The sequence below is a fragment of the Cannabis sativa genome, chromosome 7 (assembly GCF_029168945.1).
Source record: "Cannabis sativa cultivar Pink pepper isolate KNU-18-1 chromosome 7, ASM2916894v1, whole genome shotgun sequence".
In the NCBI taxonomy this organism is placed as follows: domain Eukaryota; kingdom Viridiplantae; phylum Streptophyta; class Magnoliopsida; order Rosales; family Cannabaceae; genus Cannabis; species Cannabis sativa.
In genome coordinates, this window is record NC_083607.1 from 3540054 (window position 1) to 3601754 (window position 61701).

Sequence of the window (61701 nt, forward strand, 5' to 3'; positions counted from 1 at the left end):
ATTATTATCTATATATCAATAGATAATATTAGAGATTATAATATATTAGTATACATATGTGAGAGAGATGTATAATATGTGACATATGTGAGTCATATATTGTAACGTCTCGAAATTTACTTGAATAATTTTAGATATTTCTGCTGTATATTTGTCTTGAATTTTCAGGTTGCCTCTTCTACTTTATTGGTCTTCCATAACACTTTGATCACTGCAATTATCTTGTTTCTCAAGACTTTTTCTCTTCTGTCTAGCAGTTGTACTGGTTGTTCCTCATATGAAAGATCTGACTATAGCTCCAATGCTTCATAACTCAGAATATGAGATGGAGCTGAGACGTATTTTCGAAACATGGAACACATCATGTACAGCTGCCAGCGTTGGAGGCATAGCCAACCTGTACGCTACTTGCCCTATCCTCTCAAGGATTTCAAAGGGTCTAATGAACCTCGGGCTAAGTTTTCCTTTCTTACCAAAGCGTTTAATGCCTTTCATAGGCGATGTTCGAAGAAGTACTATATCTTTGACTTGGAAATCAATATCTCGTCGCTTTGGATCTGCATAGTTTTTCTGTCTGCTTTGAGCTGCAAGCATTCACGCTCTGATTTTATCAACTGCCTCACTAGTTCTCTGAACAGCTTCGGGACCCAAGAACTTTCTCTCACCTACTTCGTGTGACAGTTAAATTGTAAATTTTTGCTCAAAATTCATTATTTTTGTAAAAAACTCCAAAATTAAAACTCAAACCCAACCCAATTTATAAATGGGTAGACTTGACCTAACCTATTTAACCCGTTTATATAAAGAGATATGTTTAATTTTCGTTAATGTATCAACTCATTAACATATTTACAATCTTGTTATAACACATAATTTAACATGTTTATGTTCTATTTAACTAAAAAATATAATTTATATGTAATAAATATAATAAATTTAAGAGGTATACTTTTACATAAGTCATTATTATGTTATTTTTAGATTAACGTGTCAACTCGAAAATGACCCGTTTAATAAACAAGTTAACCGTGTCAACCTAAAAATGATACAAACTCATTTAAAGTAAACTTAAATTCATTTATTTCATACGAATTTTGAATTATGTTATTTTGTCGGATTGAGATTGTTATCCCTACTTGTGGGTGAATGCTAAATTCTAAAATTAAAACTCAAACCCAACCCAATTTATAAATGGGTAGACTTGACCTAACATGTTTAACCCGTTTATATAAAGAATCATATTTAATTTTCGTTAATGTATCAACTCATTAACATATTTACAATCTTGTTATAACACATTATAAGAGTTGAGATTGTACTCGAGAGAGAGAGAGAACAGAGAGAGAAAGTAATCTTGCTTTATTCAGTGAATAACAGTAATTACAAGATAGTGTATTTATAGAGTAGAACAGAGAGAACTACCAGTACACAACTAATGAGTAACTGTTATAACAGAATAAACTGACTTAACTACCAAACCAACTAACTGCCTATTCTATCTTATCCTCAACATCCCCCCTCAAGGTGGAAGGAGGGTACTCCAATGACAGCTTGTGACATAGAAAATTAAATTTGGGTAGAGTAAGAGGTTTGGTGAGTAAATCTGCTGGTTGTTCGTCTGTGGGGATGTATGCAATCTGAATTTTATTTTTGGCAAGTAGTTCTCGAACATAGTGAACATCCACTTCTATATGTTTGGTGCGAGAGTGAAAAACCGGATTAGATGCCAACTGTTGTGCTCCCTGATTGTCACACCAGATGGTGGGGACTTGAGACAATTTTATTCCCATTTCAGTAAGAACTGAAGTAATCCATACTACTTCGGTTGCTGTTGTGGACAGAGCTCTGTATTCAGACTCTGTACTAGAACGAGCTACAGCTCGTTGCTTTTTAGAACCCCAGGTGATTAGATTATCTCCAAGCATGACAGTGAAGCCCGTAGTCGATTTTCGATCATCAAGATTGCAGGCCCAGTCAGCGTCAGAGTAGGCTTCGACTGTCATTGTTGTTGCAGGCTGAAAAACAAGACCAAGGTTGGTGGTGCCCTTGATGTATCTCAGAACCCGTTTGCATGCATTCCAATGTATGTTGGTTGGGTTCTGCATATACTGACTGAGTCGATTAATTGCAAAAGAGAGATCTGGTCTGGTAAGTGTTAGATATTGTAGAGAGCCAATGATGCTTCTGTAGAGCTTAGGGTCATGAAACAAGTCCTCTGTATTGGTAAACAACTTATTGCCAGGACACATAGGAGTGCTACATGGTTTGGAATCTTCCATATTGGCTTTCTTTAGGATATCTTGAGCATATCGTGACTGATTTAAGTATAGGCAAGAATCAGTTCTGTGAGCTTGAAACCCCAAAAAATAGCTAACAGAACCAAGAGTTTTGAGTGCAAACTTGTTGTTGAGAGCTGTGATAACTTGTTGTATGGCATCCGAGTCATGACCAGTGATCAATATGTCATCGACATATACTAAGACAAGTAACAGATGGCCTTTGTTGTTAGAGATGAAGAGAGAGTTGTCCGAGACAGAGTTGACAAATCCCCATGATAGCAGTGCTGTTTTGAGGTGTTCATACCAAGCCCTTGGGGCTTGTTTGAGGCCATATATGGCTTTTTGAAGTTTGCATACATGAGTTGGATGTTCCTTGTCTTCAAAACCCTTAGGTTGTTGCATATAAACTGTTTCTTTGAGTTCCCCATTTAAGAATGCATTGTTGACATCCACTTGTTGTATGTCCCAATTATTAGTGACAGCAAGAGTGAACATAATGCGAAGAGTAGATGGCTTGACTACTGGACTGAATGTATCAAAATAATCAACTCCTTCAGTTTGTTGAAACCCCTTGGCTACTAGCCTTGCTTTAAGTCTTTCCACCGATCCATCACTGTTTAACTTGGTTCGAAATAGCCATTTGTTTTGAACAACCTGCATGCCATCAATATATGGTACTAGGATCCAAGTTTTGTTTCGGATTAGAGCATAAAATTCATTGGTCATTGTTGAGTTCCATTTTGGATCAGCTAAGGCCTTTTTGACAGACCTAGGCTCAAGAAAGTGATGATTGGAACTCGAGAGTATTGCAGCAAGTATTTTTGGCTTGTGAATTCCAGACTTAGATCTGGTTTGCATTGGATGTTGGGAAGCAGTGGTAGTGGAGAGATTTGAGGGAGTAGTGGTGGTGGGATATGTGGAGGTGGGAAGGTTGTGTGTAGTGTGTTGGGTGGACTGAGTTGGGGAGGGAGCAATGTTGCAGCTGTTGGTAGGTTCAGGGATTTCTGTGGACCTGTTAGTGGGTAGACAGGGAGCAATTGAGGGTGTGGGAGTACAAATGAGATCACGATGTGTGGTTGTGGTTGGCACTGGGATATTAGGCATGTGAACACCAGTAGAGGGACTGGTTTGAGGAATAGTTGTTGGTTTAGTTGGAAATAATTGCTGATATGGGAAATTGGTTTCATCAAAGTTGACACTTCTTGCGATATAGATCCTACCCGAGGGATGTAAACATCTATATCCCTTGTGGTGTGGACTATATCCAAGAAACACACACATAGAGGTTTTAAATTCAAATTTGTGCCGATTGTAGGGTCTTAGAAAAGGGAAGCATGCACATCCAAAACTTTTAAGAAAATTGTAATCAGGCTTTTGGTGAAACAGAGTTTCATAAGGTGAAATAAATTTGTTCCTTTGGATAGGTAATCGATTGATTAAGTAAGTTGCAGAAACAAAAGAATCCCACCAGTGGGAGAGGGGCATTTGAGCTTGTGCAAGCATGGTAAGTCCCATTTCTGTGACATGCCGATGCTTACGTTCAGCTCGGCCTTGTTGTTGATGTGTGTGAGGGCAGGGGTGTCTAAACACAGCTCCTAGATGTTCAAGAATGGGTTTTAGGGGTCTATATTCCCCACCCCAGTCTGCTTGTAGACTTTTGACAGGGACACCAAATTGTCTTTCAACATACTTGTTGAAATATTGGAAGATAGAATTGGTATCAGACTTAGTTTTTAGAGGAAAGATCCAAGTATATTTGGAAAAATCATCTATGAAAATAATGTAATACTTGAACCCTTCATTGGTGGGATATGGAGATGGCCCCCATAGATCGGTATGGACAATTTCAAAGGGGTGTTTAGTGCTGTGTTGAGATGAATGAAAAGAGAATTGATGTAATTTCCCATATTGACAAGCATTGCAAAAACTAGTTTGAGTAGTAGGCACATTTATGGAATTAAGAACTTTATTCAAAACAAGTTGGGAGGGGTGGCCCAATCTTTGGTGCCACTGATTTACATTGGATACATTCGTTGTATCTTGAGTGTTCTTATTACAAGAAAAAGATTGAAAAATCTGTCTGGAGGGCTTTTGACAGTGAGACTTCTTTTGGGTAGGCAAATGGTATAGACCTTCTTTAATTGCTCCCTGAAGTAGATGGTTCTTGGTGTGATTGTCCTTGACATAACAACAATCAGAGTTAAATTCAACTGTAACATCATTATCTTTGGTAAATTTAGAGATGCTAATGAGGTTTTTAGTGATAGAAGGGACATGAAGAATATTTTTAAGATGTAAAGGTTTGCTTGCTGCAATAGAACAAGAGCCAATATTTTTAATTGCAAGAGATGAGCCATTACCTACAACCAATTTTTCTTTGCCTTTGTAGGATGTTTGTTGTTGTAGGTTCGAGTTGTCTGCTGTAACATGGTTTGATGCTCCACTGTCAAGATACCAATTGGAGTCATCAGTCATAGAGGGTGAAGTAATGTAGGCTTGTGGTTGGTTTGCTGCAGGGTTAAGATTTTCATCTGGTCCATTGTAACTTAGATCGAATCGTCTGTAGCATCTTTGGACTGTATGTCCAACTCTGTTGCAGAGTTGGCACACAGGACGATTGCCTTGATTGGGGTTTCGACCTCCTGAGTTGCCTCGACCTCGACTGTTGGGGTTTGAACCACGGCCTCTGTTTCCTTGCCCCATGTTACGATTTGGCTGATTGGAATTTGGTGGTGGTGGCTTTCTGAACTGAGCCATGTTGGCTGAAGCATTTGTGAGATCAAGAGAGAGAGTAGCAGCATGTGCTTCAATTCGGGTTTCTTGATTTTGCAGCAAGAATTGCACTTCTTGCAGAGTAAGGTTGTCACGAGAAGTAAGGTTGACAACAACTGCTTCGTATTCAGGGCCCAACCCTGCAAGAACATAGAGAATGAGTTGATCATCAGAGATGGCATTTCCAGCAGCACGTAATCCGTCAGCAAGATTTTTCATCTTCAGGAGATATTCATCGATTGGCAAGGATCCTTTCTTGGTATTCTGAAGTTGGCTCATCAGTTGAATCATGCGAGCTTTGGATGTGGTGCCAAACAATTGTTCAAGTGTTCTCCATAGCTCATGAGCCGTATTACAATTCACAACATGTCCCAACATAGTTTCAGAGATGGAAGACATTAGCCATGATAGCAGAAATTGATCTAAACGCATCCAACGTATGTATTCAGGATTGGTTACCTGTGTGGTGCTCTCAGGTGGTTGTCGAATGCGTTGTTGAGGAGGATTCTGATTATTCAGTATGGATTCAAGATCATGTGCCCGAATAGCTGGTAGAACTTGTGAGCGCCAGAAAAAGAAATTGTTGCGATCAAGACGTAGTGGGGGAAGAAACATGGAGGTTGGGACAGCAAAGTTGTTGTTGGAAGACGCCATGGATGAACCTTGGGCGACTGATACCAAGTTGAGATTGTACTCGAGAGAGAGAGAGAGAGAGAATAGAGAGAGAAAGTAATCTTGCTTTATTCAGTGAATAACAGTAATTACAAGATAGTGTATTTATAGAGTAGAACAGAGAGAACTACCAGTACACAACTAATGAGTAACTGTTATAACAGAATAAACTGACTTAACTACCAAACCAACTAACTGCCTATTCTATCTTATCCTCAACAATAAGCAATTTAATATGTTTATGTTCTATTTAACTAAAAAATATAATTTATATGTAATAAATATAATATATTTAAGAGGTATACTCTTACATAAGTCATTATTATGTTATTTTTAGATTAACGTGTCAATTCGAAAATGACCCGTTTAATAAACAAGTTCACCGTGTCAACCTAAAAATGACACAAACTCATTTAAAGTAAATTTAAACTCATTTATTTCATACAAATTTCGAATTGTGTTATTGTATCAAACTGAGATTGCTATCCCTACTTGTGGGTTAAAGCTAGATTCCATATTATAATTCAATCAACAAATATAAAAATAAAAATTGCTATTAATCGAGAGAATGGAAATTATTAGAAAATAAAAATGTATTAATTTCTTTCCATTGGTTGATAAAGTCAAATGAGAAAATATTTTCCAGAAACTCATAAACTATTTCGACGAAAATGTTATTAAAGAAAAATTAGAATAAAAAAAGGTCCTACCGGGAGTCGAACCCAGGTCGCTGGATTCAAAGTCCAGAGTGCTAACCACTACACCATAGAACCTTACATGTAGTATGATTACAAATAAAGTATATTATATCTTTAAGATTTATTTGTTTATGTACTTAATGAATTATCATTATAAATATTAATTATCTGGCTATTTTAAAATTCAATAATCAATCCAAATAACTATTTAAAAGCATCAACATCACTCTCAACTTATATACACAGACCAAGTCAAAATTAAAGCAAATTCACTCCAAAACTAATCTTGAGACACTAAAATATATTAATTTTGATAAAATTTCATGAAGAGCACCATATAATATTATGGGTAAATACCATTTTTTTTTAATGGAAAAAGTTGCTTCTATTAATTAAAGGTCGTTCAAAAGTTATTAATTGGACTCTCTATTTTGTTAAATGACAAAATAGACTCTGTATTTTTTAAAATGGTACAAATAGGACCCTGAACTAATTTTTTGTCAAAATAAAATTTAATAATAATCCGATCTAAAAGTGTTATGACAAAATTGTTTACATTTTCTATATCTGTTCGTGATATGAAAAGTTTTCAAGTTGGTTATATCAAAAATAAAATAAAAATTAAGTTCAAGATCTTATTTTTACTATTTTGGAAAATACAGTGTCCATTTTGTCATTTAACAAAATAAATGATCTAATCAGTAACTTTTGCAAAACACAAAATTCAAAATAATATTTACCCTAATATTATTGGTTCTCCAATATTCACTCATTCATTAAGAATATATTATATGTCTTTTCTATGAATAAAGTAATATTGGATTATATCTTGAACCATCTATTTAATGCTCCTTTCAAGACTACAACTTGAGAAAAAATTCTTGATGAGCTGCTGTATTAATAAAAGAAAATTCTACATAAGCCAAAAATTAAAAAAAAAAATTAAGTTATTTTTTTGTTATTTTATAATTTATTTATAGATTTCATGAGATTGATTTTTTATTTTTTATTGAACAAAATATATTTTTATAAATTTAAAACTTTACAAATGTAAAAAATTAAGACATAAAATTATAAATAAAACATTAAAAAATAGTATTTTTAAAACTTCCTCTTACTAAAACCTATGGACACTTGCAAATTCTTCATTATACATAAGAGTATTTTTATAGCCTTTCACTTTGAATCTGATGATTTTGATTTGTTTGCTTATGATAGGACTTTTTTTTTTTTTTGAAACTAGCGTGATGTCATTAGATAAATCATAAATTAGACCTCTCGGTCATTACATAACAGGTTCTCCGGTAACATGGAAACCGGGATAGATCCAAATATATGATGAGCAAAGGCCCATCTAGCCACATTGTGAGCGGCAAAGTTACATGTTCGCTTAATAAAAGAAAAATTACAGCTAATAAAAGATTGAGAAGACTTAGTACAAAATGAGACGTAATTTTCAATCGCCCAACGAGGTTCCAAACCATTGAGAGCATTGATCACCACCCTCGAGTCATTCTCAATTATGATAAACTTGTAACCCATCTCTAAGGCCGTCGAGATCGCTAGGCAGCAAGCCTCAGCTTCACCACAAAGAGCGTCAGAGAAGTCCACCCGCGCCGTACGAACTTCAATCACTGCTCCGAGATGGTTTCTGGCGACAACTGCAACACACATATTGTCAAACCCCACTTTTACATCACAATTCAGCTTAATCCAATCCCGTGGGGGAGGGGACCAAGTTTCCTCTAGATGAGAAGTAGGACTAGAAAACAAAGTATCTTTTAAATCAGCATAGACAAAAAAAATATCATCAATACATTTTTTCACATCAACAAGGCGATTACTGTGAACTTTGTCATTCCGTACCCTCCAAATTGTGTCCACGATTATGGAGGCATACAAGAATGCATCCTTCACAAGCACGCCTCTACTGTTTAGGTCCCAGATGAACTTTACCCAATCCCAAACCCGGATACCCGTATCACAAATGGGATAAAAACCCCATGGAGAAGAACGCCAGAGATGCATGGCCACATCACAAGTGAGGAAAAGGTGTTCCATGGTTTCTTCCCTGTTTCCACAAAGAGGGCAACAAGTATCTTCAATGTGGAATCTTTTATTGATCACAGCCCTTGTAGGGAGCGCATTAGATAGAATACACCACCACAGGATCTTATGTCTTTCCAGAATTTTGCTATTCCAGAGCTTGTTCCAGAGATTCGGGGCCACGTCGCACTGGGGAGCTCTATCCATCGCTTGTACAAGATAAGCCGACTTGCAAGAAAACCTTCCATTACTGTTTTGAGTCCATATCCATCTGTCTGCTCCACGGCCCGAGGGGTGGCCCCCTTTTAAGATGGCTACCACAGTTTCATGATCAAAACTTTCTTTCAGCATGTTAACGTTCTAGTGACCATTGGGAAGTAACAGATCCGATACACTGTTGAGATTTGTAGTACCTCCCCTGATTGGTTTTGGACAAAAACCTTTAGAATGAGGAATCCAGGGGTCCTCCCAGATAGAAGTATTCTCTCCATTAGCCACCAGCTTACAAGCTCCTCTCTTCAACACTGAGTTGGCTTTCACTACACTCTTCCAGAACCAAGAGTCAGAGCTTTTATATTTATATTTTAGAAAATCCCTCCCTTTTAAATACTTCGCCGATAGAACTCTACAGCACAAAGATTGGCTACCAGTAAGGATATTCCACCCCCACTTAGCTAGGAAAGCCTGGTTCATTTCTCTGGTTTTCCGGAAACCAAGACCACCACGAGACTTAGGAAGGCACAGCTTATCCCAAGCTTTTAAATGGAGCACATGATTTCCTTTCTGAAAACCCCACCAGAAATCCCTAACCAGACCATCAATACGATTGACCATGCGGTTAGAGAGTTTGGTGGTCTGCATAGCATACATTGGCAACGATAGCCCCACCGATTTAATCAAAGTAGCCCTGCCTGCCTTAGACAAAATCTTGGCCTTCCAGCCCTGAAGCTTTGAAGTGAGATTATCAAGTATAAAGTTAAAATCGGCATCCTTTTGTCTTGAACGAAACAGGGGCAGGCCTAGATACTTAATACTAGGCCTGCACATGGGTTGGGTTGGGCGGTTTTTGGGCGGTTTGGCGGTTTTTTTATTTGGCGGTTTTTTAAAATCACAACCCATACCTGCCCAATAAAAGTTTGGGTTGGGCGGTTTTTTAGAGGGCGGTTTTATGCGGTTTTTTGGGCGGTTTGGGTTGCTTAAAAATCAAAACTTCCAAAGTATATTGCCACAAGTATAGACTCCACTTTTTGCTTAAACAACATATGTAAATTTTACTCAGCAAAAAAATATCTCCCTCCCTTCCCCCATACAAATACAACCTGTGGTATACTATATTATCACCAAAATTGAAGCTTTGGTTTGGTTTACTATCACAAGTTAAAGCCACCATCTAAATAACTATAAGGCAATTATTTATTTTCACACATAGTGCGACAATTAGTTTTAGGTTTTTTTTTTTTTTTTTTTTTTTTGTTTTAGCCAAATTTTTTAGAATAAATTTTTTTAAAATATATATATAATAATAAATAACGGGTACGGGTTGGACCCGCTCCTTTTAGGCTAACCCGTACCCGCCCGCCAATCAACGGGTTAAAACTCAACCCAACCCAATTTTTGCGGTTTTTTAATGGGCGGTTTCCATGCGGGCGGATTCTAATGGGTTAGGCGGTTCCCACGGTTTAGCGGTTTTTATGTTCCGGCCTACTTAATACACCCTTCAGGCGAGTCAATCCCCAACCGGTCCTTGATGTCTTTCCTCATGTTGGGCGGGGTATTGTTGCTAAAAAAATAGACGTTTTTAACTTGTTAACTTGCTGACCAGACCACAGACAGAACTTTTCAAGACACCTCCAGAAACCATCAACCTCATTGAAGTTGGCTCTACCCATCAATATTAAATCATCGGCAAAGAAAATGTGGGATAAAGATGGACCACCCCTACTAAGCTTTATTCCCTGAATGCTACCCTGAGCCAGGGCGTCATGAAGGAGTCTCGAAAGCACTTCCGCTGCCCAGATGAACAGATAGGGCGAAAGAGGGTCACCCTGACGAAGACCACAAGACGGGGTTATTTTCCCAACCTGACGCCCATTTAGGCAGATGTTTAAAGTGGTGGTAGATATGCATTGCGATATCCAGTTGCGGAATCTGACAGAGGTCCCACAGCACTCCAACACATGATCAATGAAACGCCAACTCAGCCTATCATACGCCTTGACAAGATCAATCTTGATCGCAAACCAACCTTCCTTGCCTTTCTTTCGGCCAAAGGAATGAATAACCTCTTGAGCAATAACGTTGTTATCATGAATGTTTCTTCCAGGAACAAACGCAGCTTGAGTAGGACAAATGAAAGAGTGTAGCAAAGGTTTTATTCTATTTGCCAGGACCTTGGAAATAACCTTATACACTACATTGCAGAGAGAGATGGGTCTAAAATGACTAGTTCTCTTAGGGTTAGGAACCTTCGGGATGAGAACAATATTTTTCGCATTAAAACCTCTATGCATCTTTCCAGTTATAAAGAAGTCTGACACCGCCTCACAAAAATCAGCGCCGACAGAGTCCCAATAATGTTTATAGAACAGAACTGACATTCCATCAGGCCCAGGAGCCTTATGCATATCCATAGAAAAAAGGGTTCTTCTGATCTCATCTGCTCCAGGGCAAGAAATAAGATTGTCTGCCTCTTCCATAGAAATTCTCTCTTGAAATAACCTACTACAATCGTAGGTCAGCCCGTTGTCCGACCCGGAGAAGGTACCCTTAAAGAAATCCACAAATTCTCCACCAATAAGATCCCTACCTGTGATCCAAATGTTGTCTTTGTTTAATAAACTCTCAATGGCATTTCTCCTTCCTTTTATAGCAGCTGACAGGAAGAAAAATTTAGAGCACTTGTCCCTTTCTTTGATCCAAGAGATCCTTGCCCTTTGCTTCCAATAGATCGCTTTCCTTTGCCGGGATTCATTTAAAGCTCTGCGGAGGTCATTCTCCCGGTTCCAGTCTCTGGATCCAGCCGGAAGACTCTGCATAGAGTCTAGCTGCTTTTCTAGGTGCTTTATCTCCAAATCAAGCTTGCCAAATTGAGTGCGGTTCCAGTGCAGGAGGGCCACCCGAGTGGCACCTACCTTTCTAAAAACACGCGCAGGAGCCCACGGGTGATTAACAGACTTCCACGCACTCGCTACCACCAATTTACTCCTCTCATCCCGAGTCCACCCTTCCTCAAACTTGAAGCATCTCTTGAATTTGGGCTCAAGACCACCCGACTGAAGAAATAACGGCATGTGGTCCGAGTTACTAGTATGAACCGAGCAGAGGATAGCTCTCGGAAAGAGGTCGACCCAAGCACCATTGGCTAATCCTTTGTCAAGGGCAGATTTTACATGACCTCGACCAGAACGATGATTATCCCAGGTCATTTTTTCTCCTTGGATGGCCAAGTTGATAAGGCCACGGGAGTCTAAAAGATTCGAGATAATCGGGATAAAGGGGTCCCTTCCCGAGGACCCTTCTCTTTCAGAATCACTAAGAACAAAATTCAAATCCCCCAAAATAAACCAAGGACCCCCAAATCTATCCCCCAATTTTACAAAATCATTCCAAAAAATTTTCTTAGCATGCAAATATGGGGGGCCATAAACACAAGAGAGTAACCACGGGTGGGTAGGAGGGTCCGAATACACTAAACCAGAGATATGATTGCTCGAGCAGGATATACATTCAAAATTAAAACCTGACTTCCAAGCCAAAATAATACCGCCAGCAGAACCAGTAGGCACCATACAAATATTAAAGTAAAAATGGAGGGACTTTAGAGTACGTACCAGAGGCTTGGGGTCCACTTTTAACTCAGACAGGAAAACAAACTCTGGAGACCGCGTATCGTGGACTTCGGTTCCGGGCGTAGAGGTTCGCTGACCTACCCTCTGCGGCTCAAGCAATGCCTCTCATTGCTCCTGTGGAGGAGATTCGACATTCTCCTCCACAGGGTTTCGAGAGTACGCGGTCTGCCGGAACCGAGATCTTCAATAACAAAAGAACCTATCAGCGGATTCTTCATAATTCCGGACCGGCTCGGAGAGGTAGAAGAATTCTCAGAAGGCTCCTCCGACACCATATTGGGTTCATTATCATTATGATTAGTGTCCCAAGGGAAGTCACGGATGACGCCAGGATATCTTCGGTGAATTTTATGCGGCCTAGAACAGAGAGAGGCAGAAGCTTCAAATTTTCTTTTTTTGAACGGCGTGGTCCTCTCATTCACATCCGAGGAAGTCGGGACACCAATGTCTCCTCCAATCTTACGGATTTCATACAAGTCCAACTTCCCAAAGTGTTTCAAATCATGAAGTAAATTTTCTTGGGCTTGAAAAAATTGAGATAGAGCCAAGTCTTCGTCAGAATGAATTTTTGCTACACAAGCATCCTCGGGGGGAGTAGAAGGAAGCAAGTTGGTGGGCTGCCCAAGTAACTCGACCCCTTGCCTACCATGATAGGACTTTTGCTTTCAAATTTTTCTATTTCAACTATAAATACATGTATAGTCATTTTTGTATAATGTGTATAGCAGTTTTTTTTATCTCCAATTTTTAGTAAGCTCACATTCAAGTTTTCATTTTCATTTTTTTTTTCTTATGACAGAAATATTTAAAATTACTATCATCTTCTACGATGAAAACAAAGCCAAATTACCATATATAAATATAAATAATATATTATCATTTTTCATCTATTTCACCTATTTATGATTTCAATGTTACAAGTGGATTTGTTTTTGTTTTTTCTTTTTTATTGTCTTTCTCTAATGTTAACATAAATAATACATTAAAAACTTTCCAATTTTTGCTATTATATTTTCTTTACTATTTTTTATTTCAAACAACAAAATGAGCACAATAAATTTTATACCAAAAAGATTAATTTAAATATATATTTATGTATAACAAACAAACTCAAAACCGTTGAGAATTTGCTTTTTTTTTTTTTTTTCTAAGATTGGTTTAAATTTAGTTTGATATCATTTTTAGTTATTTTATTTTGCCTGTGGCTGTATAATTCGGGTGCATAAATTTAGTGCTCTTCTTTTTATTTAATCACTTGTATGCTTTGTTGCTTTTTTTTTTATGTCTCTTTTAATTCAATAAAAATATTCATTTATTATTTTTTTTTTTAAAAAAAAAAGCCGAGACTTTGTTTTTTTAGTTTGTGAAAAAAACTTTAAACGCAAAAAAAATATACATGATTTTCTTATATAAAGAAAAGATTGACTAAAGAAACACATACAAAAACGTATACTCTCTTTTATTACACATAATAAATAAAAGTTTAATTATAATTTTTACTCTCTTAACTTTAACATGTACTAAATTATGCCTTCTAAACTTTTAAGATCGTTAAAATTGTTTCATGAACTATTGAGATTGTTGGATTGTAGGACCTTTATCTAATTTCATTTAATTTTATTATTTCAGTGATTGTTTATGTACTAAATCATGCTCTCTAAACTTTGATAACTACCAAATTATGTCCCTCGAACTTTTACATGTACTAAATTATGTCCCCTGAACTTTCATCCATGTTAGACTTTATTACTAAAATTGGACAAAAGTATAAATCCAACAATCTCAATAGTTCAGGGGGCATTTTTAACGACCTTAAAAATTTAGAGAGCATGATTTGATACATATCAAAGTTTAGGGCACAAAAATCCTAATTAGCGTAAATAAAATATATCTCACTCCATAACTAATGAAATGTTGCAAAAATGCTCTTACCGATGATAACAAAAGTGATACTCTTACCTAGTAATTTTCGAGCATTGCTATTGGATACCAGTAGTGTCCAACACTTTTTATAAGTGGCTCCTCACGATTGGTTAGCAATATTTTGTAAAAGTTATTTTCGACCTGATACTTAACTACACTAATAACAGTATCATACAAAGTAAAGTGCTTAGTCACTTTTTAGCAATTCTCATAATTTATCATATATAACTACATAATTGATAGATACACAAATAGCATAAAATAGCCAAGGTAGTTTTCATGATAAGCAAAATAAATTAATTTCTTACATAAATAAATGTATACTTATATATTTGATATAAGGTTAAGGACTATTGTTAAACAATCAAATAAAACTTATTATTAGATCTGACCCAAAAAATTAATAAATAAAAGAAAAGGTCCTACCGGGAGTCGAACCCAGGTCGCTGGATTCAAAGTCCAGAGTGCTAACCACTACACCATAGAACCTTAGATGTTTGGTTAATAATGTACTTTTGTACTTGTATAAATTTATATATTATGTTTTTTTTTTTTCTTTTGAATATTTTTGTTTGAATATTTCAACACAAGTTTTAGCCTGACTGATTACGTTTCATATAATTTCTTATTAAGACTTTTGAGGCTTAATTAAATAAAGACCATGAGAGATGATACAAAATGAAACTTCCAAAGTTACATGTTATCTTATTGGCAAAGAAAAGTGTATATATGATTTTATTATTTAAATTACTTGGAATTTTTTCTTATGACAAGAAAAAAAAAAAAACTATTTCTATTATTACTTAATCTACTAGAACGAAAACATGTGTCATTATTTTTATATACTTTTATAATAAAGACAAACTCTGTCAACACAAATATAGTTTGTTTGTTAAATCAATTTTTCATTTCTCACAAATAGTAAGGACTTTAGTTCTCTACACTAATTAATTTTGTTTAAGATAAAATTGTAGATAAGCTTTGTCCTAATAAAATAAATAAAGTACACATTTTCTGATAATGTTAAAAAAAATATACATGTAAACATTGTAAAGAAACAATTAATTTATTTTTAAATACATTACAATGTTTCTATTTTAGTTAGTGTAATAACATTTTTCTGATAATTTCTTACAAAATTATTTTAGACTAATATCAAGTATATATGTCTAGAAAATTTGTATGTAAAAATTCAAAAATAAAAAATATAAAAATACCATATAAAATATTTGATTAGCAATAATTGGACAAAATTAATTAATACTAAGTATAAAATTAAATCATCAATCACTAAATAATCACTCTATTTGAGTAATTGGCATCTCTTAAGAAAATAAAGAAGTTTGTCAAAAATGATTCAATTTCAAACCCTTATATATATTTGGTTGACTAGACTAATGCCTTTACAACCATTGGATCACATGATCACACAATACGCTTAATGAAGGGTCCCACTCAATCCAACGGCTGTAAAGCATTACAGCTGCTGATCTCTAGTTCCATAAGCCATATTTCATTCCACCTAAGCTCGAGCCGCCACTCGGTACTAGTACTGTAATAAGGACCAGTCAAAGTCAAACCCACAACCTTTGACTAAGTCATTTTTTTCCACGGTCAAACAAAAAAAAAAAAAAAAAAAAAACCTTTTTAAGGCTTTACTCTTCTCTTCTCCATTTCTACATCAAATACCAATTTTTAAGCTCATCTCATTTCACTTAATTTTTTCTCATTGAGGGGTTTTTAAATTATTATACTTTCTTCTTCTATATATACTCTAAGTCCTTAAATTTAATCTTACTCAAAAACCCAAACAAAATCTCTCATGACTTTTTCTTTCACTGACATTCTTGCCAATAACAACAACAACAACTTTAACATGAATAATAACAATAATATTAATATTAGGCAAGAAGAAAACTCTAGCTTGACCAGTTGGGGTCTTTCAGACCAAAATGGTAATAATGATTTTTCAAGTTTCAAAACCCTTCAACCAAATCCTCTTCCTAATCCTAATCCTTTGTCCCCTTCTTCTTTTTTGGCTATAACTTCATCTGGGTTTAGCCCAACTGGTTTTCTTAACTCTCCTATGTTTCTCTCTTCTTCTAATGTAAGTTTTTTTTTCCTAATCTTAAGAAAGCAAGCTTTTGTCTTGTCTTTTTAGCTTTATGTGTGATTTGTTTTATTGGGTTTTGCTTATTTTTCTTTAATTTTAATGGGTTTGTCTTGTTTTTTGATTTTCAGGCTCTTCCATCTCCAACAACTGGAGCTTTTACTGGTCAAACCTTTGACTGGAGGAGTAATTCTATTTCTAAGGATAAACAACAACAAATTGAAGAAGAAGATAAATTTTTCTCTGATTTCTCATTCCAAACCAGAACTGGCCCTGTTTCAATGGTATGTTTATTTAAACCTTTTTTTTCTTGGATTTTTCTGAACAAAAAAAAATCACTTTTTTATGAGATTGCATAAACATTTTTGGACCCTTATGCTTAATTTTTCTTTTTTATTAGGAAAAGTCAATGGAAAGACCACAACAAGAACAACAACAAGAATGGCAATTTGATTTCAACAAAACCACAAACCAAATAAGTTTGCCAATTGAGAAAAAAGAAGTGAAAAGTGAGTACCCATCATCATCATCAACTTCAGAATTGAAAATTCCACAAACCCATCATTATGCTCAACCATCTCAATATGTTAGAGAGCAAAAATCAGAAGATGGTTATAATTGGAGAAAGTATGGACAAAAACAAGTGAAAGGGAGTGAAAATCCAAGGAGTTATTACAAGTGTACTAGTGTTAATTGTCCTATGAAGAAGAAAGTTGAGAGATCTTTAGATGGACAGATTACTGAGATTGTTTATAGAGGAAATCACAACCATCCAAAACCTCAATCCACTAGAAGATCATCATCTTCTCATAATATTATTATTAATCCCACAAATTCAGACCATTCTGTCCAGAACTTAGGATTACATGAGGATTGTTCCTCAGATTCAATTGGAGAAGAGGGTTTTGATCGAAATTCGCCTTCCTTTAACTTGGTTGAAGATAATGAGGACAATGAGCCTGAAGCTAAGAGATGGTAAGAACTTTAATTAGAATTGTGATGACCCTTTTGATTTAACTCTGTGTTGAGCTAGAAAAGTTGGTTTAATTGTTGTTTTTTTGTATTTGGTTTTGTAGGAAAGGAGAGAATGAAAATGAGGTTTTTTCAGCTTCTGGGAATAGAACTGTGAAAGAGCCTAGAGTTGTTGTTCAAACAACTAGTGAGATTGATATATTGGATGATGGTTATAGATGGAGAAAATATGGTCAAAAAGTAGTCAAAGGAAATCCAAACCCGAGGTAGGTTTTTTAGGTTTTCATAAATATCGAGTCTTACATATTTTAATTTAGAAATGTTGAGCAATATATGAATTGTTTTTGTTTGATTTTGTAGGAGCTACTACAAGTGCACCTCACCCGGTTGTCCGGTGAGAAAACACGTGGAGCGAGCATCGCACGACATGAGGGCGGTAATCACTACTTACGAAGGGAAACACAACCATGATGTCCCTGCAGCTCGGGGGAGCAGCAGCTACGCGATGAACAGGCCCGCCATCTCAAACGACGTCGTTACTACAATGCCACACAGGCCAATGCCTTTGGTCAATAACAACAGCAACAACAACAACAACAACGCTACTACTAACCCCTCGAATTACGCGACCTCTGTTCCCAACGCAAGGTTACCAAACTCGGTAACAAACCAAACTCCATACACCCTGCAAATGCTGCAGCATGGCTCGGGGAGTTTTGGACTTTCAGGCGGGTTTGGAAAATCAAACCCGCCTGCTGGTGTGTACGCTTCAAGGCCCGAGCCTCAAAGCGTTTTCTTTAAGAGCAAGGAAGATAGGAACATAATTATCAAAGAGCAAAAGGATGATTCAACATTCTTTGATACATTTTTAGGTTAGAATGATTTGTAGTCATAGGTGACACGCTTGATCAAATTTAGGAAAAAAAAAAAAGAACAAAATTACATGGAAAATTTCGATGTATAGCTCTAATAGGCCAGTGTTGTTGTATTCATATAGGATTATAGTGATTACTTACATAGAGTTTGTTATAGATATATTTGTTTATTCATTGTAGAGCTTTTGTTTTGTTTTTTTTCAACTTAGAAAAAAATAATAATAACATTGCTGTCTGAAAGTCAAGTTCCATTTGTTTTGTAGTAGTTTTCACAAAATAAATTAAAGATTGCCATTTTCGAAAGAAGTTCTTGTATCTATTTTTTTATTATTATTATTTTCTTTCTTTAATCCAATTTTGACACATCAACCAATATGAGCAATTAAAATAAAAGTAATAAATTTTAAATAACTTTGTTATTTAAAATATATTAACTTGAAGAGTGTCTATAAAGTAATAATATCTATACATTGATTATTTTGCTTATTTTGCTCAATTGTTGAATAAAATTACACAAGAGAACACATATTTATGCACAACCAAAACTTATGATTTAAAAATAATAAAAAAATTAAGAGAATGACATGAATGAATGGTCATGAAAACCACACACCCTACACCTCAAATACATAATACACATATATAAGAAGAATATACTCTGTAATATATATATATATATAAATATATAGTAGAAAAAGATTAAATATAAGATTGGTTTGATAATTTGAAACCAGAGAGGAGAGCAGATAAAGCCAAAGTGAAGAAAGCAAGGAAGGCCATGCTAATGGAGGAAGCAGAAGTGTCTGTGAATATGTTGTCTTGTGATTCTCTCATTCTGTTTGTTAATGGCACTGCTGATGAAGCTGCTGATAACAACAGGTATGCATCAATCTGTTCAAACACACACATATATATATATATAAATATATATATATATATATATATTTATGCAAATTAATTCTCAATTTTAATTCAAATATATAAGTATACATATATTATTAAGAGTAATTTGCAGTATAAATACTTAAGTTTAATCACAGTTGCAAATAAATAGCTAAGTTTAATTTTTAGCGGTAATAATACTTAAATTATATTTTTGGAGCTTTGTAGGTACCTGACTATTAGATATTAAGTTATTATTCGTGTGTTATTTTTTTATTGGTATATTTAAATTAATTTTTTGAAAATTTAATGACTTTGACCAATCAAGAATTGACACGTGGTAATTTACTTAACACTTAATAGTCAGGTATCTACAAAAGTTTCAAAATTATAACTTAAGTTTTTATTTGCAACTAGAATTAAACTTAAGTATTTAATTTAAGTATTTATGCCACAAATTACTCTATTATTAAACTTGAAATTAACCTTCAAATATGTGATAAGACTTAATATTATATTACATTGACTTTGTGAATAACACCTTTAGATTATGATTTGGTTATTAAAATTATTAAAATTACACGTTATAATTGATCTTAAATTATAAATATTTTCAAGTGAAAATAGTATCATATTTAATTGTATATTTTAAGATTAATTACACATTATAATTATAAATTTAAAGCTACAAAATAAGCGTGCATATCATAATTGTAAAATTAAACATTTCCACACGTAACATACATTTAAAAATAATAAAAAAAAAAAAATCAAATTCTCATCATGAGTAAAAAGTTTTTCTTTATATATATATATATATATATATATATATTATAATTATAATAAATTTGTAAAAACACTTTATTAAAAATTAAGAATATTTGATTTATGGGTTATAAAATGAAGGTTTTAATAAGCCAAAAGTTTTGAAGACAAAATTGGGCCACTAACATGTGCAAACTCATAATGACCAGTTTTTACCACATACTCATCATCCTATTCTTATCTGAACTTTACTACCAAATCTTTTTCTTCTTTATTTTTTTCAAAAGGGTTTTATTTTTCTTCTTAAACATCATTAACACTTTTCTTATTTTATAAACCTTTTATTTTATTTCATTAATGTATTTGATTAGAGGCTATATTAATATTTTTCTTTTAAGGAAAAGCAGTACCAATAATATACAATAAACAATATATTGTTACTTATTACATGCTATTAAAACCAGAATTAAAGCTGGAAAACAAGTGTCAAACGTATAAAAAAATTATGAGATTTGTCCTAAAAATCATGTAATTAAACTTTGTCCAATCATTTAATTTACACTAATATTATTATATATTATAATAATAACAAAAGATCTCAGCCTGTTATTCATGCACACACCCTATTTCTCATCAGATATCTTAATTATTACAAGTAATGCAAATTATTCCAACCAAAAACACCAAATTTTATAACAAAAATCAACTAATAACTAAAATAAACATAACGTTTAGTTGTTCCAAAAAAAAAAAACTAAAATAAATATAAACCCCTTTAAAAATAATAATAATAATAATAATAATAAGTATTTTTTTCCTAATAAATTATACCTTTGAACTTGACTTTGAATTTCATTTAATTTACTAATTGGATAATTATGTATGTATTAAATCATTCTCTTTAAAATTTAAATTTTTCTTAGTTAAATTAGATAAAAAATTTCATATCCAACAATTTCAATATGAGAAATTTTAATTAACTTATTAATAATAATAATAATAATAAATACAAACACATTTTATTTCTTAATTAAAAAATAATAATAAAAAAAACTAACCTGATCGCCACAAAAGTCGAACAATAAGGAAGAAGATTGCTTAAACAAGAATTTTCCGGTGGAGAGTTCCCGGACCTTAATCAATGCCTGAGCTCCGGTATACAGAGATGACAAAATCGATATTGCCAACAAATACCTAACAAAATTAAATCAAATAAAAAAAATCAATAATAACAATAAATTAGTAATGATTAATATGAATATGAATATGAATTTTACCTGTATTCTTCATATCGATCAAAATTTTTCCAATCGCCGTGTTTATTCGTAGCCATTATAATAAAAGACAATACAGAGAAGAGAAAAGCCATTCCTCTCAGAGCTAAAGAGCCTCTTCTCAACAGGTCCTCCCTCTTCCACCGCCGTAACACTCCCGTGACTCCAACTGATCCCTCCGCCGCCATCGGATTCTCCACGTCAGCAGGCGATGGCGACGGTTCCAATTTTGGAGATCCGACATGATCGTTTGGGTTCGACATGGTCGTTTTTGAGGGATTAGAATACGAAATTGGAATTGAAATTGACGAGTGTATAAATTAACAATGGAGAATACACCAGACGATACTACCTTCTTCTTCTTCTTAGTTTATTTTTTATTTTTTATTTTAGAAATAATAATTAAATTAAAATTTGTATTTATTTATATATTTTTTTGGGGAGAGTAGTACCTAACTACAGCTCAGACGATTACTAGGGACGAAGGAAAGCCATGTAATGTTCGGTAAGAGAAAAGTGTTTTTACATTGTTGGACTTCATCATATATCTGCCACGTGGCTTTATATGTATATATTTATAGATTAATAAAATATATGTACATTTTTTTTTGAAATTTTTACATGAAAAATCACTTTTGCACAATTTATTATTTAAATACTCCTACACGCTTATATCTACTTTTTTACTTACAAAGTTTGTTTTATTACACAAATACCACTTAGTCATCATTCCATCCATCATCAATCAAATCCTACTCTCTTCCCTCTCTTTTTTCATTTTCTATCAATCAATCCATCATTTCACTCTCTTTTTTTCTTCTTTTCTTTTTATTTTTAATTTTATTTCAGTTTTTAATTTTTTATTTTTAATTTTATTTCAGTTTTTAATTTTTTATTTTTAATTTTATTTTCAGTTTTTAATTTTTAATTTTTTTTCCATAACAATTCTTCTTTTATTTTTATTTTTAATTTTTAATTGTAAAGCTAGTTTCTTATATATTGTTGCTTAGGTCTAGGATTGACTTCTATCAATCAATCCATTATTTCACTCTCTTTTTTTCTTCTTTCCTTTTTATTTTTAATTTTATTTCAGTTTTTAATTAAATCTTTTTAACTTATTAGTTTAACTTTACAACTTCTAAAATACTTTCATGACAAAAGAGAAGACTTTGACTAGGCCATTCAACTGATATAAGCATGTACAAATTAATTCGTACAATTTTAATGTCATTTTCATTCTCGCTGGACTAGCTCAAAGCCACGTCGAAATAATTAGATAACAAAATAAAATAATAAGAAACAATTACCGATGATATTCTATACTTGAAAAGAAAACGATCTAATTCATGCTTATTATAGTAGTATTGACGTGAGTAGAGTTATAAAATTAATATTAGAAAAGTATTAGGACAAACATGATTAAGATTTATGAGTAAAGGTGGCAAAGCTAATAGATTAGATTAACCTGGTCAGTTCCATTTTTATATCATCAATGGGTAACAATGAGATTTATCATGGATGTTGATGTTCAAAGAGTTTTTCCTGTATTTTAGTTTGTATACAGTTGTTTTGTAGTTTTATTATAGTTTTGCTACTTGCATATGTTATTTCACTATTGTAATACCCTGGAATTAAGGAAATGGATTAGCAAAGCCCTAACTAGTTAATTGAGTATTATTGTAGAATTATATTATATTATAATTTATTATATGCGAATTAATATGAGAAATGACATGTTAAGACCCCGTTGGTGAGTTAGGGGCATTTTAGTAATTTTGACCCGAGAAGGGTAAAACTGTGAATTTAATTTATTTATGTGCTTATGAACTATATTATTATATAGTATATCTGGTGTGTCCTTTTTCAGGTGTGTTCTGACAAGTTGGCGCGGTATAGTCACAATCGGGTATTTCGGGCTAAACCGGGTTCGGGGCCGAAATATAATTTTGGGATAAATTATTGGCATTTTATTTATGTGTGAATAATCTGAAATTATTTAAATATGTGTTATATATGAAATGAATTCAATGCCCTTGATTGTTTGAGTATGTGAGAAATGGCCCTAGGGGCAAAATGGTAAATTGTATTTTTGGATTTATTTTCAACTAAAGGCATTATTTGTAAAAAAATGAAATTCATTTTCTGCATTTACCTTAACCCTAAAACAGCCCCCTTCCCTCTCTCTCTCTATCTCTCTTTGTATTTGGTTGAAAAATTGGTGATTTGCTTGGTATTCAAGCTTGAAATTGAAGAATTGTTTGAGGAGTTGTGGCTTGATCATTGCATTGAAGCTTGAGGTAGTTTTTCTATTGCTGAAATTTAATGAATTTGCTGCTGTGATTTTATGGTTGAAAAGCATGAAATAGGTTGGGATGGTCTTGAGATGCATGTTGGTGTTTTCTTGTTGATTTGAGCATGTTTGTACTTGGATCTTTTGAATTGATGTTGGGTTAGGTTTAGACAGAATTTAAAAGGAATTTTATTGTGTTTTTATTCTGTTATTGAACTTTGAAATTAATTGTTCAAGTTCAAGTTCTTGAGCTTGAAGTTCTTGGTGATTTTGCTTAAGTTGGAGCTTTGAAGTTTATGATGTTTAATCTGAATTTTTGGGGTTTTTACCATTGGATTTTTAATGCATGAATTGTGTTTTAAGCTTTTGATTTAATTACTGGAAAATCTATTTAATGGATTTAAGTTTTGGTTGTGAATTGAGTTGAAATAGATGAGTTTTTGGGGCTGAAATTCATTGTTGAAGGCTGATTTTTAGTTGCTGGTTTTTGGTGTTGTTGGAGAGTGAATTAGGTGTAATTCCTCTCTAATTACTTGGTTTATGTTAGGTGAAAGTTTGGTATGATTGTGGGTTGATATAGCATGAAAATTGGTGTTTTTGGATGCATTTTCGTGGCTGGAAACTGGGTTTCCTGGGTTTTTAAACCCAGTAGCCGCGGCCATTTTTGGCAGCTTATTGTATTTTTTTCGGTTTTTTGTTTTGGTCATAACTTTTGACTCGGGACTCCGTTTGGGACGTTCTTTATATCGTTGGAAAGCTCGTTCCGAGCTCTATCTGAATATCTGGAATTTAAATGCCCAGATTTTAATTTGTGGAAATGGATTTTGGGATTAACCCTATACTTGTGTATCCCGGAATTGTGACTAGGATTACCGGCACTTGGTCAAGAGCACCCGGGGATTTGGAATCTCCATATTTGTGGGACATCAGGTAAGACAGTAGTTAGCACGTAGAGATATGCGCAATGGCGCTTATATGGAATGTGATTTATATGAGAAACTAGAAACCGGGATTAGAGTTATTACTCTAAAGTGAGCGGTTTATTGGCTTAGGGTTATTACCCAAGTGAATTGTTAATATGTAATTGTTATGCCATGATGTATATAGCTGTATATTGAAGTAAAGGGTTATGTGTTCAAGGCATAATCAGGTTGGACTCGGTAACTAGAACCGAGATGAACTGTTCTAAGGCCTTATTGTAATTAGACGTGTGAGCGTAACACGTAGGTCTATGCCACATAGACATAAATAGGCGTGTGAGCGTAACACGCAGGTCTGTGTCATACAGACAAATATGAAATGGCATTATTATTATTATTTATGTGATGAGTTATATATGATTAACGATATATCTTACTGTCTTGCTGGGCTTGGCTCACGGGTGCTCTACTGTGCAGGAAAGGGTAAATCTATCTCTGATCAGCCATGAGTATGGGAGTTGGGCGATGTATGTACATGTTCGGGCCACACTAGACCAAGCGGGTTGGGGTCTACCTGCGTTGAAACTTTTGTAACTCTATTTTTGCCGCTTAGGTCGGCTAAGGAGAAAAGACTTGTAATATTTTGTAAAATGATTTTTTTTTTTGGATCCCGAAACATGTAACTTTTGTTTGTAAGGTTAAAATTATTACAAGTTTATTTTCATTCCGTTTTCGTTTAAAGTTTTAATTTCCGCGCTTATTTTAAAACCAATCCCGTTTAGGGGATTAGGGTTTCTTAATCATATTGGGTAGTGTGCCTAAATCTTAGGGCGTTACAACTATAAAATTAATATGCAACTATTTGCACAAAACTTACTATGTATAACTACTATTTCTTAGTCCCCATCAAATTAAATTCTTGCATAATATATAAACTATCATAAAACGATAATGCAACTATAAGGCAACTATTTGCACTTGCATACAGTTGTTTTGTAGTTTTATTATAGTTTTGCTACTTGCATATGTTATTTCACTATAAAATTAATATGCAACTATTTGCACAAAACTTACTATGTATAACTACTATTTCTTAGTCCCCATCAAATTAAATTCTTGCATAATATATAAACTATCATAAAACGATAATGCAACTATATGGCAACTATTTGCACTTGCATACAGTTGTTTTGTAGTTTTGTTATAGTTTTGCTACTTGCATATGTTATTTCACTATAAAATTAATATGCAACTATTTGCACAAAACTTACTATGTATAACTACTATTTCTTAGTCCCCATCAAATTAAATTCTTGCATAATATATAAACTATCATAAAACGATAATGCAACTATAAGGCAACCAAAACAAAAAATAAATCAAAATGCAACTGTATATAACGTAGATGTATTATTCATGAGGTTTTTTTTTAAATTTTTCACATCATACATTGTTTTGGATTTAGTGGGAGCTCCAGATCTGTTTGTTACAGATCTACATTTCATGAATATAGATTTCGATATTAGGGGGAGTTATTTTGATCGAATAAAATAGAAAACAAATGTGTAATTTCAGTTTCTTCACAGTTTTTCTGATTTTTTTTTTCGTCATTTTCAGTTTAGATCATTGCAGGTATTCTTTTCCAGTTGATTTTGCCAGAATTAATAGTTGTATTTTTCTCGTTTTGGTTTCATTTTGGTTGTTTTGCGGTTTTGAAACGAGCGCGTATTTTCATCTTCATGGTTCGCTCTGTACAACTGAAGGCTTAGTGCATGTGGTATTTTTGTAAATATATGTATGTGGACTGTATAAATGTTTAATGGGCCGGCCCAAAGTATTTTTGTAATTTTTTTTCCTTTTTTGTATTTTTTTGTTTTTTTCCCTTTTTTTTTTTGTGCTTAACTTGCATTTTTAATAACTTAGTATTTAAGTGCTTTGGTTTGCCCTTTAATTTAAATTTTAAAGTATTTAACTTAGGATTACAAATTTCAGCCGGTTAGATTATATTGTATTGTATTGTATTAAATTGAATTATATTTCATATTTTTATATAATTTTAAATTAAATTTTAATTTATACTAAAATATTATATAGTTAAGTGCTCATAAAAATTAATACTATAAATAGTTTTACATAAAAATATTGCACGAAATACAATTCAATATAATACTACAATATAATACGATATAATATAACGTATCAAATGAACCCTGCATTTGTTAAAACCTACTTTTAAATGCCAACTTTTCGAGTGCATGGGATCCTAAGGGAGTGGAGACCTTCAAGATGCCCTCAATAGAAATAAATATAATCGTGGTTCAAGCCTCATAGCTCCACCCGAGTCAATTCAAGGAAATCAAGTTAATAAAGGAATGAATGTTTTTTAACCCCAAGCAGTCATAGATCCAGTGATCCAGGCTCGGTTGGACGTGTTAACACGATTAGTCAGAGACCTCACCTCACCAAAGCTAACTGACTTTGGGTTGGAGAGAAGGAGAGGTTTTGCCTTCTCGTAAGCTTTCAATGACCTTCCCGTCCCACCCCCTCACCCATATGGAGAACTTCAAGATCCAAATGGATCTTCAAGGGATAAAGAACGACCTTAAGTGTCGTATTTTCCCTGCAACTTTAACATAAACAACACAGTAATGATTCACTAAGTTACCCCCAGGAAAGATCACATCCTGGGATGAGTTCGAAAGGTTGTTCTATACCCAATTCTATTCTGCGCGACATATACTCACGGATTTGAAAGACTTAGTGGCCATCAAACAAAGGTCGAACAAGCCAATAAAATACTATATCCAATGTTTTATGCATGAAGCCACCAAGGTAAAGAACCTAAGTGACGACGGCAAGCAAGCCACCATAATGAGGGGCATCACGATGGGAGGTCGACAATGGAAAGATATAAGGAGGAAGTCAACTCATTCTATGAAAGACTTCCTCGATAGATGTAATACCTTGGAATTAAGAAATGGATTAGCAAAACCCTAACCAGATAATTATGTATAATTGAGGAATTATATTATTATATAATTTAATATATGTGAATTAATATGAATTATGACATGTTAAGACCTCGTTGGTGAGCCAGGGGCAGTTTAGTAATTGTGACCCGAGAAGGGTAAATTGATGAAATTAATTTAATTACGTGCTTAATGGAACTATATTATTATATAGTATACATGTGTTATCTTTTCAGGTGTGTTCTGACAGGTTGGCGCGGTATAGTCACAACCGGGCATTTCGGGCCGAACCGGGTTCGGGCCCGAAATGTAAATTGGATTGATTTAATTGGCATTATATTTGATATTATGAAATCTGAAATTTATTTGAGAATGATTGAATATGAAATGACTAAATTACCCTTGTGAGGGTGTATGTGTGTATTTGAGCCCTAGGGGCAAAATGGTCTTTTGACCTTGATTTTCTAAATTTAATAAAAGTTGATTTTTATGAGAAATAGGAGGAATTTTCTGGTTATTTGCCCTCTCTCCCGTCCCTTCTCTCTCTCTAAACCCTCTTTGCATTCAACTTTAAATTTTGAAAGGAAAAAGCTTGGTCTTGGCTTGATTTGAAGCTAGAGTTTGGAGGAAAGATCATTGTTCTTGCTTTGGTGTGAATTGAGGTAGTTTTACAGACTTTTAATTGAGTTTTTCTTGCTGAATTTTTATGGTGGCAAAAACATGGAAAAGTGGTTTTGATCTTGTGAATGCATGTTTGTGTTTTTGAGTTAATTTGAGCATGTTATTGTATTAATTTTTGTGTGTATGATGCTTAGAATTTTAATTAAGCTTTAGCTGGGATTTTGGAGGTGATTTTTAGCTTGAGCCAATGTGTTTATGAGATGTTTTCATGGCTGGATATTATTTGAGTTGTTAGAGATGAAGCTCTTATTCAAGAGCTTGAAGTGCCATGTTTATGCATGATTTTGAGAGGATTTTACAATCTGAAATTATGAAGTTTATTGTTGGATTTGATGCATGAGATATGTGTTTTGACCCTCTGATATATGCTAGCAGCTCTATTTCATGATTTTGAGATATATGCATGTTTGGGTTGAATTGGGGGTAAGTTTGGCATATTTTCGAAGCTTAAAACTGGGTTTTCTGGGTTTTTAAACCCAGTGGTCGGGACCATGGTCGCGACCATGATAATGGCAGATTAGTTATTTTTATGGGTTTTTGTTTTTGCCATAACTTTTGACTCGAGACTCCGTTTGGGACGTTCTTTATACCGTTGGAAAGCTCTTTTCGATCTCTATGGGATTATCTGTAATTTGAATGCCAATTTTGTATTTTGTGGAAGTGGATTTAGGGATTAACCCTATTTGTGTAAATCCCGGTATTATGACTAGGATTACTGGCACCTAGTCAGGAGCACCCGAGGATTTGAAATCTCTACTATTGCGGGACAGCAGGTAAGACAGTAGTTGCACGTAGAGATATGCACGATGGTGCTTATATTGAATATTATATTGGTGATAAATTAGAAACCGAGATTAGGGTTATTACCCTAAAGTGAGCGGCTTAATGGCCTAGGGTTATTACCCTAGTAATTATTAATGTGTAAATGCTATGCCATGCTAAATATATTGTAATAAAGAATTATGCGCACAAGGCATAATTAAGTTAGACTCGGTAAATTAGTACCTTGAGTTTGATAGTAATGCGATCTAGGGTTATTACCCTAGAAGTTATGTGAAGGTAAGAAAGCAATGATGTACAATAATATTGTTAATCAAGTGAAAGCATGAATTAGGGTTATTAACCTCTATAAGTGTTATTTTGAGCATGCAATAATATGTTATATGAGAGACTATTTGGTATGCGAGTTAGGATTATTGTCCTAGGATTTTATATGTTATAGCGTATATGAAATGTATGTATATATATCAAGAGTTATGTGTATAAGACATAATTTGGTTGGACCTGGTATATATTATCAGGATAAACCACTAAAAGAACGTAATGTATGGATTACGTAGATATATATGAGTAGGGTTATGCGAGCAAGGCATAACCAGGTTAGACTCGATAATTATAACCGGGATAAACCTTACTAAGGCCTTATTGTAAATAAATGTGTGAGCGTAACACGTAGGTCTATGCCTCATAGACATATATAGACGTGTGAGAGCAACACGTAGGTCTATGCCCCATAGACATATATAGGCGTGTGAGCGTAACACGCGGGTCTATAGCAAATAGACAAATAGTGCACTGGCACCATTAATTATGTGATAAATATATATGTTGAGATTAAGAGTTATGCGTTCAAGGCATAATTAAGTTGGACTCGGTAACAAGAACCGAGATAAACTGTTCTAAGGCCTTATTGTATTTAGACGTGTGAGCGCGACACGTAGGTCTACGCCACATATACATAAATAGGCATGTGAGCGCAACGTGCAGGTCTGTGTCACACAAACAAATTTGAATGGCATTGTTGTTTATATTATATGATGAGCATATTATTGATATGTTTTATACTGTCTTGCTGGGCTTAGCTCACGGGTGCTCTACTGTGCAGGAAAGGGTAAGTCTATTGCTAATTAGCCATGAGTGCAGGAGCTGGACGAAGAATGTACATGTACGGGCCATATCAGACCAAGCGGGTTGGGGTCTACCAGTGTTGTGTTTTTGAAACTCTGTTTTGCCGCTTAGGCCGGCCGAAAGGAAAGGACTTGCAATAATATTTTGTAAATGTTTTTGGGATCCCAACATCTGTAACTTTCAGTTTATAAAGTTTAAAGTATTACAAGTTTATTTTCATTCCTATTGTTATTAAAGTTTAAATTTCGCGTCAGTTTTATTAGTAATTCCGTTTAGGGGATTAGGGCTTAATAACTTCTTGGGTAGCGTGCCTAATTATTTAGGGCGTTACGATAGAGCTGATGAATTTACTAAACTAGAAGAGGCTGAGTGAAACGCTAAAGGCCTCAACCAAGCTAAGGGCAACAAAAACAAGGCAAGCTCTAGCAGCCAAGACTCCCAGGTCAAGGGGGCAACAAATAAAAATGAATTTAACAATGAAAAGAGGGCCAACAAAAAATAACGTTGGAAACAACTTTATTAACAACAAAAAGCCAAACAAGGCATCATCGTTGAGATGGCTTAGCGCTTGGATTTATCGATTCGTTTGGTGGTTGAGATGGCTTAGCACTTGGATGAGAAGAGAAATTGTAAAACTCCTCAAATTGAAATAAACCCATAATTCTTTCTCTACATCCTCACTAAGTTAATTTTATTTAAACCCTAATAAAAATAAATCAAGAAAATCAAAAGGAATTTTCTCTAAAACTCTTCTATATATACAACTTGCTTAATAAAAAATTACAGAAGTCCATTATTAAGAAAATTCTTCTCTTTTTTATCTACAATTTTGATAAATGTTGTTTATGATCTGTCACATGCAAACCAAATTCACACGTGCAAACTAGGAGTTAGTTAGTTGGTTGTTCGGTTTTGACAGTTAATTCTGTTAACTGTTATTTTTTGACAGTCTTGCATTTTTTTGTCCTTTTTATTTTCAGCTTGTATAAATAGCTTGTCAACTCATTTCTTTTGGTAAGCCTTGTACATACTCTCTCATTGTAATTCTCTCCAAGATCAAATAAAACACTCAAGATTATTCAATCTTTTCTTACTTCTGTTCATTGTCTCTTGACTGGTTTTATACCAGTATTGCTGCAACATTGCTACAACATTGCTGTTGTTAGTTCTGTTGCTTTTGTTTATTGGTTCTTATTGTTCAATCTCGATTGCAAGGTGATCATCGATCACAACAAGTGGTATCAGAGCAAGGTGTTTAGCTCAATCAAGATTGGAACTCAAAGACATCAAGAAACTCAAGAAGATGGTTGCAGCAAGATTTGAAATCGACAAGTTCAATGGAACTAATGATTTCGGGTTATGGAGGATTAAGATGAAGGCATTGCTTGTTCATAATGGAATCTCAGAAGCAATTGATGAAGAGAGTCTCAAAGAAATTGAAGATGAGAAGAAGAAGAAAGAGATAAAAACCAAGGCACATAGTGCCCTTCTTCTTAGTCTAGGTGATGAAGTCCTAAGGGAGGTATCTAGTGAAGACAAGGATGTTGGTTTATGGAACAAACTCAGTTCCATATACTTGAAGAAGTCCCTCGCAAATAAATTTTATTTGAAGAAGAGAATGTACACTCTTAGAATGGATGAGGGGAAAGATTTGAGGAATCACCTAGATGAGTTCAACAAGATCACTCTCGATCTCTGCAACATTGGAGTGAAACAGGAAGAGGAGGATCTGGCAATTATACTGTTGAGTTCTTTGCCAAGATCCTATGAACATTTTGTTGATACGATGCTTTATGGTAAAGAAACTCTAACAATGTCCGAAGTTAAGGCTGCTTTGAATTCAAAAGAAATTCAGAAGAAAATAGAGGACAATCAAGGTGAAAATGGAGAGGGTTTGTTTGCTAGAGGAAAGACACAAAAGAAAGATTTCAAGAACCATAAAGGATGCTACAAGGGAAACCAGAAAACCAAGTCAAAGGAAGACTCGAGGGGAACAACAGATAAGAAGTGTTTTTACTGCAAGAAGGAAGGCCATTTTCGAGATGAATGCTTGGCTTTGAAGGCCAAACTCAAGAAAGAAGGCAGAAAGAACAAAGATAAAGGAGAAGCTGGTGTTGTAGCAGATGGCTATGAATCTGCAGATGTGTTGGTGGCCTCTAATGCAGATTCTGGTCATGAATGGGTTCTTGACTCCGGATGCTCATTTCACATGTGTCCAATCAAGGAACTGTTCAATGATCTTGAAGAAAGAAAGGGAGGAACAGTTTTTCTTGGAGACAACATGGCCTGTCAGATACATGGTACTGGATCAGTTATGCTCAAAATGCATGATGGTGTCAAGAGGAGGATTCAGAATGTCAGGTATGTACCAAACCTCAAAAGAAACTTATTGTCAATTGGTGTACTAACTGAAACTGGTTGTAAGGTTGAAATTGATGACAAGTTTCTTAAAGTCATGAAGAATTCCAAAACAGTGATCAAAGGAGAATTTAGGAATGGACTCTTTATCATGATTGGTGAAACTGCCTCTGGCTGTGTCAACACAGTTTCATCTAATCATGATATTGATCAAACTAAATTATGGCATCTAAGACTTGGCCATGTAAGTCAAAGAGGTCTATTGGAGTTAGAAAGGCAAGGAATTCTTAAGGGTCAACTTGGTGGTAAGCTTGATTTTTTTGAAGAGTGTGTCTATGGAAAATGTTGCAGGCAAAAATTCAGCACTGGGAAACACACTACCAAGGAGCCACTTGGGTACATACATTCAGATCTGTGGGGTCCATCTAAGGTGACAAGTTTGGGAGGGTCAAGCTACTTTCTGAGTATTGTAGATGATTACTCAAGAAAGGTTTGGGTGCGCTTGCTCAAAACCAAGGATGAGGCTTTCAAGACCTTCAAGGAATGGAAAACATTGGTTGAAAACCAATCTGGCAAGAAAATTAAGAAACTAAGAACAGACAATGGCTTAGAATTTTGCTCAACACAGTTCACAAACTACTGCAGAGAAACTGGCATTGGAAGGCGCAAATCTGCACCAAGGACACCACAGCAGAATGGCTTGGCTGAGAGGATGAATAAAACTCTTATTGAAAGAGTTAGATGCATGCTGAAGGGTGCTGGTTTGGAGAGAAAGTTTTGGGGAGAAGCTGTCAAAACAGCTTGCTACTTGGTAAATAGAAGTCCATCTTCAGCAATTGAGTTTAAAACTCCACAAGAAATGTGGACAGGTCAGGTTCCTACTCTAGAGAATCTGAGAGTTTTTGGTTGTATTGGATATGTGCATGTCAAACAAGACAAGTTACAGCCTAGAGCAATTAAATGCATGTTCATTGGGTACCCTGATGGAGTTAAATGGTACAAACTCTGGTGCTTAGAAACTGGTTTTAAGAAGTGCTTAGTGAGCAGGGATGTAGTCTTTAATGAGAAGGCTATGGCCATGAAACCAGAAGACAAAACTGAGACTAGCATTGAGGCTAGACAGGTTCATGTTGAAGTCAGATCAGATGCAAGAACAAAGACAAATGGTTGCAGGCCATTGATGAAGAAAAACAATCCCTGTTAAAGAATAAAACATGGACTGTTGTTAGAAAACCAGAAGGATGCAAACTGGTTAGTTGCAAATGGATTTTTAGGGAAAAGGAGGGTCTGTCAAGTGTTGATTGCAAGAGATATAAGGCTAGGCTTGTGGCAAAGGGGTTTACTCAAAGAGAAGGGGTAGACTTTAATGAAATTTTCTCACCTGTTGTGAAACAGGCCTCAATTAGAGCAATAATGGCCAAGGCTGCATCTGAAGATCTAGAAATCGAGCAAATGGATGTGAAGACTGCTTTTCTAAATGGAAAATTAGATGAAACCATCTACATGAAGATGCCAGAGGGCTTTGATGAAGACAAGGACAAAGTATGCTTGTTACAGAAGTCCTTGTATGGGTTGAAACAAGCTCCTAGGCAATGGAATCTCATGTTTGATGATTTCATGGTGAAAAGTGGCTTTACCAAAAGTGCCTATGACCCCTGTGTATATTTCAATGATACACTCTTTCTTCTCCTGTATGTTGATGACATACTGCTGATAGGGAAAAGCAAGAGTGAAATTAAAGAAATGAAGGCACTTCTGAACTCAGAATTTGAGATGAAAGATCTAGGAAAGGCTAAGAAAATCCTAGGAATTGAAATAAGAAGGAACAGACCTGAGTCTCTAACTTTGACACAAGGAAATTACCTTAGAAAGGTACTGCAGAAGTTCAAGATGGACAGCTCAAAACCTGTGTCAACTCCATTAGCTGCTCACTTCAAACTGTCTAAAGATCAAGCTCCCAAAACAGAGCAAGACAGAGAGCTAATGGATTCAACTCCATATGCCAGTGGGGTTGGAAGTTTAATGTATGCTATGGTCTGTACCAGGCCAGACATAGCATATGCAATGAGCATTGTGAGTAGGTTCATTGCAGACCCTGGAGAGAATCATTGGGATGCACTGAAGTGGATCATGAGATACATCAAAGGCACTCTTGACCTAGGCCTCACCTACAGCAAAAGCTACAATCCAGAAATTCAAGTTTCAGGCTATGTTGATTCAGACTATGCAGGCTGCATAGACACAAGAAGATCTATTACTGGTTATGTTTTCACAATGCAAGGAGGATGTGTGAGTTGGAAGGCAAACCTTCAAAAGGTTGTAGCATTGTCCTCAACAGAAGCTGAGTACATGGCTGCTACTGAGGCAATCAAAGAAGCAATTTGGCTAAAGGGTCTAGCAAAGGAGATGGGTTTCGAGACAAAAGATGTCACTGTATTCTGTGACAACCAGAGTGCTCTTCACCTAATGAAGAACCCTATGTTTCATGAGAGATCAAAACATATTGACATTAAGGTGCACTTCATTAGGGACATAATCTCAAACAAGGAAGTTCAAGTTCAGAAAATACACACTAATCACAACCCTACAGACATGTTCACCAAGGCAGTGCCTCATACCAAATTCAAACACTGCCTCGATCTACTTCACATTGCAGGCTGAGATTAATTCTGTCCAGGTTTTATGGGTTCAATTTTCTGTTGATCCTTTTGGTTACCTGTGTCAGATCAAGGAGGATTTGTTGTTTATGATCTGTCACATGCAAACCAAATTCACACGTGCAAACTAGGAGTTAGTTAGTTGGTTGTTCGATTTTGACAGTTAATTCTGTTAACTGTTATTTTTTGACAGTCTTGCATTTTTTTGTCCTTTTTTATTTTCAGCTTGTATAAATAGCTTGTCAACTCATTTCTTTTGGTAAGCCTTGTACATACTCTCTCATTGTAATTCTCTCCAAGATCAAATAAAACACTCAAGATTATTCAATCTTTTCTTAATTCTGTTCATTGTCTCTTGACTGGTTTTATACCAGTATTGCTGCAACATTGCTACAGCATTGCTGCTGTTAGTTCTGTTGCTTTTGTTTATTGGTTCTTATTGTTCAATCTCGATTGCAAGGTGATCATCGATCACAACAATAAACATGAGAATATGTACCAAATACTATAAATGAGGACCAAGCACAGAGAAAGTGATTATGAAAAAACTCATTTACCAAGCTACCGATTCCTCCATTGTTAGCCGCTACACCATCCTCGACCTCAACAAGCTTTCTTTCTTTGTTTTTTTGTAGAAAGGAAGTTTTGAGATTGAAGAAGAAATTTTTTTGTCCTATACAAGCTTTTTCCCACAATTAGATCGGATAGAAATGGGAGGGAAGAGATTGCTTATATTTGTATTTGGTGTGAGAAAAAAATGTGAGAAATGGAGATCTGCGATGATTATGAAAAATTATTAAAGTTTTTTTTTTCAAAATATAAGGATAATTTTAGTTTTAATTTATTTAATAACCAATACTAGTTTTAATTTTTTTTTTTATTTGGTGTCATATTTTTTTCTTTTTTTTTTTTAAAAAAAAATTGAAAATGAAAAATTTAATATGCTATATATACAACTACATTTTAAAGAATGTTGACCCTCAAAATATAAGTGGTTAAAAAAATGTATGTATAGCATATGGCAAAACTAATGTCACCACTATCAAATTATTCATAAATATATATAAATTTATTATAAAAAAAAAGAAGAAAAAAAAAATATTAACATTTTTTCATTTTTACACTTCAAAATATTTTTTTATAGGCTAATTAGCAATTTTTTCCCCGAACTTTGACATATACCAAATCATGCCCCCTGAATTTTTTTGGCCGTTAAAAATTTTCCCTGAACTATTGAGATTGTTAAATTTAAGGACTTTGTCTAATTTCATTCAATTTTACTATTTTAGTGATTGTTTATGTACTAAACCATGCTTCACAAACTTTGATATCTACCAAATCATGACCAACTTTGATATGTACTAAGTCATGCCCCCTGAACTTTCATTCATGTTAGAATTTATTTACTAAAATTAAATAAAAGTCCTTAAATTTAACAATCTTAATAGTTCAGGGGGAATTTTTAATGGCCAAAAAAGTTCAGAGGCATAATTTAGTACATGTGAAAGTTCGGGAGGAAAAATTGCTAATTAGCCTTTTTATATATATTGTTACGAAATTCTATATAAAAATCCTCCTAGCAGCTAACAGAGCAACCTAAATCCACATAGCGACCTACATAAAAAAAAAAATCACTGGAGCAACTCAAATTATAAATTTTTTAAAAAAATAGTATATAAGAATAATTTCTCAAAAATATTCTAACATGCAGCTTCCATTTTCATTCCTTTTTTCAAACCTTTCTCTCCATCAATTTAGACCACTTTCTCTCTATATATACACACATAATAATGTTCCCAAAACAGTGTTCTAAACACTAGTGCCACAAACAATGTGAGAAAAAATCTCACAGAAGTGTATATTAATAGTTAAATTAAAGTTGTATAACTCCAAACAGACGATCTAACCCAAGATTATTTATTCTTGTCCTAAAAATATTTCTATCAAAAAAGTCCTAAATGATATTCATAGCTCTCTCTTGAACAACATTTCATTCATATATTTTGAAAATTTCTTAAATTAGTATGAGGACATAACTAATCTTATTTAATATTGTTATTATAAAAATGAAAGCTTTCAGATTTTCCAACAAAAGAACAAGAAGAGAGTAAAAAAAGGAAATTTCTATCGTTTTTGAAAATTAAATGCCTTAATCAGCAAGGAAAAGATGACAGGAAAAGCCACTGCAAAGACAACATTAACAAAAGCAACTATTCCAAGAAAATCATGTTTATATCCGAAAAATCGTTCTACAAATTCTTTAACAGTCTCCTCTGTGCCATCAAACTTTTCTGTTACATCTCCATATTGTGATACCAACATGCCATACATAGTCCATGCTACAGGACATGTCCAATAGTACCACTTCCACCACACAGGTATCCTCTGTTATTTTTCCAAGAAACCAAACAAGAAAATTAGCTTTAATCCCATGTAAAGAAAATAAAATTTGAATTTGTTGAAATAAGTAAGAAAACACTTCATACTGAGTATGGGATGATGAAGCCAGAAAAGAGGTTCCACAATCCATAGAAGGCAGACGAAACAGTGGTGGCGACATCAAGGTCTGGTGTTGCAGCCACAACCATCATTCCATAGAATGTGAAGTAGAACATTGCAAATGTGGTAAAGAATAGATACCATAAGAATTTACCAACACTCCATTCAAAGCCAATCATTGCATAAACAATGATGGAATAAACCATAGCTTGAGAAAAGATGTATGGAATCTCAATCATCACCTGTCCCATGAAGATGGAGAGTGCATAAGTTTACTATTCAATCTCCATTAATCAATTGTATAAAACATTTACAACAAAAATACCTGTGCAAATACATAGGGGAAAGCTGAATACATCCCTGCAGCCTTTTCTCTATAATAGACTGTTCTTTCTATTGCAACAACTTTTCTCACAGATGAACCGTTATGGACTCCGATGAAAAAGACAGCAGCATACATTGATCCCATTGCGTTGAGGAGGTCTTTTTGAGTAGTCCTGCAAATTTTCTATGTTTAAAAATCCAATAAAACCAAAAAACAGTTTCACATGACTTGAATTATATTCGATATAGAGTTACCTTTTACCACCTAGGTCCCAAAACAATGTCCCAAACATCAATGCCACAAACAATGTGAAAAAAAATCTCACACAAGTGTAAGGTGCGTTTCGCCAATAAGACCATCGTTGTTTCCATAAACAAGCAATGCATTGTGTGGGAAATGTTGTCGCGTATTGAGTTGAGAAATGGAGATCCTTTGAGCCGGGATTAGGAACGCTAAGATCATCTATGAGCTCTCTGTTCCTTCTGAAATGTATTAATTTTTTTTTAACATATTTTACTCTTTTACAAATGTAAGTTGAGATTAAGCAATTACACTAACTTGAATAGATCTGAAGTCTTGAAAATATGAGCAAAATCAATTCCCAAAGCTGTTTCTTGTGCTGAAGAAGTAACCTCCAACATCCAAGTTGCTGGATTATAACCATCTTTAATCTTATTCACACCTTCAATAGACTTTACACAAAAAATTACTAATTAGTAGTTGTTACTATTAGTGAGTTTATAATTGTGAATATGAAAAGCATGAAATTACCTCAAAGTATTGGATTAGATTGGAACAATGGTGACCTAATGGCCCAGCATATATTTCTTCACCTCCACATTTCATCAAGAAAAGCTGTAAAGAATTTTAGTTTCTTAGTTATCACAAACATTCAAAATAGACAAATTATGAATGCTTAAACACCTCATCAAAAGCTTCAAAGATGTCGAGGCTCGGTTGATGAATGGTGCACACAATGGTTCTGCCGGTATTCACAGCATTCCTAACAGCTCTCATGACAATTGCAGCCGCTCTTGCATCAAGCCCTGAAGTTGGTTCATCCATGAATATTATAGAAGGGTTCGCTACTAACTCAACTGCTATTGTCAATCTTTTGCGTTGTTCAGTTGAGAGACCATTAACACCAGGCAATCCCACCAGTGCATGTCTTATCACATTTAGCTCTGTTAGCTCCATCACTTCCTCAATGAACATCTGTGGCAATTAGTAATATAATTAGAATCCAAAGATGTTGAGCAAATAAATAGAGAATTTAAATTTCAAACAAACCTCTCTGGTCTTGGTATCAACTTCAGTTGGTAAACGAAGCCATGCTGAGTAGATCAAGGACTCGTAGATAGTAACATGTGGTGAATGGATGTCATTTTGCTCACAGTATCCTAAAATTCGAGAAAATGTTTCTTGCTTCTTAGGATATCCAGAAATTTTGATATCGCCTTTGATGTATCCCTTGGTCTTTCTACCAGCTAAGACATCCATTAGAGTGGTTTTTCCAGCGCCACTTACTCCCATTAGCGCTGTCAAAACACCTGGCCTGAAAACACCACTTAATTCCTTTAGAAGAATCAACTTGTCATCTTCAATTCCCTGGTTCTTCATTTCCTACAAGTTTGGTTTAGTTCAAGCACATGAGTTACATTATTAGAATGGATTACAAAAGCTGGCAATATAAACTCAAATTCCTCATTTAAAACTTACTTGTGGCATGTCAACAGAGTAAACAATATCTTTGAAAGTGATCCAATGTGGTTCAAATGGAAGAACCATTCCTGTATTTCTATTTTGGTTCATCTCTTCAGTACTACTTTCTGCATTTTGATTATCTGAATCTTCAAGTAGAACAATCGAATGAGATTTCCCGAACTCTGCAATGAAAATGCAGACAACATTAGAACACAGTCAACAAAGAAAACACACTCATTTTAGCATACAAGGAAGAAATACTCACGGTTGAGGAAAGTGAGAGAAAGTGCATAAAGAACATTGAAAGCAATAGTGTAACCAACCACTGCTCCAAATCCAATCCAATACCAATATGGTTTTGTAAAGAATCCTTGAGATTCTAACACTGCAATTCCTAGATGTCTTGTTCCATTTGGTTCAGGCTGTTATAATTTTGAGTAAAACCCCAAAAATAAAATCCATTATCAAACTTACTCAAAAGTGAATAGAAAAATATATCATTATGTCTTTGAGTCCAAAACCTTACATGACTCCATTGGTCTGAGAGAAACTCATTGACCTGTATTGCACTCTGATAGTACATTAGGGGTGAACTCCAATAACCCCAAATCCACCATTTCTTAATATCATCTGTAGTGAAACACTACAACAGTCAGAATGGGAAGGCATTATAAAACAGCATAAATATATACAAGACAAAAAAGAAAGAAAAGAAAGTTCATTTACTCTTTGATAACAGAAAGCCTCCCAAACCGAAAAGCATGAGCAATACAAATGAGCCAAAAGTGTCAGCTACAATTAGATTCCGAGATGTAGCTGCAATAGCTTGGAACAATGCAGAGCCCATTTGGTTCACGAAAATGAGAAGAAGACCTTGCTTAAAGAAACTGAAAAAGTTTGCAAAATAGAACTCAACCCAACTATTGAAGAGGTTCAAAAATAAGATTCTTCATAATAAGTCAAATTAAATCATGTTACCTTGCAACACTAGGATCAAGTCCAATTAGGTAATATGTAATGGCAACCCAAATCAAGACTTCTAAGCATGCAATAGGGATCTTAAGAATCCAAGTGAAAAGAGCATAGGCCCATGCAGGATAAAAATTTAGGTCCCTTTGCTTGTAAAACACTGGAAGTTTCTGGATTGTCATAGGAATCTCTGACATCCCATTGAACACAAACATGACTACAATGAAGAATAGAGCACCAGAGTAGATTATTCCATCTTCTATTGTGCCATGATGCATTTCAGTTCTCAAGAAAACAGTTGAAACTACGAGCGCCACGATCAAAATCTTAAAGAAGAAAAAAGAAAGACCATAAATTAAACTCATGGAAAAATAGGATTGAATTTTCATAAGTAGTAACCACTTACTTTGATGAGTCTGAAAATGTAAAAGAAGTAGTTTCTTTTCATAAGCAACCACTCTCTGCAGAAGACAGCTTTCAAGATTTCTTTCTTGCTTTCAACACCATATTTTCGAGTTGCTAAAGCAGCTGGATGGTTCTTGCTTCTGTCAAATGGAGCCAAAAGCTCATCTTTCATTCTTTGTCCCACATGAAAGGATTGAAATGCTTCCACAAAGTCATTGACAGTGATAAATCTATAACATTCTTCTTCTCTTGCCCAATACTGCTCTTGATCTTTTTTCGATGTTACCTTATAATTATTTGATCATTTAGTAGATGATAACGATTTCGATAAAAAAAATCTAAAAAAAGTTCACATTTGCATTACCTCTTGCAAAAAGTCAGCAACAGCTTTCCTCTCAGGACATTTAAAACCAACAGTTTCGAAAAACTCAAGCACATGTTCGCGGGGACCTTGGTAAACAATCTGACCCTCAGATAAAAGAATGATATCATCAAAAAGGTTGTAAGTCTCTGGTGCCGGCTGAAGTAAAGAGATGACAGCAGTTTCATTCAAAATGTGAACAATCTGCTTCATAGAGTTCATAATTTGGTATGTTGTGGAGCTATCTAAGCCGGTTGATATCTCATCCATGAACATCACCGCTGTTGGTCCAACAAGCATCTCGCCTGAGACAAAAGCATACATTTTTTTAACTGGAACAAACAAGAAGTTAAACTGTATATATTGATCAAAGTGCACCTGTTGTAACTCGTTTTCTTTGTCCTCCAGAGATACCCCTTATTAAGTCATCCCCTATTATGGTATTAGCACACACATCTAATCCCAAAATCTGTGAGCATTGCAAATTAATTTTGTGATGATCTACAATCACCAATCAAGAACAGAGAACAAAACTAAAACCAAAAGAAATGCAAGCTAATCGAACAATAAACACAGTACAAACCAAAAATATTTACAAGGTTTCATAGACTAATATCAACAACTAATTCAAATAACTAAAGACTCCAAAGCTGTTACAGCAGACTATCCAGACACAACTGTATCAAGTATCTCAGATCACTTAACTACAAATTTCAATCCAATTACTAAGAAATTGATGTTTTAGATGCTAACCTTTAAAACATACTCAGTCACAACACTCGTCTCTTGGCCTTCTGTTGCTGCTGCCTGTATAGATTAGACAGAAACAAGCATAGAGAACATCTCAGGCATCTACTCCAGTGTTGTTTGTCTCTTCTAAATTTTATCCTGACATATAAAAGAAAAGAAGCTTCACAGTTCAAGTAAGGAATTTTGTCACAAGGGTCACCTTCATGAAGACATCAATATCAGGATCAGGCTTGATATTGGCTTCTTTCTCTCGTCTAGACAACTCTGCTAGCAACTCTGTGAGAATAAATAGCCAAATGAAGATGAATTCCAACCCAAGTCTCTAATGGAAGTTAATTAAGGTGTAGGGAGATATTCACACATACCATAACGCCTTGTAACTCCTTGGCACCTAGCAGAAAAGTCTAAGGTTTCCCTCACAGTCATTTCTTTAATATGATAATCATGCTCACTTACATATGCCGCTGTTCTTTCTGGGATAAACTCATCCAAGCCATGCCCATTATAAGTCACCTTCCCACAAAACTAAAAAAAGCACCAAATCACTTAATTAAACATACACACATAAATAAGGCAAAGAAAAGAAAATTTTCTCACTTTCAATCGTGGGTCAAGTTGTCCAGCCAAAGCTAGTAAAAATGTAGTCTTTCCAGAACTTGGAGGACCCAATAGCAATGTCATTCTGAAAAATAATAAGCTTGTTTATTTTTCTTTCACAGACACAACTAAAAGGATATTAAGTACTCATTTACCTGCATGGCTTTATAATTCCACTAAGGCCATCTAGTATAGCAATTTTCTTCTTCTTGCTTGGAATTATGTGTAGATAATTCAAGAATCCCTGAAAATAAAATCAAACAACAAAATATTTTTATAGAAAATTAATACAAATACCAAGGTATGATTTGAATACAATTTTACACTTTTTTACCTCAATTACATTGGTGGTGAAGTTAATGAATGAAGGTAGAGCTCTTTCTCCCACATAAATATCAGTCTCAACATTGAGATGTTCAAAACGAACTTCAACAGTAGGTAGCTCAATTCCAACACTGTTGAATTGAGTTAGAAAATGAGTAACTGTTTGTTGAACACCACAACACGTGAAAAACGTAATTACTTTATTATTGAAAAAGCAATTACACCAAGACTTGAACACTTTAACTTGACCACAATACACACCAAGCACTCACTCTTTATTTTATCACTAGACACCTTTACTACACACTTGTGTATAACTCACACTTTTGAAAGATTTTAGGGACACTTTAGAACACACTCTCACTCTTTTGAACACACTTTGAACACTCTTGTTGGATGCACAACTTGAAGACCCATGACCCCTATTTATACTACTCAAAAGAAACCAACTATAATATTCTAGATAATTCTAACTAATTGTGTTACTAAAATATTCTTGAAACTTCTAATGACTATTACTCTCAATGATTCTAGAAAATTCTATAATATTACCAAAATGATAGAAAGTTCTAGATACTTGTAGAGTAGGTGTTGATCTTTAACACTCTCCCTCAACACCGACTCTTCATACTGAGTTGGTCTCTCAGCTTCTGAAATCTCATTGTGCTAAGTCCTTTAGTGAATAAGTCTGCTACTTGATCTTCGCTCTTCACTTGGTGCATCTCTAATTCTTCCTGAAGTACTTTCTCCCTGAGAAAATGGTAATGCACCTCCACATGCTTTGTTCGAGCATGAAATACTGGATTCTCTGCTAGACGAATAGCAGACTGATTGTCACAATATAGTGGCACTGCAGAATCTGTAGATTGGTGTAGATCCTTCATTAGTTGCATCAACCACGTACTCTCTTGGCCGCCATTGCCGTCGCTCTATACTCTGCTTCTGTGGTTGACAAAGACACTGTTGGTTGCCTTTTGCTACACCAAGACACTACTCCAGATCCAATCTTGAATATATACCCAGTAGTTGATCGTCGGGTATCATGATCTCCAGCATAATCAGCATCGCAGTAGCCAATGATCTTAACCTCATCCTCTTTCTTATAGAAGAGACCATAGTTAATGGTATCTTTGACATACCTCAGTATTCGTCGTACTACTTCCAAATGTGGCTTCTTTGGCTGCTGCATATATCGACTTACTACTCCAACTGCATAAGAAATATCTGGTCGAGTCAATGTAAGGTAGATTAGACTTCCCACCAGTTGTCGATACATTGCTCCATCTTGCAAGTCCTTCCCAGCATGAGCACATAGCTTAGCATTGGCTTCCATAGGTGTTGAGATGGGCTTGCACTCGAGCATTCCAAATCTTTGTAGCAAATCTTTAGCATACTTTTGTTGACAGAGAAATAAGCCTTCCTCAGTTCGATCAACTTCTAATCCAAGGAAGTGTTTCAATTCTCCAAGCTCCTTCATTTGAAAGCGTACTGATAGGTTCTCTTTTGTTTGATAAATTTCTGCATCATCATCTCCAGTGATAATGAAATCATCGACATATACCAGAACAATTGCGATCTTTGCTTCCTTTACTTTGACGAATAAGCTTGAATCTGCATGTGCCATGGAATATCCGCTTTCTACTAAAAACTCAGCAATCTTTCCATACCATGCTCGTGGAGCTTGCTTTAATCCATAGAGCGCCTTTTTCAGTTTGCAAACATAGTCAGGATGTGCTTTATCCTCAAATCCTCTTGGTTGCACCATGTATATCTCTCGATCCAGTTCTCCATGTAGAAAGGCATTCTTCACATCCATCTGCCATAGCCTCCAGTCTTTACTAGCTGCAAGTGCTAACAGAACCCGCACTGTTGTAATTTTAGCGACTGGGCTAAATGTCTCGTCATAATCAAGCCCATATTGTTGAGAGAATCCTCGAGCAACTAACCGAGCCTTGTATCTCTCAATTGAACCATCAGGACGAGTTTTTACCTTGTAGACCCATTTGCACGAAATGGGTTTCACTTCCTTCGGCTTTGGTACCAACTCCCAAGTCTGATTCTTTGCTAGCGCACGTATTTCTTCTTTCATAGCTCCTAGCCACTTGGAGTTTTGGTATGCCTCTTCATATGACTCTGGTTCTTTGAACTTTTCTTCTTCAGCTACAGCAGCATTAGCATATTTTGGATTTGGCTTTCGCGCTCTTGTTGATCTCCGAAGTTCTAGTTGACTATCATCATGTCCTTCTCTTTGATGCACCCCTGTTTGCCATGGATTTTGAGGTGCCTCATCCTCGCTGTTTTCTTCTTCATCTGTATCTTGTGTTGTAGGTAACTCAACAATTTGCTCCGCCATTTTCTTCTGCAATTCATCTTCCATTTCTTTAGAATCTGGTAATGCTTCCTTTTGCGATGACCACCATGATGATGTTTCATCAAAGACCACATTCCTTGATGTATAACATATTCCTGTTGTAGGGTCGCAACATCTCCACCCTTTCCGTTGGCTGTCGTATCCCACAAAGATACATCGTATCGCCTTCTTGTCAAATTTGCTACGTAGGTGGCTTGGCACGAACACGTAGCACACACAGCCAAATACTCGAAAGTGACTTACTGCAGGTTTACAAGCCCACAGTTTTTCAAAGGGTGAAATGAACCCTAACTTAGCCTGGGGAAGCCTATTGATTACATGAGCGGCTGTCTTCATACCTTCAGCCCAAAATCTCCCTGGAACATTCTTCGCATGTAGCATGCTTCGACATGTTTCTGCAAGATGGCGATTCTTCCTCTCGGCTACTCCATTCTGTTGTGGCGTATTTGCACATGTGAACTGATGGCGTACGCGGCATTCTCGAAGATACTCAGAAAATTCATCTGAGGTATATTCGCCACCATTGTCTGTTCGGAGGCATTGGATTTTCTTGCCGACTTCTCCTTCTACTATTTCTTTAAACTCTTTAAATTTTGAAAAAGTTTCGGATTTTTCTTTCATAAAGAAAACCCATACGTACCTTGAGAAGTCGTCGATGAATGTAACCATGTACCGCATGCCGCTGATTGATGGTTGTTTGACTCGCCCAAACACGTCAGAATGGACCAGCTCCAATGGTGCTTTAGCTTTGAACTTTGAATCTTCATACGGTAATTGATGCGCCTTACCGTATTGGCAGCCAGCACATACAGTCTCTGTTCTGACCTCGAGTTGAGGAAGACCCTTCAGCATAGACTTCTTCATCATCACCTTGAGTTTATGATAACTGACATGTCCTAGCCTTGCATGCCACAAATCTGTTGTTTCATTCTTCCGAGTCTTGTCTACATAAGCGGACTCTGCTGACATTACATAGACAGACTCTAAGCGTCGTCCTCTCATCATCGGTGTTCCAGAGATTTTAAGATCTTGGTAGATCTTGACATCTTGAGGACTGAATACGACATGGTGGCCTGTTGCCGTAAGTTGCGCCACTGATAGCAAGTTTTTCTTCATCCCAGGTACATGGTAGACATCCTGGAGTGAAACTTCTTTTGGGCTGAATCTCGGGATGATTGTTGTTTTACCGATGTGCGCGATCGGTAATCTTGAGTTGTTGGCTGTCACCACAACGCGACCACCTTTATATTCTGTCATATCTTGCAGCTTCTCTTCATCTCCTGTCATATGATTTGAGCAGCCAGAGTCGACTATCCAATCATTATTGTATTCGATCTTTCTTGGAACAGAAGCTGTCAAAGCTAATTCTTCTTCCTCCACTGCGAATGATGCTTCTGCGTCCCATTCTTCATCGCTTGTCCTTTCTGCATTTGATGTGGCTGCATTGCCTTCTGCAGTTTTCTTCTTGAACCAACAACTTTTAGCCATGTGGCCATACTTGCCACAGTTGTAGCATTTTCCATCAAATTTATTGTTATTCTTTGATTGACCACCCCGTTTGTCTTTATTTTGAGCTCCCCCTGTTTGGGAGCTCCCATGATAACTATCCTTGTCATCATGTTTTCTAGTATTTCTACTAGTATTTGGTCGGGGTCGTCCTTTCTTATCTCTACTAAAGAGTGCTTCTTCGTCACTCTTTAATGAGATTCCAGACGTTTGCTTAGCTAACGCTTCTTGGTCAGCTAGCAAGTTTTCTAACTCAACAAGAGAAGGTTGGCTTGGCCAACCTTGTATTGCAGCAATAAAAGTTCTATATTCTGGCCTTAATCCATGAATAATAATTCTTCTAATTCTAGCATCTGACATGCCAGCACCAGAGTCTAATGCAGAGATTTCGCGACAAAGAGATTTTACCTTGGTAAAGTATTGGTTGATCGTCATGTCGCGCTGCCTGATTGAGAGAAGCTCATTCTCCAGAAGCTGTAATCTTGTATCATTCTTCTTGGTGAACAACGATGCAAAAGTATCCCATGCTTCCTTCGGTGTCTTCGCCGGCCTGATGTGCTCCAACATCTCATCTTCGACTGTGGTTCGAATCGCAAACATGGCTTTGCCCGCTTTAATCTTCCATTTCTTTAAAGCGGATGCATCCTCCGGTTGTGTGACTTCATTGCCACCAACGATCTCCCATAAGTCTTGGCCTTGGAGATATGCCTCCATGTGCATCGACCACGTGTTGTAATTTTGGTTGTTAAGTTTCTTAATTCCGCCGACCACTTGAAGGTCACCCATCGTGCAAACTCTATAGTACTAAACCACACACGATCACTCTAAGAAACTCAACAAAGGACTCTTTCGGAACGAACTCGATCCGGCTCTGATACCACTTGTTGAACACCACAACACGTGAAAAACGTAATTACTTTATTATTGAAAAAGCAATTACACCAAGACTTGAACACTTTAACTTGACCACAATACACACCAAGCACTCACTCTTTATTTTATCACTAGACACCTTTACTACACACTTGTGTATAACTCACACTTTTGAAAGATTTTAGGGACACTTTAGAACACACTCTCACTCTTTTGAACACACTTTGAACACTCTTGTTGGATGCACAACTTGAAGACCCATGACCCCTATTTATACTACTCAAAAGAAACCAACTATAATATTCTAGATAATTCTAACTAATTGTGTTACTAAAATATTCTTGAAACTTCTAATGACTATTACTCTCAATGATTCTAGAAAATTCTATAATATTACCAAAATGATAGAAAGTTCTAGATACTTGTAGAGTAGGTGTTGATCTTTAACACTGTTTTCTATTTGGTCACTTATTTGTAAATAATATTAAACAAAACCAACCTGTCAATGCGATTCTTGAGTTTGGTCAAGAAAGTTTGATTATATTCCTCAGGCACCTTAACCAATGTCTCAACTAAACTCTGCTTTTGTTGAATACTAAGATGGTGTACATCAATTGTACAAGTGTTTAGTATTCCTTTCCTTAGTCGTTTATAAGTTGGTAGCCTCTCAAGTGCTGCCCACTTGAGAGTTTCTTCATCATCATCTTCTTTTACTCTTTTGCCAAAGGAATCCATCTTCCTTCCTTTCCCAAAAAAAAAATTGAAATTAGTAACAAACTACAAGCTTATATACAACTACAATATACAAAAAAAAAACCAGTACTTAGTACCTTCTTACGTGTCAATATCGTTATTAGTGTAATTAAGTAACAGGTCTAATATAGTTTAATGTAATAGATTTTAAAAAGTAACACTAACCAAATGATACGTTTAAAAAGTGTTAAACTATATTCAATAACAATCATCTATGAAAAAGGGGTCTTAATGAAATATTGTATATACAAGATACAACTAGCCATAGCCATAAATAAAAACAAAACTAACGATTTAAGGCTTAATTTTTCACTAAAAAACAAAAATCATGGACAAAATGGCAAGATTATATATATATACAGTAGAACCTCTATTCAAGAATAGACTTGGATCAAGTAAATTATATTCTAATTGAGAGGTTATAACTAAATAGAATTACACTAGAAAAAAAATTAAAAAACTAAAAAATATCAATATAATAATAATAACAATAAATAATCATTAATACTATATCATAATAAAATTATTTTAGAGTAAATATAATGTTCATACATGTATTATAATTTGAAATAAAATTATTAATTTGACATAAATAAATTTACAAAATATGTGTATATATTTTATTAAGATGTAATTATTCTTATATAGAGGTATATTTTGTTAATACGGGACTTAGAAAATGTATAACTAATTACAATTTAGAGGTTATTCTTATTTATAACTGGCCCAAATTGGGACTTGATTTTTTTATAACAAATTAGAGGTTATTTTTGAATAGAGTATTCTTAAACAGAGGTGCTACTGTATTTATATTCTTTCATTAGTTCTTTTTGCAATTTGATTCATAATAATCAGAAACAAGACTTCATAGTCAAAAGAAACAAGACTTACAATTGAAAGTTTGTTGAGGATGATGAATCAAGCCCCTTCCTTCTTCAACATCCACACTCATGGCACGTTTACTAAATTGTAATTGAAATTAGAATAATCAATGGAAGAAATGAATTGAGTTAAAATATAAAATAATAAAAAACAATATTTTATTTTGTTGTTTATTAAACTGACCGGAAAAAAAATCAGAATCATTTTATTTTATTTACATAATGAGGAAAGGTAATCGGAATGACTTAATTTGACTAATATTGCTATTGTTAGAACATGTAATTGTTTTTTATTTATATATTTTTTAAAGACATATTTGTCTTTTTTTTATTTTTAATTTAATATAAAGTAAGTTAAGGAAAGATAAAGGTATTCTTTATGAAAATAGGAGGAGAACCTTTCCCTTTGTTTTTTCCTTAATTTATATGGCCCCACTAGTTTCTTCCATTCCAAAATTTAGTAAACAAATCAATGGGAAGCAATATCCTACAATTGATTCCCGTTCCCTTTTAGTAAATATGTCATCAATTCTAACTTTTTTTTTTTTAACAATGTGGTGGCAAAGCCAAAATTAACAATTGCACATAATTTTAATAATTTTTATTTTACATCAAATATATATCTTTAATTATAATAATTGTTTTATATTTTTTCTCTAAATATACATATTAAATAAAAATAAATTATATTTTAAATAATATAATAAAAAATTAAAATAAAAAAATTATAAAAATAAATATTAAAATTAACCCAAAATAATATTTAAAACATAAAAAAAAAATATTAAAAGTATTTTTTAAAAATTATTTTAAAATCCAAGTTAAAAAAAAAAACATATTTTAAAATCTTAAATAGATATATTTGACATGTACTAAATCATGCCCCCTGAACTTTTTTGGCCGTTAAAAATTCCACCTGAACTATTAAGATTGTTAAATTTAAGGACTTTTATCTAATTTTAATAAAAAAATTCTAACATGGATGAAAGTTCAGGGGGCATGATTTAGTACATATTAAAGTTTAAGGGGAATGATTTGGTAGATATCAAAGTCTGGGAAGTATGGTTTAGCACATAAACAATCACTGAAACAATAAAATTGAATGAAATTAGACAAAAGTCCTTAAATTTAACAATCTCAATAGTTCAGGGGGAATTTTTAACGGCAAAAAAATTTAAGGATATAGTTTGGTATATGTCAAAGTTCGGGAAAAAAATTGCTAATTAGCTTTATTAATAATTAGGGAACTATGCTTTATTTTTTTTTAGTATTAATAGAGTGATATAATATAAAATATAAAATTGTGATGATAGAATTATAAAAAGAAAAAAAAATGTTAACATTATAGAATGATGGTATTTTACAAAATATGTTAAAAAAATGTAGTTATTTGTGACAAATAAAAAAAAGGATTGAGATAACATAGAATATATGTATTTAAAATTAAACACAAGATAAAGAGAACAACTCAATTTATCTAAACATTCCTTTAATTAGTATAAGGAAATGCTAGCAAACATCATAATGAACACTGTCAAATTATTTAAACTTTGTTACTCTTTAATTATCAGAATAAAAGATATTATGAGAGAAAAAGTAACTAAGAAAAAAAAAATCATGCTAAATATTATTTTGTGTTCAAAGAGTATCATATAAAGGAAGTTCACTAATTTTAATCTTGGGGATAAAAAAAACACTTTGTTATTATTTGAAAAAAAAAAACCATATATTTAAAAGATTAAAATTAATTGTAATCCATGATAAGCTCTTGAGCTCCACTATGGTATTTTTTTTTTAATTTTATTTTGCTCTAGAGATCACAATTGATAACATCTACTATAGATATAAGAGAAATCAAATATATATATATATATATATATAAATTTATATTATGAAGATGATTTCATTACTAATAAATTTTGTATAATCACCTCAGTAATTCTTGGTCTTTTTGTATAGCCACAAATATATTTGCAGATTGTCCTTTCCACCTTGGTATTCAAGTTCTGTGAATAAGTTGCTTCCTTGTACTGACTCTGCTGAATGTAACATTTCTTATTCTATGAGAAATTGTTGCTTTGTGAAGTAAAATTTTTGTAAGATATAAATAAGAACTTTTTCAAAAAAGTTATATATATACATATTTAAGTATAAAGATCATAGTCCATCAATTTTTTTTTTTTGAATAAGTGGTAATTTTATTAATGCAAATCAGCTATAACAATAGCTTGCAAATCCGTAGGGACAAGCCCCCTACCATAACTACGACCTGAGTATAAACAAGCATGCCTAGCCAAATAATTGGCGGTCTTGTTCGCAGATCGTTTAACAAAGACAAGAGAAACATTCCTTAAGATATTGATCATAGTCCATCAATTAAATTCACTCTAAAAGACAGATATTGAAGAAAACACATACTCATTTCTTCAAACGTACGTTTTTAAATATGCAAACTGCAGATTTATGTATAAGATCTCTGAAAATAATGAAAATAAATATAAAATTGCAGTACCTATCACCGAGTATTTGTTAGAAAGTATAATTTTTTTTCCCAAGAAATCTAAATATATATATATATACATATAATATATATATATATATATATTAACTCATTGCCTTGAACGTGTAGTTCTTTTATATGCAAACTCTACAGATTCAAATAAATCTGATAACCAAATATGATGATGATGATAATGGATTCAAAGAGATTTCTGTATACTTATATTACTATGAATGTTAGCAATTCTTAGAAGGTTTATTACCACCAAAAAATAAAAAGAATATGGAGACTTATTATTTTTATTAAATTTAAATCATATTTTATAATATAATCAAATTAAGAGAAAACTTAGAAAAGAAAAGAGAAAGATGATCAAACCAGATGGTGATATTCCAGTGCCTATTAGCGGGGTGTAGAGAGATGAAGTCAGAGAATTTCTGAGAAAAGGTTTTGTAAAATAAATAAGCAATGGAAATCCTCATAAGATTTGGAGCTACCTAATCAGGAAAGTTACTGTAAAAGCAAAAGTTTTGTAATAAGGAAAATCATCAAAATTTAAAGCTAATTAAATGATAAGAATAAAATTAAAAACTCATATAAGCTAAAAAAAAAATATTAAGAAAAATGAGATTAATTACCCAAAAAAAAAAAAAAGAACATCCTCTCTACCCACTTGAGAGTTTCTTCATCATCATCTTTTTCTACTCTTTTAGCAAAGGAATCCATTTTCTTTCCATTTTCCAAAAAAATTGAAATTAGGAACAAACCACAAGTTTATATAGCTATATGTAAAAGAGAAATGCTAAAGTTATCACTGGTTCTTAGCACTCTCCTACGTATCAATATTACTATTGGTGTAATTAAATAGTGTAATAAATTTTGAAGAGTATCACCAATCAATCGTAAAACGATACATTTTAAAAAAATATTAAACACCAAGCATCTTACTAAAATTTTTATATACAAGATACAACTAGCCATACCCATAAATAAAAACAAAAATAATGCTTAATTTTTCATTAAAAAACAAAAGTCATGGATAAAATGTCAATATTATATATATATATATTCTTCCACTAATTATTTTTGCAATTTGGTTCATAATCCACTCAAAAAAATCATAGTCAAAAGAAACAAGACTAACAATTGAAAGCTTGTTGAGGATGATGGATCAAGCCCCTGCCTTATTCAACATCCACACTCAATTCTAACCTTTTTTTTTTAACAATGTTGTGGCAAAGCCAAAATTAAAAATTACACATAATTTAAATAATTTTTATTTTATATCAAATATACATCTTTAATTATATTAATTATTTTTTTATATTTTTTTCTCTAAATATACATATTAAATAAAAATAAATTATATTTTAAATATTATAACAAAAAAAAATTATATAAAATTTTATTTAAAAAAATTATAAATAAAAAATTAAAATGAATATTAAAATTAATACAAAATAATATTAAAAAATAAAAAAAAAAATATTAAAACTATTTTTTAAAAATTATTTTAAAACCCAGTGATCACACGAAACAAAGAAGAAGACGACTGAAACTCGACTTACCTTGAAATAAATTGCAGTCATCAAATGGCCGGCAGTGGTTCTTCGAAGGGTTTGGCAGAACAGAGAACCGGTAATATGGTGCAAACGTTTGGTGCGATTTTATGAACTATTAACCAATGTACCAAATCATCTTCTACATAACAATGGCAGATACTATATAAATGATAATATTAAAACTAATCTTAATTAACGATAATATACTAAATAATACCATTTTAGTATATACTAAATAGAGTGGATTTTGGTTATAAATGATAATATTTTATTTAACATTTTATTATTTTAATATATATTTTTATGGAAGCTTTTTTTTTTCTCTTGAAAGAAAAGACTTTCATTTGTGATTCTATTCATTTTATCAAAAAAAAAAAAAAAAAAAAAAAAAGTAGGCTCTAATAGAATTTTTTTTTTTTTTTTACTTGTGTTCGGTTGTACGTGTATTCTAAATTAAAACTAAAATTTGATTTTTCTTATAGAAATTATATATTGAGTTGTTAGTGTAATTAATCAAAAGTAAGTCAATTAGTTATAATTACTATAAATTTGTGAATGAAAAGATGGGAAAAGAAAACCAACCAACTATGTGACTAACTACGAAATTAACTCAAATGGTTATAGGATCAAATTGCAAGTTGTACAATCTAAAATATATATAAACATTTTAATAAATAAATAAATAAATAACATTTGATTGACTAGATAGTCCACCAACATTGTATAATGTTCTATGATCATAATTTTATAATTTTATAGTCAAATCCAACATAAATTTTTGGATTATTTCTTTAACACTACTCATTAACTTTTTTTGTAAGATACTCATGGATTATTTATCTTAATTTACATTATAAATAATAAATAACTTCAAACAAATATATTCATCATCAAAAAGAAAAAACTTCAAACAAATATATGAAGACATTATACTTATTTTCTAGAGACATTTACACAAATTATCATTTTTAGTAAATAATAAATAACTTCAAACAAATATATGAAGACATTATATTGATTTTTGTTAATTCCATTTTTGGCATATTTAATTGACAAAAATATTTTATTATTTAATGTGTATTTCGGCTGGAGTGTTTAATATGGTTACCTTATTTGTGTATATCTAAACTTGGAAGGAAAGTTGACTAGCTTTCCTAATTATGGAAATTGAGGTAAAAATGGTAAGTTTTGATTACACATTGATTCTTTGCTAACCAGCTGTTATTCTGATCTTGTGTTGAGTTTCCCATTTTCTAAGATCAGGTTTCTTGAAGAGAAAACCGGAGCTAAACTTTCCTTTTCTATAAAAGGAAAGTTGTAGTTACTGCCCACGATTCTGTAGGTACAGAAACGGAAATTCTGGTGATTGAAGAATTATTTTAGGGAAGTTTCTAGTGGGTTGAGGTCTTGTTCGAATAGAATGTAAGCTGTCTATGAGATGTATATTCATTATAAATACATCTTATAGCTGCTAGGTTTTGTATCTCTTTCATACACTTAGAATTGCTTTCATATCTTAAGGAAAGAGTGTCTTTGTTTAGTACCTCTCTTGGTACCTCTCTTGTATCTTTGAATTTCATTCATATCTTTAGAAAAGAGAGTCTTTGTTATGTAGAGAAGAGTTGTTCTACTCTTACTCTGTTTATTTGTTGTTTGTATTGTCTTGAGTCTGTATTCAAGTCTACAACGAAGAAGAACATCAGTGCACCTTCGGGAGAAGGGTATTTACAAGCTTTCGGGAGATTGCTTTTAAAGTCTTGCATCGGGAGGATACAAGCACACAACCTTCGGGAGATGGTTGTATAGGCTTTCGGGAGATAGCCTTTAAGCCTTGAATCGGGAGGATTCAAGCACTCTTCAAGGTGATCGAAGGGAGTTCGAGCACTTGGAGTTTTATCAAGATTCGGTTAGTAGGTGGAATACATCAAGCTTGCGGCATACAATAAGAGGGAGTCTATTTATGCATAAGTCAATTACTTTGTATTTTTGATACCGATCTAATGAATCTTATCTCTGGGCGTGGCCCCGTGGACTAGTAACAATCTGAAAGGATTGTTGAAACCACGTACAAAAATCTTGTGTGTTTTTACTTTTATGCACTGTTTGTTTTTCTGGGTTTCTCTGGAGTTACAGAGTTGCATTCTGTAACTACAGAAAACTGTTTTCAGTACCAGTTTTATTATTCCGCATTTAATTAATCATTTAATTAAATAATCAAACTGGGAATATTAAAATACGGAATTTCAATTGGTATCAGAGCGAGCCACTAAATTCTTAGTGAGATCTTGAGGTTATTCCGTTTAACTTGTTTTGTGTGAGATGTCTTTGTTTGCAGAAGGAAGTTCCATCTCTAGACCTCCTCTATTGAATGAGTCGAATTATCCTTATTGGAAGGTCAGGATGAGAGCTTTCATCAAATCGCAAGATGAGAAAGCATGGAGAGCTATTCTTACAGGGTGGTCTCAACCTATTGAAAATGATGAAAAAGGTAATACTCAGGTAAAATCTGAACTCAGTTGGACCCTTTGAAGATGAAAAGCATGCAGTTATAATAATAAGGCTTTACATGCTATTTTTAATGGTGTTGGTGAAGGTTTTATTAAATTAATATCATCTTGTGAATCTGCAAAAGAAGCATGGGAAATCCTTCAAATTCAATTTGAAGGTACTGCTGATGTAAAGAGATCACGATTTACCATGCTTCAAACTAGATTTGATGAATTGAGAATGTCGAATCGAAACTTTAAATGATTTCTATGAAAGATTATCTGACATCTCTAATGAGTTCTTTGCCTTGGGAGAAAAACTAGATGAATGTCTTGGTTCGAAAAATTGTTCGAGTTCTTTCCCGACGGAGTTTGATACAAAATTGCTTGCAATGGAAGAGGCGAAAGATTTTGGCAAAATGAAGGTTGAGGAACTCATGGGATCTTTAAGAACCTTTGAGTTGAATCAACAAATCAAGAAAAAGAGTAAGCAAAATCTCTCGAATGAGAAAAGCAAAGGTATTGCCTTTAATGCTTCTGAAAATATTGTTTTTGATGATGAAAATGATGATGAAATGGTTCTGTTGGCAAAAAATTTCCAAAAATTCATGAAATCTGGTGGAAATAAAAAGTTCTTTTCAAAGAACCCAAAAGGTAACATTTACGGTAACATTCTCTAAACCTTTTCCATCTAACAATAAAAAAGGTATTAAATGCGAGAGAATGTGAAGGTTTTGGTCACACTCAATCCTGAATGTGCTAATACCTTAAAGAAAAATAAAAAGGGATTGAATGTTACTTGGAGTGATGATTCTGAGAGTAGTGAGGATGAAAAAGAAAAAGTTGTCCTAACAAGTGTTTTGTCAAGAAATTTGCAGGAAAAAGGAAAAAGCATTTGCTTGAACAATATCCTGATCAATGACAACAAGGAAGAATCCGAGATCCGAATCGGATGAGTCGAAATTGATGAGGATTCCATGATTGAATCCTACAAGGTAATGTTTGGTAAGTGGTTGGAAACTAGTCTTTGAAAATCGCTCCACGGTTAAAGATAATAAAATTTTGTGTAACAACATTAATGAGTTGGAAGATAAACTCAAATGTTGTGAATGCTGAATTGTCTTTAAAAGAGTCAAAAATTATTTCTTTAACCAAGGAAATTGATAACATTAAAAAGAATGTTAAAATGTTAAATCCGAGTTCCACCATCTTTGAAAAAATTCAAAAATACGGCCAAACCAATCATCTTTGGTGGGTTATGTTCCAAATCAACTTTGTGTCTAATACCACTAATAGTTTTGTTTCGGAAGAACTGTTTCTACCTCGCGGGTTTCGTCTCGACAAATAAGCACTCGTTGTTACGGAAAGAAGCGACACGGTAAGTTTGACAACTTCAAAGGGAAAGGAAGACGTTTCATTCCTATTTGCCATTTTTGTGGAGTAAAAGGTCACATTCGACCTAAATGCATAACCATGCATAACATGTTTAAATCTAATTACATTGGAAATAAACATGTTTTACAAAAACAAAAATGGGTTGTCAAAAACAAATGCTTGGTAGGTTCTACTTGTTTTAAAACTGTTGCTTCTAACATGTGGTATTTTGATAGTGGTTGTTCCAAACATATGACAGGTGAAAAAGAATTTCTTGTGAACATAAGACCAATGCACTGTGGAGAAGTTACATTTGGTAACGGTCTTACTGGTAAAGTCATAGGAATGGGAACTCTCAAGTTCGAAGGACTTCCTAAACTAAAGAATGTCATGTTGGTTGAAGGACTAAAAGCTAATCTACTTAGCATTAGTCAGATTTGTGATCAGGGTTATACTGTGAGCTTTGATAGCAATCATTGCTATGTATATAATATTCTTGATGAAATTGTGTTACAAGGGCTGCGATCTAGTGATAATTGTTATACTCTCACTACGCATGCCACTTGTCATTCTGTCATTGAAAATGTTACTGACCTATGGCATGAAAAACTTGGTCACATTCACTTTAAAAATCTGAAAAAATTATCTGTTTCAGGGATTGTTCGAGGATTACCTAAATTAGGTAAAGAGTCATTGGGAAAATGTGGTCCATGCCAGTTAGGTAAGCAACTGAAAATTTCTCACAAGAGTGTCCCAGATGTGAACACTTCTAGAGTTCTCGAACTCTTGCACATGGACTTAATGGGTCCAATCCAGGTAGAAAGCTTAAATGGTAAAAGGTATATTTTTGTTTGTGTTGATGATTTTTCTCGATTCTCATGGGTGGATTTTTTGAGAGAAAAATCTGATACTTTTGAAGCTTTCCAAACTCTGTGTTTGAAATTACGAGTTGAAAAAGATTGTAACATTGGCAAAATTGTTAGGATTAGAAGTGATCATGGTAAGGAATTTGAAAATACCGTATATGATGAATTTTGTAAAGCTAACGGTATTTCTCATGAATTTTCTGCTCCTAAAACTCCTCCACAAAATGGAGTGGTTGAAAGAAAGAATCGTACTCTAACAGAAATGGCTAGAGTAATGTTGAATAGCAAGAAGCTCACAAAGCGCCTTTGGGCTGAAGCCATTAACACTGCTTGCTATACCATCAACAGAGTATTCTTGCGCCCAGGTACTCACAAAACACCATATGAAATCTGGAAAGGTAAGAAACCTAATGTAAGTCACTTTCATGTGTTCGGATGTAAGTGTTATATTTTACGAGATCGTGATTACATTGGTAAATTTGATTTTAAAAGTGATGAAGGTGTTTTCTTAGGATATTCCACAAATAGTAGGGCATATCGTGTGTATAACATGAGAACCCAAACTGTTATGGAATCTGCTAATGTTGTTGTTGATGATCTAAAAGATTTTTCTGAGTTTTCCACAGAAGAACAGATTGAAGATTTGCTTGAAAAACCTGCTGCTGAGGAAAAGGAACCTGACGAAGCTTCAGAAGCAGTCGTCGAGGTTACTGTGCAGGAATTTGTTGCTACAGAAAATCCAACAACAAAAGAATCCGAGTATCCTTTAAATTCAATCACTGATCCAATACAGAGGGAACCATCCTCCAGGGTTAAAAAGAATCATCCTTCAGATCTCATCCTTGGAAACTTGGATGAGAGCATGGTTACAAGAAGAAAATATGCCAATATAATTCAATTTTTATGTTTTATTTCTTCTTTAGAACCTAAATCTGTAAAAGAAGCTTTAATGGATGAAGATTGGTTTTTAGCTATGCAGGATGAGCTTCATCGATTTGTTCGAAACAAAGTACGGAAAATGATTCCAAGACCACCGTTTGTGAACATCATTGGAACCAAGTGGATCTTCAAAAATAAGAGTGATGAGTTTGGCACTATCATTCGAAACAAGGCAAGGTTGGTTGCCCAAGGATACACTCAAGTTGAGGGTGTTGACTTTGATGAAACATTTGCTCCGGAGCTAGACCGGAATCGATCGAGTTACTTCTTTCCATAGCTTGCATTCTTGGTATTAAATTGTATCAAATGGATGTCAAATCCGCTTTTTTGAATGGGCTGTTAAAAGAAGAAGTGTATGTGGAACAACCTAAAGGGTTTGAGGATCCACATTTTCCTGATCATGTTTATAAGTTAGACAAGGCATTGTATGGTCTAAAACAAGCACCACGTGCTTGGTATGAGCGTCTAACTGAATTCTTGCTTTCTCATGATTACAAGAGAGGAAATGTTGATAAAACACTTTTCATCAAAAATATTAATCCCGATGTGATTGTTGCTCAAATATATGTTGATGATATTGTGTTTGGCTCTACTTCTAACTCTGAAGTGCAGGTTTTTGTTTCCCAAATGCAAAAGGAGTTTGAAATGAGTATGGTAGGTGAACTCACTTATTTTCTCGGTCTTCAAGTGAAGCAATCAGATGAGGGAACTTTTGTCACTCAAAGCAAGTATGCAAAGAATTTGGTGAAAAAATTTGGCCTTGAAAAAGCCAAACATACCAACACTCCCATGAGCACAACTTTGAAATTAAGCAAAGATGAACAAGGAGTAAAGGTAGATCAAACTTTGTATCGAAGTATGATAGGAAGTTTGCTTTATCTTACTGCTAGTCGTCCTGATATTTGCTATAGTGTTGGTGTTTGTGCACGTTATCAGGCTAATCCCATGGAATCCCATCTTTCTGCTGTGAAAAGAATCATTCGCTATGTAAATAGCACTATTGATTTTGGGATTTGGTTTTCAAAAGACACTAATTCTAACCTTGTTTGCTTTAGTGATCTTGATTGGGCGAGGTAATGCGATGATAGAAAAAGTACTAGTGGTGGATGTTTCTATCTTGGAAACAATTTGGTTTCATGGCATAGCAAGAAGCAAAACTCAATCTCTCTGTCCACAAAGCAGAGGCCGAGTACATTCTTTGCGGGTAGTTGTTGTACCCAATTGTTATGGATGAAACAAATGATGGCAGATTATGGGTTTAATTTGAAAACTTTAACCATTTTTTGTGATAACACTAGTGCTATAAACATTTCTAAGAATCCTGTTCAACACTCTCGCACTAAGCACATAGACATTCGTCATCACTTTATTAGAGAGTTTGTGGAAAATAAAATTCTTGTCTTAGAATATGTTGAAACTAGCAAACAAATTGCAGATATTTTTACTAAAGCTCTTGACTCGGTCCGATTTATTTCTCTAAGGAAATCCTTAGGGGTTTGTACTGTTTAATGCTTTTATTTTTCAATAGTCCTTGATATTTGAGTTGTCTAGGAGTTCATAATGTCTTGTCTTTGTCCTAGAAGAAAATTTCAACCTTATAAGAATTTCAGTCATTATTTTATTGCTAATGTTGTAATATTATGATGTCATACAGGTTTGTCAGGAAAATTGTCCACTCCTCACAAGAATATTCAGGTTCATCAAACAGTGTTATGTAAGCTACCATTTTCGAATGTTGTTGTTCAAAAACTGTGTGTTCAAGCTCCATTGGATGAATAGAGCTACCTATCTCAATGTGTGAAAGCCATCTCTAAGTAAGTTGGAACTATGTAATTAGGAGTTATGTAGAAGATACGCTACCATTGAAAAGGGCTACCATTGAGGTAGTGTGACAGCGTCTCCTATGGGTACAATGTTTCAGAAAAAGTCTTTTTGACAAATTGGGCAATGTTCCCTGCTTACACTTTCACACACTAATGCTTGACACAGTTTGTGGTAAAATTTGTTTATTCTCGAAAATGGTGTTATAAAGCTATTACATACTGTTTGAAGTGCTTTAATATTCTTGGTGATGGAGTCAATTTTTCCTGTGAACCGGTATGACCTCATTCTATTACTTCATTAGTTTGATAAAATAATTTCTGATTATTCTTATGAGTTTGATTTTTTCATCAGGGACAAAGACAAATGGACATTGTGAATTCTAGTTGCAAAAATATCAAGGTTATTTTATTTTTCTGTCTTTTAATCAAAAAAAAAATAAATAAATAAATAAATAATAAAAAAAAAAGGTTCGTGATCGAGTTGTCAAGTGAGCTTTGTTAAAAATTTTGTTATTTTTTTTGTTATGTTTCATTTTGTTCTTAGACACAATTTTTGCTCTTAAGTGGTGATTAGTGCTTTTTGTGTCTTGGTATGTTCTCTTGTTCATTATTTGCATTTTTTCTTTGGGGGGCATATGTTGAAAAAATAAAAGAAAAAGGGGGGCATATTTTTTTCGAATTCATTTTCGAATCCTTGTATATATTTTTTCTTTTATTTTTCATTTTATGGAAACATGTTTTAATTGTATTTATTTATTTAGAATGTTTCCTTTATTTGTGGAGATTTGGTCTTTTTGGTGTATATAGGAAACTTGTTCTTAAATAATTAATTTTATTTTTGGTTTCCTTGTTGGTGGCATTTTCGGATTTGGTGGGGTTATTATTTCTTGGATTTTGTGGGAAGATATGGTTTCCTTTTTTCATTTAAGGAAAC

General features: G+C 34.0%; 4 protein-coding genes, 1 long non-coding RNA gene and 2 other non-coding genes across 7 annotated transcripts; 2 read left to right on the forward strand and 5 right to left on the reverse strand.

The window, feature by feature from the left end:
- Positions 1-6424: 6424 nt before the first annotated feature.
- On the reverse strand, positions 6425-6496 carry TRNAQ-UUG (transfer RNA glutamine (anticodon UUG)). Its single transcript has one exon. It is a non-coding gene; the product is annotated as a tRNA-Gln (tRNA).
- Positions 6497-7690: 1194 nt separating this feature from the next.
- LOC133029205 (uncharacterized) lies at positions 7691-8818 on the reverse strand. Its single transcript, XM_061101693.1, has one exon. It carries the CDS (start codon positions 8816-8818, stop codon positions 7691-7693), a length of 1128 nt encoding a protein of 375 aa, XP_060957676.1.
- A 5837-nt stretch (positions 8819-14655) lies between these two features.
- Positions 14656-14727, reverse strand: TRNAQ-UUG (transfer RNA glutamine (anticodon UUG)). Its single transcript has one exon. It is a non-coding gene; the product is annotated as a tRNA-Gln (tRNA).
- Positions 14728-15917: 1190 nt separating this feature from the next.
- Positions 15918-18498, forward strand: LOC115697114 (probable WRKY transcription factor 26). Its single transcript, XM_030624021.2, has 5 exons — positions 15918-16345; positions 16480-16632; positions 16749-17323; positions 17425-17586; positions 17681-18498. The coding sequence occupies exons 1-5, from the start codon at positions 16061-16063 to the stop codon at positions 18195-18197; spliced, it is 1692 nt and encodes a 563-aa protein (XP_030479881.1). The 5' UTR covers positions 15918-16060; the 3' UTR covers positions 18198-18498.
- A 140-nt stretch (positions 18499-18638) lies between these two features.
- On the reverse strand, positions 18639-21611 carry LOC115697115 (CASP-like protein 4B1). The gene is made up of 3 exons (XM_030624022.2): positions 21120-21611; positions 20901-21036; positions 18639-19086 (listed from the first exon to the last, which is right to left on the reverse strand). The coding sequence occupies exons 1-3, from the start codon at positions 21377-21379 to the stop codon at positions 18895-18897; spliced, it is 588 nt and encodes a 195-aa protein (XP_030479882.1). The 5' UTR covers positions 21380-21611; the 3' UTR covers positions 18639-18894.
- Positions 21612-22315: 704 nt separating this feature from the next.
- On the forward strand, positions 22316-25050 carry LOC133029272 (uncharacterized). The gene is made up of 3 exons (XR_009683426.1): positions 22316-23413; positions 24274-24336; positions 24804-25050. It is a non-coding gene; the product is annotated as an uncharacterized LOC133029272 (long non-coding RNA).
- Positions 25051-36926: 11876 nt separating this feature from the next.
- LOC115697113 (pleiotropic drug resistance protein 1) lies at positions 36927-52286 on the reverse strand. The gene is made up of 26 exons (XM_030624020.2): positions 52096-52286; positions 51149-51253; positions 49228-49298; positions 48083-48326; positions 42844-42964; positions 42665-42753; positions 42510-42594; positions 42278-42437; positions 42112-42188; positions 41916-41969; positions 41541-41631; positions 41166-41467; positions 40803-41087; positions 40406-40722; positions 40154-40314; positions 39954-40057; positions 39693-39849; positions 39443-39609; positions 39014-39346; positions 38648-38938; positions 38495-38578; positions 38282-38415; positions 37978-38205; positions 37724-37895; positions 37386-37640; positions 36927-37284 (listed from the first exon to the last, which is right to left on the reverse strand). The coding sequence occupies exons 4-26, from the start codon at positions 48316-48318 to the stop codon at positions 37024-37026; spliced, it is 4164 nt and encodes a 1387-aa protein (XP_030479880.1). The 5' UTR covers positions 48319-48326; positions 49228-49298; positions 51149-51253; positions 52096-52286; the 3' UTR covers positions 36927-37023.
- Between the last annotated feature and the right edge of the window lie 9415 nt (positions 52287-61701).

Excerpts from the sequence above, each read along its gene's own strand:
- LOC115697115 (XM_030624022.2), bottom strand. The coding sequence starts at position 21,379 with ATGTCGAACCCAAACGATCATGTCGGATCTCCAAAATTGGAACCGTCG. Across the intron at positions 21,037-21,119 it reads GATCGATATGAAGAATACAG|GTATTTGTTGGCAATATCGA; the intron begins GTAAAATTCATA and ends TAATTTTGTTAG. Across the intron at positions 19,087-20,900 it reads TCGACTTTTGTGGCGATCAG|ATTGATGCATACCTGTTGTT; the intron begins GTTAGTTTTTTT and ends GTGTTTGAACAG.
- LOC115697114 (XM_030624021.2), top strand. The coding sequence starts at position 16,061 with ATGACTTTTTCTTTCACTGACATTCTTGCCAATAACAACAACAACAAC. Across the intron at positions 16,346-16,479 it reads TGTTTCTCTCTTCTTCTAAT|GCTCTTCCATCTCCAACAAC; the intron begins GTAAGTTTTTTT and ends TTTGATTTTCAG. Across the intron at positions 17,587-17,680 it reads AAAGGAAATCCAAACCCGAG|GAGCTACTACAAGTGCACCT; the intron begins GTAGGTTTTTTA and ends TTGATTTTGTAG.
- LOC115697113 (XM_030624020.2), bottom strand. The coding sequence starts at position 48,318 with ATGGATTCCTTTGGCAAAAGAGTAAAAGAAGATGATGATGAAGAAACT. Across the intron at positions 41,632-41,915 it reads TGACTGAGTATGTTTTAAAG|ATTTTGGGATTAGATGTGTG; the intron begins GTTAGCATCTAA and ends CAATGCTCACAG. Across the intron at positions 37,285-37,385 it reads GCTTCATCATCCCATACTCA|AGGATACCTGTGTGGTGGAA; the intron begins GTATGAAGTGTT and ends GAAAAATAACAG.
- LOC133029205 (XM_061101693.1), bottom strand. The coding sequence starts at position 8,818 with ATGCTGAAAGAAAGTTTTGATCATGAAACTGTGGTAGCCATCTTAAAA.